General features: G+C 33.4%; 6 protein-coding genes and 1 pseudogene across 7 annotated transcripts; 4 read left to right on the forward strand and 3 right to left on the reverse strand.

Moving 5' to 3' along the window:
* The first annotated feature begins 2,633 nt into the window (after positions 1-2,633).
* Positions 2,634-4,683, forward strand: LOC140832810 (uncharacterized). Of its 2 annotated transcripts, none has more exons than XM_073197015.1 (5): positions 2,634-2,797; positions 2,868-3,016; positions 3,129-3,177; positions 3,856-3,998; positions 4,426-4,683. In XM_073197015.1, the coding sequence occupies exons 1-5, from the start codon at positions 2,749-2,751 to the stop codon at positions 4,510-4,512; spliced, it is 477 nt and encodes a 158-aa protein (XP_073053116.1). In that variant the 5' UTR covers positions 2,634-2,748; the 3' UTR covers positions 4,513-4,683. The 2 variants fall into 2 exon arrangements, with proteins under 2 accessions (XP_073053116.1, XP_073053117.1); XM_073197016.1 differs by having other exon boundaries at positions 2,636-2,797; positions 2,873-3,016.
* A 2,708-nt stretch (positions 4,684-7,391) lies between these two features.
* Positions 7,392-13,967, reverse strand: LOC140832811 (uncharacterized). The gene is made up of 8 exons (XM_073197017.1): positions 13,590-13,967; positions 13,360-13,500; positions 12,965-13,192; positions 11,825-12,032; positions 10,929-11,065; positions 9,271-9,351; positions 8,477-8,543; positions 7,392-7,910 (listed from the first exon to the last, which is right to left on the reverse strand). The coding sequence occupies exons 1-8, from the start codon at positions 13,868-13,870 to the stop codon at positions 7,590-7,592; spliced, it is 1,464 nt and encodes a 487-aa protein (XP_073053118.1). The 5' UTR covers positions 13,871-13,967; the 3' UTR covers positions 7,392-7,589.
* Positions 13,968-20,829: 6,862 nt separating this feature from the next.
* On the forward strand, positions 20,830-21,736 carry LOC140831929 (cyclin-A1-1-like). Its single transcript, XM_073195637.1, has 2 exons — positions 20,830-21,225; positions 21,323-21,736. The coding sequence occupies exons 1-2, from the start codon at positions 20,830-20,832 to the stop codon at positions 21,734-21,736; spliced, it is 810 nt and encodes a 269-aa protein (XP_073051738.1).
* An 831-nt stretch (positions 21,737-22,567) lies between these two features.
* On the reverse strand, positions 22,568-25,557 carry LOC140832812 (uncharacterized). Its single transcript, XM_073197018.1, has 5 exons — positions 25,163-25,557; positions 24,991-25,064; positions 23,914-24,049; positions 23,537-23,821; positions 22,568-23,100 (listed from the first exon to the last, which is right to left on the reverse strand). The coding sequence occupies exons 1-5, from the start codon at positions 25,277-25,279 to the stop codon at positions 22,828-22,830; spliced, it is 885 nt and encodes a 294-aa protein (XP_073053119.1). The 5' UTR covers positions 25,280-25,557; the 3' UTR covers positions 22,568-22,827.
* A 3,309-nt stretch (positions 25,558-28,866) lies between these two features.
* LOC140832814 (probable beta-D-xylosidase 7) lies at positions 28,867-34,581 on the reverse strand. The gene is made up of 6 exons (XM_073197019.1): positions 34,102-34,581; positions 30,878-31,350; positions 30,704-30,801; positions 29,735-30,499; positions 29,255-29,596; positions 28,867-29,169 (listed from the first exon to the last, which is right to left on the reverse strand). The coding sequence occupies exons 1-6, from the start codon at positions 34,573-34,575 to the stop codon at positions 28,928-28,930; spliced, it is 2,394 nt and encodes a 797-aa protein (XP_073053120.1). The 5' UTR covers positions 34,576-34,581; the 3' UTR covers positions 28,867-28,927.
* Positions 34,582-41,744: 7,163 nt separating this feature from the next.
* LOC140832815 (probable beta-D-xylosidase 7) lies at positions 41,745-47,031 on the forward strand. The gene is made up of 6 exons (XM_073197020.1): positions 41,745-42,194; positions 42,327-42,629; positions 44,658-44,827; positions 44,904-45,001; positions 45,472-46,236; positions 46,314-47,031. The coding sequence occupies exons 1-6, from the start codon at positions 41,781-41,783 to the stop codon at positions 46,913-46,915; spliced, it is 2,352 nt and encodes a 783-aa protein (XP_073053121.1). The 5' UTR covers positions 41,745-41,780; the 3' UTR covers positions 46,916-47,031.
* Positions 47,032-62,640: 15,609 nt separating this feature from the next.
* Positions 62,641-71,289, forward strand: LOC140832816 (probable helicase MAGATAMA 3; annotated as a pseudogene).
* Positions 71,290-72,089: the final 800 nt, after the last annotated feature.

Genomic DNA, 72,089 nt, shown 5'->3' on the forward strand with positions numbered 1-72,089 from the left:
TAAAATACTAGATATTCTAGTAGGCAATGTAAGTTCACCAAATGCTCGCATTTCCATCCAAGATGCATTTGGATGACATGTATATTTCATTTAAATATTTTTTATTTTAAAAAAACAAATTCACAACTAAGCATTGAACTTTTTGAAGTATTTATTTTTATTTGCGAAATACTTAATTTCAATTTTAAAATACTTGATTTGGTAAAGAAAATACTCAGAATGAATATTAAAATACTGAATATTCGAATATGCAACGTAAGTTCACCAAATGCTCGCATTTCCATTCAAGATGCATTTGGGTGACATGTTCATTTCATTTAATTATTTTTTATCGTAAAAAAAAAAATCGTAACTAAGCATTGAATTTTTCAAATACTTACTTTTACTTGCGAAATATCTAATTTCAATTTTTAAATATTTGATTTGATAAATGATATACTCATAATGGGTATTAAAATACTGTATATTCGAATATGCAACGTAAGTTCACCAAGTGTTGGTCTTTGTTTGAAAGATTTTTGGAAACGAAATTCCGGCGTTTGACAAAAGATTGACCAACTGATTCTAGCAACTGAATTAGACTAACTGATCGACGTAACTGAACACGTCATCAATCAACTGATCGCTTCAAAAGTATATTTCATCGTCAACTGATCTTTACTAGCTGATCTCTCAGCTGTACACGTCATCAGTTGAAAGCGACAATCGACATATAGTATAGCCATCTGCAACTGGTAGTGGCTCGCCACATTTCAGAAATAAACAGTGTACTATTGTCAGGATATATCGACGTGGCAATCAACGGTTAGAATATTCAAATATCTTTAATGTTACCGTTGAGAGGGAAGCCTATAAATAGTCGAAGGCAGCAGCTGAAGCAGTATCGCATTCTCAGTTATCTTACTTGCTGTTACGCTGCAAAAATATCCGCTCACACTCAGAAATCAAACTCACGCTTATCAGTTTTATCAGTAATATTCTAGACTACGCTCTTGAGCTTTCATAGCACCTTGTAATAGATTGATAGAATTTCTAAATTGTGCTAAGATCAGTTACGGTCTGTAAAAGTATTGTATGCTAAGAGTTTCAGCATTGGCAAAGTGATAAGTCCAAACTGAAGTGGGTCAGTACACTGATTTGTATTCGATCAAAGTCTTTCAGTGAAAATCATATCTGCATGATAGAAGGGGCGACGTAGGAGTTATTCAAGTCTCCGAACATCTAGAAACAAATTGTGTTGTTATTACCTTCAGTTATTATTTTAAGTTAGATACTCTATCTTTCAGTCAGTTAGTTTTCCGCAACTGTTTATTCAGTTTAACTGATTGTTGTTGACCAAAAGAATATTTTATATTCAGTTTGTCGAAGAATTATTTTAATCGAGCAGTGTTTATTCAACCCCCCTTCTAAACACTCTTCACCCGATTCACCGATCCTTTCAAAGATACATTTGGACGACATATCCTTCTCACGTGATATCTATTTTGTAAAAAAAAAATTCGTAACTAAGCATTGAATTTTTTCAAATACTTACTTTTAATTGCGAAATAACTAATTTCAATTTTAAAATACTTGATTTGATAAATGAGATACTCATAATGAGTATTAAAATACTGGATATTCGAATATGTAACGTAAGTTCACCAAATGCTCGCATTTCCATCCAATATGCATTTGGATAATACCTTTTTATTAATAAATTTTTATTTCAAGGTAGCAAAATTTTAAGCCAAAATTTGAACATAATATGATTTTGTTGGATAAATCAATATAATTGATTTTTTATATGAATTATTTTATAAACATGAACACGATTGACTTGTTTCAAATTTAAGATCGACTTTGATTAGAGATGTCAATGGGGCGGGTTTGGCTAAACCCAAGACCCCCCATGAAAAAAACTTTGACCTATTACACGCCCCACCCCGGTTAAATATTCTTCGGACCCACCCCACCTCAAATACGAAACGGGGCCGGGTAGACCCGTGAGACCCGAATTTTTTTTAAAATAAAAAAGTAACATTTCTTCTCACATGACTAAATTATGAAACAAACAAGCATCTAAATACAACATTGTGGAAAATTAATTCATGTTTTCGACCACATTTAATAATAACAAACAAAGTATTTTCACGACATAAAAAATTACATAAAAAAAGAGTTACCTAGCTCTCCAAAAAAATCTTGACATCCTCAAAAATAAGTCATAACATAATTTATACAGATCAATATAAAATCAGTGAGTAGGCAATATTTAAGTCTATTAAGATGAATACCAACTATTCTTCCACTATTGTTAAAAGGATATTCAAATGCAACAATTGATATAAGAATAGCTAAGATCATTATGGTTGAGGTGAGTTACTAAAAAATGAAAATTAATAAAACTAAAACCTTAAAATATTTATATCTACATATATAGGGCGGGTATTGGACGGGTATTATAGAACCCATGACCCGTCCCATATCCGGACGGGTCTGAAAAATTGGACCCGAGACCCACCTAATGACCCATTTAGTATATTCAAACCCACCCTATACACGCAGATTCATTGTGGATCTGGGTAAAACTCGGACCCATTGACATCCCTGACTTTGAGCGGAAAAACAAAAATTAATTATCTTAATTTTGTTAATGGAAGTCGGAAATATATCAGTATTAGTACTCTGTTGTCCTATTTCGCAAGGGCTTTGTAATGAGAGGTAATTGACAAAATTAAAGATTGTGAAATCCCCAATATAGTGGAAATGGCGGAGAAATTGGCTCCTGAGAAAAAGCACAGCTTCGTACATAATGGTATGGATTCTCTGATTTTATATGTGAATTAGAAGTGGATTTCGTGTTTAAAATCCTTTTCTTTTTCCAGGGCAGAAGGTGTTCGATTGGGACCAAACGCTTGAAGAGGTGAATATGTACATATCGCTTCCGCCTAATGTTCCGAAGAAGCTATTTTATTGTAAGATTGGCTCCAAGCATGTTGAAGTTGGGATCAAAGGGAATCCTCCTTACCTTAATGTTAGCTTCTGTTTATATATATTTCCCAAATTGTGATTTTTTTGTTGATTTTAAATTTTTATTGTTTTGGTTTATCGACAGTCTTTTTGTTTGTTTGTTGGGTCAATGACAGCATGATCTTACGGCTCCGGTGAAGACCGATTGTTCATTTTGGACTCTTGGTAATTTGTTCTTTGATTTTCTTCAGCTTCGAATATAAAAAAGTTCTTTTGTTATGTTTCTTCTAAATGCATGCATGGTGGAATAGCTCGCTGGATTTATGGGTTTGATTAAGTTGTTTGATTCATGTGTGTTTGGTGGGAAGGCATTGAAATGTGATCTTCTCATTTCCTTCTTGAAAAGTATAGGAACTGGGTTTTGTATTTCTTGTAGGAAAATGGTCTAAAATCTGAAACTCGTGCAAATTAACTCTCTTGTTTGTTTCTTAGCTAAATGAAGACCTGCTGTTGTGGTTGAATATGAGATGTATAAAATTTGTTAATTGGGATTCATAACTATTGACTGCACGTGGAACGTATTGACCTTTGTTATTAATCAACAATCAAAGTTTAGGAAAGGCATTTGGCCGTGAAAATGGTGCTCCAAAGGCGAAGTCTTGTGCTAGTTTACCTATGAAGTAGAAATTGATCAATGGAGCAGTATATGATGGATCTTTTGCATCAAATTCACAATTTAGTACTTTATTCTAGTTTTCTGGGAATAAAAAATTTGGATGAGTTGGTTGTACAGTTGCAATGGACTTGACGTTTACATCTATCATGCGAACTTGGTAATGGCCAGTCAGCTATTCTGATTGCGTGGTTTTCACATTATTCTAATCTCTTATATTCGCCGTGCAGAAGATGAGATATTGCACTTAACATTGCAGAAGAGGGACAAAGGTCAGACATGGTCTTCGCCTATAGTGGGTGAAGGCCAGTTAGATCCCTACACTACAGATCTAGAACAGAAGCGGCTTATGCTTCAACGATTTCAAGAAGAGGTATGCCAACCTTAATTCTCTTGGAAATGTATAATAAAGAATATAATTATATAAGTATAATAATTATATATCCGTAACAAATGTCAAAAAGCTAGTCATTAAATCTCTGGCTCCCTCATTAAGAAACATATTGGCGTGAGTTAAATAGACAAGGACCTTTGTATCCTGATTATATTATTTTTCCACGAAGAATTGACTAACATACTTACAAAAGCACCACATACTTTGGTTGTGACGAGATCTTATAAACGTTTGTTTAGTATTTCATGCTTGCTAGAAATGTTGACACTATCATCCCAACTCTATGGTTTTCTTTTCTCAACTTATTGTTGTCAGTGAATATCTAAAGATCAGCATGCATGACTTCAAGGAATATTACACACCCCAAAATTTCTTCTCATTTGTAATGTAAATTTTCATTCCGCAGAATCCAGGCTTCGATTTCTCACAGGCTCAGTTCAATGGAAATTGCCCTGACCCAAGGAACTTTATGGGAGGAATCCATTCTAGTTGATGGTCTCTAGCCTTCAAACATGTACTCTATTTGTTTCAGACATGAAACCGCGTCTCGGCTTTTTGCAAATAATTTAGGTGTATGAACTGTGTTGAAAATGTAAGCTTGAATTGTTGCACTACCTATATTGGTGATGTCTGACTTTCTGTTGTGTGGATACTTTTGAACTCATTGTTTTACAGTTCGCAATTTCAAGAGGTACAACATATTAATCTTGAATAAAATCTCAATCCGAGAAATATCAGGGTTGAGCCACTGGTTCACTCCTCGAACCAAGTGATCGAGCCTGAAAGCTAATCGTGCTCTTGTCAAAATGATTCGACCTGCATTGTGACAAATTGAAGTAATGGGATGCTGCTATTCACAATTAGTTTCATTTTCTGCTGTGCACCCAATCGTTCTAAAAAGCGGTTAGGCGGTGGCTCTCGCGGATTTCTCCGAAAGTGCCTCAGTATGCCCTTTCTTTGCCTCCTCCTCTTAGCCCTATTCACTAGAGAGAGCTTTGGAACTCTTTTGCACTTCTGCTCGGAAGCATACTATGGTTTTGATTTGTCTTCCTCGTATTGTTTATGGTAATTATAATGTGTAGGAATTTGCACCTGTACCCAATACGATACACATTCTAAAAAGAGAAACCTTTGAACTTTTTCGCACTATTATGTTTACATAATTTATATTTATCGTTTCAAAGAAATATATCAGTAAATATAAAATTTACAAATAGCTCTCATATTACATAATATGCTTAAACATACATTCATTGATCATATCTGATCAAATATGTTTATTACTATGGTCGCATAAATTTTCATATCAAACCATTTTGTTGACGGATACTTCTTCTGAAGTACATAAAAAATCTTTAAGTATTTTAAACAAATATCCAACAACCTTGATTTTGATGATAACAAAATTTGTTGTTATGTTTCTAACATATTTATTCAAGTGTGTAGTTACAAGATGTCAAATTGAGATATTCAAGAAGCTGAAGTTTAAATGAAGTCAAGCTGAAATCTGTCGAGGAGAAATATTTCAATGATATCTCACAAACCAATTATCCAAATGACTAGCGGCCAAAACAAATGGAAATTCAACTCAATTCTCCAGAAATCATGATTCAGGTTGGTCGAATGAATTAGGACGTTATCAAGGCGAAATGGTGGTCGCAAGATCCGATCGACCAAACATCCTCGAGCCGGACGACTTGATAAATCAGCATTCAGCTCTGATATTTTGACTATATCTCTCAGTTTGATCATCATGATGGAATGATTTAGTATGCGTTGGAAAGATAACACAATTATCTACAAATCAGCTTCAAAGATCGAAGTCTTAATCGAAATTTAAGAAGCTGATAAATCGCGATGAAATTGTTGGTCTGCAACACAGATATAGCTTCCAGCTAGACATGAGCATTTCCAGTATTTTGAGCATGTCTCTTTCATATGAACTCGAAAATGAGTCATTTTTATTATATGGAAAACTAAGAGAAATGAATACAAGTTTCATGTTTATCACTTTGTCTAAAAATCAACAAATCAAGAGTTATAATAACTGGACAAGACCACATGCATTCAATTGTTTTGCTCATCCAATCGACCGGATGCATTCAACCGTTTTACTCATGCATTTGTTTCATGCAACATTTTTGCTCATCCGACCGGTTCATTCATTCAGCTATTTTGCTCCTAGAACCGAACCGCACCAACAACCAACCAAAGAGTCTAAATAGATAGATATATTAGCTTAGTGAGACATTTTTATCTTGTGTGTGATAATACATTTGAGAGTATATACACCGTAATTGATTAATTTCTGTCCACAAACAATCACTTACATGTACAAAAGAGATGAATTTCAAAGTTTAGTTGAGTGATATCATTCACACAAAGATATTAAAAACTATGTTTGTAGTCTTAACATAAAATACATTAAATATTATGTGGATTGTGAGGTTACGACCTACAATCGAGAATGTTTTAGAAGTTTCGATTAGGCAATTGGTAAATTTTAAGTTGAAATGAGTTTATACTAAGGGTTGTATAAATAAATGTCTTCTACTAAAATCCTTTCGACAACGAAATAAAGAGATATGTAGAAAGATGTGACATTTGAACTTCCATAAACAAATTCGTGCATATTATTTATTACTTTTACTTACTTTTGCTACTATTTTTGGTAGACATAGTTGAAGTATTTTATGTCTTTCAAATACCAAAATATTGCATACAAAGTGTTTGGTAAAATGCTTCAACCAAATTTTGTTACACATTCAACTTGCGTTCTTTTAAAATGTTCTACAAAATATTTAATCAGTTTTTAGAGAGATTCTTTTAAGTTTCTTTCGTCTGGTTTGAAAATCAAACTCGATTTAATTTCTCGATGGTCAGTTCATTTTTTGAACATTTCAAGAACAAACTATTATAGCTCAAGATTTTAAAAAATATTTTGAAAGAATTTATTCATCGTCACTCTAAACTCTAACATGATCTTAACAATCCATATTCGAAATATCTTCACACGATGAGATCATTAATATACAAGGGACCGAACAACCGTGTATGAGGCTGAAATGAGATCTACATTGATTGGTGTTATATTCACATAGACATAAGTTGTAGCATAAAGAGTATGTGCTATTAATCATATGCTTTGAAATTTATTTTTGTAAATCCATTTTCATGAGGTACATAACACAACCGGTAGATGTTCATATAATCGGATAAGGGATATACATTTTCCCTAGATGAGAGGAGTCATGGTGGTTCCAGGATCAATCAAAAGTTGGATCTACATTAGATCTCCCGGTGGTTAGCTTAAATCTTGAAAGGGAGCAAAATTAAAAGAAAAATATTCTAAAAGTAGACATGCAACTCAAATTTAGTACAAACTAACATCAACTAATTTCCTCAAAAAAGGGGCTCGTCAGCTGAAGTTAACGCAAGTACAAGGTACATGAAAGAATCAAATTAAATACAGCCATGTTTGCTGTGAAACAAGCCTTTAAACACATTCATGAGCTGAAGAATCAATTTATCTACGGTGTATCAAAACATACCTCCTTTGAAATTTGAAACTTAAAATTCTGTGGTGGCACTTCGCCTCATCTTCCGCGGAGTCGTCTCATATGGCGGAAGAGGAATCCCGAACACCCAATCTAGGACATTGAGGTACTTGGACCGGAAGACATCCCTCTCCATGGCATAACAGTGCATGATTATTGCGGTTGATATGCTAAAGATCAAAACATCAGCTCTTTTGAAATTTTTTGATTGGGTTAAGTATCCTAAGTCAGACATGCAAGTGAAGAAGCTCTCAATTGCTCGTGCAAGGCAGTATAGAGATATCTCCATCCTTCTGCTCTTCTTCTCAATTGCTAGAGCTAGACCAGTCGGAAACTGTTATGGTACATACAACAAGATGCATAAGTTGGGACTTTGTTGCAGCTCTATACTCAGAAACCATCAGCTGTTTTTTCCTAATTTCAAAATCAGCCTTAAACAGTATCACTGTTCATTGAATCATAAATCCATTCATCAAATGAAATCCATACATCCAGGGCAGCCTCAGCCTATTCTATCCACCTGTCTCTTTCAAACTCATTAAAATGTAAAAGGTTTTTAAACAGTTTCAGACTGGATAACCAAAAACTTAATTTGATGCGATTAATATTCATAATATTTTTTTTACTAAAACATCATTTAAGAAGAAAAATATGAAGTACCTTGTAAACATAGTTTCGAACACCTCAATAGCTTAAAAAACAACTAAAAAAAATAAAATTTAAAAAAATTTCTCGCCATCTAAAACTTTCTTATTGAATATGCTCTTTAAGAAAATATTTTGCAATTAATTTGATTTTTTTTTGAAGGACACATTAGAATGCCCACTCAAGCCTACTATAATCTCTCGCACATGCTTAATTTTTTTTAATTTGAGAAAGTAATATAGATGTTATTTTTACCGTTCCGATTGCCACCATGGGAACATTACACTTCTGGAAAATCCTGAACAGGAAGCATGTCCATATCCTATAAGAAGAAAAAAAATAATGAGTAAAAGTAGTACAATAATATTAATAAAAGAAGGATTCCAGGTGGGGGGTGGCCTGAGCAAAGTCTGGCATAATTTGGCAGTGACAGACGGTTAACGAGATGTTATAGCGGGGGTATTACCTCCCACTGGAGATCTAATAGTCAGCATCAGCTCAAACACATGAGATCTATGCTTGATCCCACATGAAAAGGACTTTTGGGTGCGGTAGTTATTGGATGTACCCAGAGGGTAATGTTGTCCTGAGGGTAGCAAGAACTCAATCGTGTTGGACATGGGTGGAGGCCAGATTTGAATTTAGGCGCCACCATACTTTCCTCTCATGATTCCACATTATCGCTTTTCAACATAACTGTTTATGGAATGGTCTGGATATTTCCGAGCAGTACAATGGACTAGGTTATTTTTCAATAAAACCTATGTGTTTAAATGAGAGTAAGGTTTTACCTCTCCACTTGTTGCTCCTTGTTAAGTTTAATTTTAATGTTTTTCCCTACTTTCAACTGAAATGTTTAGAAAATTGTCCAATTTTTTGAGCTGCTTGGATGATAACAGAACTCCATCTAAACAAAAGCTATGTTGAAATTTTAGCTACCCAGCATAGATCTCAGTTGAGAACACCAAAATGTATATTGATCACCGATAGTACGAGAAAGGTTCAGAACACTCCTTTAAGTAATTATTGTTTTTAAATTCAAAACTTACCAGGCAGATGAACAGTACATGGAGAGAAACAAGCTTGACCTCGCAGTACCAAAAAGACCTTTCCATAAAATTGTGTGTGGCCTGGAAGACATTCAACAAATTTACAAGTACAAAATCTAGTTAATAAATGGGCCATGAGAACAAACTTGAGTGAAGAAACGGGATAGATCCTTGCTTAACTACTGTAAAGGTCCAGTTCACATTTCAAAAATTTTAGAAAATACAGCAGATTGTAACTTATATGTGGTATAATTGTCAATCAGAAGAACCAGACCATATGATTTAAAATAAGTTGAGATTTTAATTATACAAGCATACAGCAAATGAAGTTCCCATAGAAAGGAAAATGCAGAACCTAATACTTGAAACGGTGAGAAGGTATGGAGGAAAGATAACTGATGATTATCTGAAAACAGCTATCATAATTGGATAATATAACCAGTTTGTAAAAAAGCAAATGCCAGGTAGTCGTTATGCCGGGGTCTCTTCGATGCCGGCTGGGGAGAAAGTGGCCGTTGCACTAATAGGGAAAGAGCCTATTGGGCAAGGCAGAGAGAGAGGTGATTGCTGAAACTCAGACTTCGGAAGCTCCGTTATAGAGACACTTCTCTTTTGACCTATAAACTTCACGTTTTATAGCTCAGAAATTAGTTATGTTTAGTGAAAATTACTTGCCTCCATACTTGCATGGCAGAAAAATGTAGTTTCCAGAAAGGAATCCAAACAGAAATATCAGTAAATTAATCTAGGGTGCCACATATTCTGCTGTTAATGCTTACATTGAAATTGAAACAGGATCGATAGGTTCAATCAACCTGACTTAACAAATTCATGTTAACTTCACATGTTTAAGATATTATCTGTACTAAACTAAATGATGAAGTGATATCTCATGATATCCTTGATAAAATCCGCATTTAAACCATTCATTTATTACTCATATATTGCACTATTTTATCACGGCAGATTCCGTTTCAAATTCAATCCGCTTAATCTCAATACAAAAGTTAACGTAACTGTAACAAGGGACAGAAAATTTACAATATAGGAAATGTGATATACATCATCGGAGAAATCTTTAAAATTCTAAACTCATACAGTTCCTAAGATAGAAGCCTGTTCTAAAGCAATTTGAATATGATGAGCACACATATCTTTCTTCCACGCGGAGGTGTTATTCTCTTCCACAATTATGTTCTCAGTGCTTGCCCACAGCATTCACACTTTTATTCAAACATGCAAAATGTAATGAAATATCAATGGAGTCAGAGGTAGAGAATGGCAATGTAGATGAAAGTGGAGGGGGTCAATATTTTAGGAGACATAAGAAGATGGCACATTAGTGTCATATAATTTTGTTGGTTTACGTGATCGACAAATCAGGGTATGTACTATGGCAACATGTTTCAGATTCGGGTAAATTGCAGGTTTTATAAATATTCCTGATTTTAAGAACATGACAGTCATTTTAATGGTTACTTGATTTGGTAATTCAATTAGGCAAGTCTGAGTAATTAGGTAGTGTTGTTGTGGATCGATTATCACAAATGAACAAGAAGATCTTCTACCAGTAACAATGGAATGCTTAAAGGAACAGAGAATTGGGTAGTACACAGGCTTAAAACAAGCCAATCCAACAAAAAGTAAAGAGAAGTTACCGCTTTAAGACACCTTGGCGATGAACAATCAATGCAGGAATTAAATACACAGGAAGATAAACCGGCAGTGCTCTTTTATAGGCTTGAAGAAGAAAGGAAAAAAAATGTGCAGCACATGCTTGATTCCCATGTATTATCTGCATGAAATAAAAGTTCCAAAAAAAAATCTGCATGACGAGTGACCACTCAGCATCAAATTATGCAAAAAGAATTTGCTTTTGATAAAAATCACATGGCATGTTTATTGATCACCACGGACAATTGTCATCTCCCTGCGATTATCGCATCTATTGTAATGGTTTCCAAAAATTTGGCACCATCAATCTTCGGTCCTGCCTCAAATCTAAAGCAGTGAGGTTCCAATTCATCCTGAATTGGTTGATTATCAGTTAAAAAATTTAAATGTAGACATTTGCGAATTGCTTTGATCCGTAGCAAGTAACCATAGAGCTCCGGACAAAAAGTTGAGAAAGTAAGTAGAATAATGAGCTTTCCTAGGAGGTTAAGAAAAAGATGGTACGCAAGATTTTAAATTTTGAAAGCTTAATAAAGGCAGCGGTTCTCAGAGCAGACACACATTTGGGGAGACATCTGAAAAAAAAGAAAGTGGCACGGGACCGATGGGGTGTTATTTGTAATATTGGTGACAGCAATCGTAGTCACATCAAGAGCTTCAAATAAAAAATCTAGTTTAATGTGAAAAAAATGTATTGAATATCTGCCAGATATTTATCTGTAAAAAAACAAGACTTTGTCCAATTAGATATGAGAAATTCAATGAAAACTGCAAAGTCATGTAAATGTCAAAAAATCAAAAACTCAGATCCAAGGTTAGAAGATCAGATAAAAATGCAGTATTTATCTATATAAGAAAAATCAGTTCAATCTTAACGTACCGAGCAAGGTACTTTCATTGTTGGATCCAATTTAATTTCAACTCCCATAGACTTGTAACATTTCTCTATAGCTTCCAAATTGGTGAAAGGTAAACCACATGCAATCTCTCTCACCCCGTTCAAAATGACAGGGTCCTTTGCTCCATGTTTATTGAGAAATGACTTATATGATGAGGGCAAACTATTTTGCTTCAAAATGTAGGCTGACCTAAAATAAAATCCAGCAATCAATCATAAAGCAAGCTCTTAGAAGAATTTAATATTATATACTTTCATGTGAGCATAAGACAATCAACCATATCCTGTAGTCAGGTCTTCCAATAATTGGAGAATAACTAGGATGAATACATATTTTGAGTGTAAAAAAATCAACATTATGATGGAATACTAATTGGTATTCAAATAATAATAATTCCAAATTTGGCTACAAACCTTTCCAACACACTAGTTACAACTTACAGCATGTATACTTTTTTAAAATTAAAATTGAAGTACGCCAATAGCATGCTAATCTCTTTCGGTTGATAATATGCGCTGAATGCTTTATGCTCGTTAACCCTACTAAGCATAAAATTTCTTGAATGCAAATGCATTTCGCTCGAAATGCCTGAAACCATGTCAAGCAACCCACATGCTTCATTGTAGCAATAATTTCCATGAAACAGAAAAGAGTTTAACCCTGATGGCCTTATCTATGATGCCTTCTGGACATCCTAGAACATTATGGCAAGTAAAAGTTTAAAATCATGTCATCAGAGAGTAAACAAAAGATTAGCCTTGACTAGCAGTTCAAAAAATTTCCATGCCTTTTAAATGTTTAAAGACAGAACAATGCAGAACTAAGTTGATCATAACAATGATCCTCAATCATCAACCTAATGAATAAGGCAGAGCTAAGTTGATCATTTTTCAAATTCTAGCCTAAGTGCCTAAAGTTTCCAACATAAGCTTCTTATATGCGTAAACATCCAAAAACACCAGCAAGATGGTACTCACATTGACCTGTATAGCCCATGCATACATTTCCACAACGGAGAAATTGAAAAGTTGTTGAGATTAAAAGAAAAAAACAAAAGTAAATTCATGACATTGAAATTGAAATAAAAATATAAATTGTTTAGCAGCGAAATAGAACCTTACAGAATCTGGGAAGACGAGAGACACATGAGGAGAATATCTCCATATGACCATGTAAGAGGCTTACATATATGCCCAAATCGATTGCTTTTTATCCCACATCGCGAAGCCAACACAGTGGCACGCATGAGGATGTAAATTGCCAAGCTTGTGTGCTGTGTGTTCAACCCTGTAAGTAGCATCGATGGCCCTGCAATTGCCCCTGCCAGCAAAGCCCTCCATTTTGCAGTCCTAATATTAAGATGGTGATGCAACGGATCGATGCACAAGTTTATGCTAACAATACAGACCACCACATAAACAAAAATAACAATGCTACTAGAAAAAATAATCAATCTGAAAAAAGGAAGAAATAAAACAAATAAGTAAAACTAATAGTGGAGGTTAAAAAATCATGCCTTCGGTGACCACCCAAAGAACTAATAATCTCATCCACGGACACAAATGTCCCAGCAAATGTTCCAAGAAACAGTCCATATCTCAGAGTTTCTTTCAAAGCCAACACCACATCTGCACCACCTGATGACATTTCTACTTTCCTGGGAAAAGACAAACACGACCTCTGATCAAAAAGAAGAAGTTTTGATTGACGACTGACGTATACACGAGCAATATTAACACATTATACCTGTAGGAAGGTAGTGATCGGCGGCGGCGAATGCGAGTGAAAAGAGCGAAGAGAGCGAGGCCACCTTTGATGCCAGCGCCGATCGAGAAGCCTTTGACAGAAGCCGTGAATACACGCCACATCTTATCGTAGTCCTGAACAGGGTACGAATCGAAGCTCAGCAAAGAGCAGGATGACGATGAAGACGGCAGGCCCAACGCCTGCTCGTGGTTAGAGCCGCACATGCACCCCTTTTCATCGTCGTCGGAGGAGTCGACTGCTCCGTCCGCCGGCGCCGCCATTACCGGTGGATGTAATTAATTAGCTTTTTTCTAATGATTGGCTTATTAGTAAAGGGACCGTAAGAGGAATCTTGTAATTGGAGGATAAAGATCCTCTACTGTGGCCTCCCCCCACAGTAGAGGGTTATGTGCAATGAATTTTAATTCATAATATTATTAAAAAATTTATTTTTTTAAAAATTGATATTTTTATATTTTAAAATCAAAATTATATATTTTATATTAAAATATATGATTAATAATCTAATTTAAAATTATAATTTTATTTTTGGTTATAAATATATATTGTGGAGGTAAAATAACGTCACTCTTATTACTGTGTATTTTATAATTTTTTCAACTTTTTTTTAAAAAATGTTAGTAAAAATTTAATTTTTTTGTTACAAATATGTGATTCCTAACGAACAAGAAAAAAACGACGGTACATTCAAATTTTTTTAAAATATTATAGTTCTTTAAAAAAAAATTATTTTCTCCTTTTTTTATCTTGTTAATTTTTTATTTAGAAGTTAAAATTTTATTAATCACATATTTATAACAAAAAGAGATTATGACTTAATATCTACATGTTTTGGAGGATTTTTGTGGGGAATATAAATAGAAAAACCCAAGAACATGGAGACTTTTGGATAACACGCCAATGTTGATGGCTAGAGCAAAAGGAGAAGAAGAGGATGAGGCACAACTTCAAACGTCATTCACACTGATATCTTTGAATCTTTCTCTTCTTGAATATTATTTTCATGGATTTAAAGATTAATTTATTTTCTTGTTTTGAATTGATGGAGTAAATTATTTTTGAGTGAGACCACGATAGGGCCGAGACGAGACTATGTTTGATAATTGGTATTGATTCAATGACGAACTTATTTATTTCAGCATCTAATTATTGATTGATATTTGTTTATCGTTGCATGTGAATTATCTGACCAATTATTTGCCTATTTGTTGTTTGATATCAAACTGAAATGCTATAGATTGAAGTTTAGCCTCACAATATCCTTCAAAATGTGGTTAAACCGACTTTAGTGCAGTTTTAGTACTTAACAACTGAGATTTCGTAACTCTTAATGCATTTTTGTTTAACTAAATTCAAATAGAAATATTTGTACGATTGAATGAAAATATATTTATTAATTCTATAAATAGATTAATAAATAATTTAGGTAATTTCATCATAATTATGTAAGACTTTGAATAAGTGATTGAGTTAACAATACAAAGTCTTGAAGATATAAATAAATATATATTTGTAACCAAAAATAAAATTATAACTTTAAATTGAATTACATATTTATTGTTCGTTCGAAATCACATATTTGTAACAAAAAAATTAAATTTTTATTAACATTTTTTTTAAAAAAGAGTTGAAAAAATTATAAAAGAAAAATTAATAAGAGAGAGTCATTTTACCCCCACAATATATATTTGTAACCAAAAATAAAATTATAACTTTAAATTGAATTATTAATCACATATTATAATATAAAAAATATAATTTTGATTTTGAAATAATTAAAATATAAAAGGCAAAAACTTGTGTGAGACGGTCTCACGGGTCAAATTTGTGAGACGGATCTCTCATTTGGGTCATCCATGAAAAAGTATTATTTTTTAAGCTAAGAGTATTACTTTTTATTGTGAATATGGGTAGGGTTGACCCGTCTCACAGATTAATATCCGTGAGATGGTCTCACATGAGACACATTCAATATAAAAATAAGTTTTTTTAATACTATTGTGTACTAAATTTCATAGCACATCACCCTCTAGTGTGGGCTCCCCCACAGTAGAGGATCTTGATCCGTAATGGGATATCAAAGAAGAGTGGAATAGGTTTTCGATTGCACACGTGTATCATGCAAAATGCTTGTAACATGATTCTCCTGTTTATACATATACTTAGTTACTCTGCGCACGTGTTGTATATGTGTATAATTTGACAAATTATAGAGGGACTAAATTGATATTTGAATGGTTGAAATAAAAAAATAAAAATAAAAATGTGTTGAATTTTTTTAAAAAAAATAAAAGTATAATATTAGTATTATATAAGGATAAAATTGAAAAAAAAGTTGGTTTCCTCTCTAGGTAGTTATATAATGTCCTCACACTTAATAATATAGTATAGATAATATTAATATATAATACAAAAATTAAATTTGTCACACAAAATGATATATAAGATAATTTTATTCAAATATAAATAATTGCTACCCGTACATCATAAATAAAAATCCAAGTATATGTATGACTTTTTTTTAATGAAATCTATTCTAGAGGGTGGGAGGACTCGAATCTGAGTCAATACAAGAGAGAAATAAAGTGAGACCATTAGAGTTAAAGCTCAGTCTCAAATGTATTACTTTTACTAACATGTAGAACGAATAATTGCGAGTGTGTTGTTCTGATTGACAACATTAGAAAAGATGCTGTGGACAAGCGAATCCAAAGAAGCTAAGGTTGCGCGATCAGATCGACATCTTCTTCATTAAACCAAGGCATGATACGCAGAAGAGACGACCATTGTAGAGTCTATATCCTTCTTCTTTGTGTATATTTTGTTCTTCTTTGTGTATATTTTGCTTCGTTATGTGTGTAATAGCCGTGGTTATTAAGATTAGTATTTGGATTTAACTCAATCACAAAAGTTAGTTCAAGATTGTTCAAGTCTATATATACAATTATCAAAACTCTATCCAATCGATATGAGACATCTTAACAGTGATATATGTGAGAAATCCGATATGGGTCGAATCCCTTGTCAATGGATATGCTAATCAGTTAACAGTTTGAATTGGACAAGGCAATGTGGTTGATTCAGTTGGGACCATGAATTGAGAAGATAAATTGCTTGATGTACTTATCTAGTTAGAGTCTTCATGTCCCACCTAATTCCTTTTTAACAACATAGCCACAATTACCGTGGACGTTCGTTCGTGTACTCGACTTCGCAACCGGACCAACTAATTCTTTCTCGGTTATTGTGCTAGCCGTTGTAAAAAATAATTTCATAGATCATAGTCATGAGGTGCCAACAATTGTGCTTGAAGCAGTTGCGTATGAGGAATTATAGATATAAGACTTTTTTTTAGATAACAGATCGCATAATGACATCAATGTGCTTAGCGAATATCCTTTGTTCAATAGAGTCTTACAAGGAAACACACATGATGTAAATTTCATGGTAAATTACTAACAATATATAAAAAAGGATATTATCTAATCAATGTGATCTATATTGAATGAGCTAATTTTGTCAAGAGATTTTTGTGCTATGAGGATCTTAAGAAAAAATGTTCGAAGAAAGATATGAATATGCAAGAAAAGATGTCGAGCGAGCATTTGGAGTGCTCCAATCTCATTGAACAATGATAAGAGGTCCGAAACGATTTTGGTACAAGAATAACTTGAGATATATAATATATTCATGAATTATTTTGTACAACATGATTATTGATGATGAAGGAGATGGAACAATCAAGTTGTTAGATGATGAAGAAAATCACTCGATCAGATATTTCAAGGCTCTACCCTAGAATTCGAAGAATACTTTCGAAGAAATAGCAAGCAACGTGATAGTCAAGTACAATATCAACTTCGAGCTGACTTAGTTGAACATATCTGGGAACATCATGACATCAATCGATAAAACATTAATGAATTAATATTGAATAGTTTAATATGCGCGCGAAAAGCATAAAAGGAAACATGCATAGACTATATTTATTTTAGTTCTTCTTCAATATTGGCTTTAATTTATGTATGTCTTATTATTTACATAAGCATTATATAATCGAAATTTTATTTATTAATGTTATTCATGTCGAATGATAAAATTAAGTGTTTGAGTCGAGCCGTTTTGAATTTAACCGTTTGAAACTAGTCATTTTAATGTTGTATTCTTTCTTTCTTCATGCTATATAATTAATACAAAATTATTTTCAATTTAGAAGAGTTGTTCGATTTATCACAAAAATTTGTGTGAGACGGTCTCACGGGTCGTATTTTGTGATACAGATATCTTATTTGGATCTGCCATGAAAAAATATTACTTTTTATGCTAAGAGTATTACTTTTTATTGTGAATATCGGTAGAGTTGACCCGTCTCACAGATTAAGATTCACGATACCGTCTCACAAGAGACATAATCAATCTTGATTTAAAAGAGAAGTTTTGTTTAAATTTTTTTCTATGTAAAATATAAAGTAACTTGATGATGTTTTTAGTAGGTCATAAAGGTAATGAAATTAAATATTTTGGTGTCATCTAATGTAGCTATTGTAAGTATCATACTTAATAATATATTATTGAGATGTACATTTTCAATAATAAATTTTTAAAAGAATTATAATTTTCAATTAATAAAAATTATACTTATTATTTTTATGAAATATAAGTAATGAATATTAAAAACACATCACATACAAATCATATTTATATATATATATATATATATATATATATATATATATATATATATATATATATATATATATATATATATTACTATATCAAAGACGATATAAATACTGAATATATTCAGGTCACGTAATTTTTTATCGAATTCCATATTATTTGATCTGGATATATTAAGGGTCTGTTTGGTTTGTAGGATGTGATAATTGAATGATTAATAATTTGATTGATAAATGTTTGATATGATAAAATATTTAATTTAAGAGTTATGTAATATCATGTGTGGTGTGAAATTTAAGAGATAGATAAATTCATGATAAGTGTCCTAAGGACCAAAATACCCTTGATGTTAATATTTATTTTATTTTCCAATATCGTTTGTCCTCAAACCTACAGAAGACCACTTGCAATATTTATTACAATGAGGGGTATTTTTGTGATTAAAATTTTTGAGGTAGCCAGATTGTTTCTATCACTCTCTGTTGCATGGATTTATTCTCCCACAAAAATAGTAAAAGTGTATTTATATCGTCTTTGATTGAGAAATATATTTTATTTACCGATATTTTTGTTAAAAAAATTGATCCAAATCTTACCAAAATTTTGGCTGAGAACATTGGCTCGTTCACCAACGTGGGAATCTTGTAAAAAAGACACATTATATATAACGAGTGAGTCTCATGTGAGACCGTCTCACAGATCATAATCTGTGAGACGGATCAACCCTACCCATATTCACAATAAAAAGTAATACTCTTAGTATTAAAAGTAATACTTTTTCATGGGTGACCCAAATAAGAGATCCGTCTCACAAATACGACCCGTGAGACCGTCTCACGCAAGTTTTTGCCATATATAATAGTTTCACAAATCTTTATCTATGCAACAGATCAACTCATATTCACAATAAAAAGTAATACTCTTAGGCTATGTTTGGTGTGGGTGATAAGGAAATAATAGATTCTTAGTCCCATGTTTGTCTCATTTTTTATGGGCCCAATTAATCAAGAAGCCCATGATTAAAAAAACCTATGTGATTGATAAGGCAACCCATTGATTTGAGAGGATTGTCAATCTCAATCCTAAAACATACCATAAATTTCAATTTTACCCTTTCGTCTTCTCTTGATTGCTAATCACCATAAAATATTTTTCATTTATGTTTATTTTATAAGTTCATGCGTTATACATAATCTTAACTAATATATTTGTATTTAAAATTTTATTAATTATTATTTTAAAAAATAATAATTCGATAAATATAAGCTAAAAACTAGGAAATAAATATATGAAACAGCTAGTTCGGATACTTTAAAGTGAATTTAATGGAAAATAAATTGCATAATTTGAAAAAAATAATATTACATTAGTGGTGAATATTGGATCAATTAATTTAGGGTATTTTTGTCTCAACAATAAAAAAATGTAAAATTTATCCTACTCGTTAAAATCTTACCAAACAAAACATTCTTTATCACTACATATTAAATATCCTTACCTTGAGTTTTGTTATCAATCCAATTAATTATCATATCCTACATACCAAACATAGCCTTAGCATAACAAGTAATAATTTTTCATGGATAATCCAAATAAAGATCCGTCTCACAAAATACGATCTGTAAGACCGTCTCACACAATTTTTGCTTATATGAATTATATCTAATAAAAGGCAAAAACTTGTGTGAGACGGTCTCACGGGTCGTATTTGTGAGACGGATCTCTTATTTGGGTCACCCATGAAAAAGTGTTACTTTTTATGCTAAGAGTATTACTTTTTATTGTGAATATGGATAGGGTTGACCCGTCTCACGGATTATAACCCGTGAGACGGTCTCACATGATACTCATTCCTAATAAAAACTTCCTTCCAAAATATATATTATATATATATATATATATATATATATATATATATATATATATATATATATATATATATATAATAAAAACTTTATATTTTATTTTACGTATAATTTTTAAAAATTCAATATTAAATTGTACGTGAAATAATAATCATTCCTCGAAATTATGGCGCAGCATGTGAGAGGCCATATTCAGATAGACATAGAATGGATTTTTATATTTCCAAAAGATAAAAGACAAACATACAAAATCCATTGCAAGATTTCAAATAATTATATTCAGATAGAGAATAGATCACTATCTCTTATATTTTTATTCATGAGATGAGTAAACTCTGCATATATCTACAATAATAAGTCATAATTTTAAAATAAAAATAATATTTTTTTGAGGAGTGTCTTCTAAAATTGATATGTGACACCCTCTCACAACTTTTTTTTTATATTATCTAAATTATATATACATGAAAATATTGTAGGTCAAAGATTAGATAAAATTTATATAAAATTTAACTACAGGCCGGATTAGAATTCAAATCCATTAAGGAGACATATCAGTCGATAAATATTTACGTAAATCAATTCATCAGACACACAGACTTGTATCCAAGAGCCTGCGAGAGTAAAAATCTTTACTTGAGAAATTATTCGCAATTCCATTCAGACCTTGGAACATGGATCAAGATCAAATTCTAGGAACAATGGAACGGTTTGATTCACTGTTGATTTCGGAACATTCTACAAGGAAATCACTTTATGATTCGAAAGTGATCGTAGACATGGATGAAAACGCGGAACCCCTTTTATCATGTTCCGACCTTGCTCCTGAGATATTCAAGAACTTACGTGCGTTGGAATCCAGGAAAATGCGGCCGCCGAAATCGACGCAAGTAGACGAGAAACGTGGTTATTACGTCGAGTGGTTCGTCGATACCGTTGATATGTTAGAGTTTTCGAAAGAGACACTCTATCATGTGGTTCAGTACTTTGACAGTTGGACGATGGGGAAAAGTGCGGACAAGAGAAAAACAGAGCTACTTTTGCGTTGCATGCTTCATCCTTGCCTCCAAGTACGAAGAAGTTTGGTGCCCTAGCATGAGAATCTTTTCAAGAAAATACAATTTCTCTTGTCGAGAGATTGTTGATATGGAAAAATCGGCGTTGAAGTCCTTGGGATACAACTTGTCCAATCCCACAACATGGTCTTTCATGGAGAGGTTTATGCAAGCTGCGCAAGGCGGAGTGGAGTTGAGGTGCATGGCCAGCTACATCGCAGAGCTTTCGCTTTATTCTTACAACATAAACATCTACTTGCCTTCGGTGGTGGCCGCGTCATCGGTGTTCTTGGCGAAATACATTCTTCACCCATCACATATGCCATGGAACCCAACCTTGCAACACTGTACGCTTTACGAGCCATCTAATTTACGGGGGTGCGTCATGGAACTGCATGACATTGCCATTGGGAAAACGTATAATTTTCCTGGAATTAGTGGTAAGTACCGCTGGTTGCTCTATTGCCGTGTAGCGTCGAAGGCTGTTCCTCTGTCCATTCCTGCCGAATACTTCAACAGTATCTAAGCCAGCTTGGTTAATTTTAATAAATTAAAAAAATAATCAGAAAAGCTAGAGAGATGTACAAAAAGTACCAACATTATCAAAATTAGCTAAAATAACTGGCTAAAATTTTCGGAAAAACGAAAATACGTGTACATGTGTTCTTAGAAATTCAAATTCAAAGAGGTTTGAGTACGTTAAAACTCATAAACAAAAAAATTGACAAAAAAAAAATAAAAACTTGAAGACATATTGGAGAATCGAGGTCTAACTTATCTAATTATTAAAAACTATTTATTTTTGTAATTTTTTTGGTGTTTGTTAATTTTGTTACTCGTCATTTCGTAACATTTATTTTTTGTCGTTTGTAATTTGTACATTTTTAAAGTACTAAAAATTTAATTTGATTATTTGTTAAATTTATCATAAAAGCCTGTTCGGACCACAATCTAAAGATGGCTTAGTTTTTTGTCGGAAAGGGAATGCTTCATTTTCTTTAAGTTAATTAAATTCAGTTGAGAGTAGTAAACTTTTGTATTTAATATTTATTAATAATTAAAAAGTAAAAAAAACATTATAAATTTATTGTTTAATTAAAATATAAAATATAACAATACTATTTAAAAAATTTAAAAAAGCAAATGTGTAGCCAATTCTAGTGTTGCTCCAATCCAACGTGCTGGATTGGCTGGAGATGCTCTCACATACTTCGGCGCAAACCATCGTGCTTTCTCCCTCAGAACTAGAGCTTGTCTGACACCAAAATCTCAAATATAGAAAAATATCGAGTTCGAGACTCGATTATACCAAATATCTTTTCAACTAAAAAAACAGGAAACAAGAACAAAAGGAAAATAACTAAAAACGAATACTTGACCATAAATATAATGCCAAAACACTTGATAGACATTGCAACCACATGCGTTACTAGAGAGAGACAGAGACTTCAATTAGACAAACTCTCCATAAACCTCCAGACATGTTAACCAAACCTAACACATGCCAAAAAAATCCACCACACAAAATGTCAAGCCATATCAGAATAAATCCCCACCAAATATAAGATAAAAACACGACACGAGCAACTCGTAAATGACTGAGTTAGACCTAATACGTTACACCAGGGCGATGCTGCTCTCACCGCCCGGTGGCTTACGAACCCCGCCCAAGAAATCTCGAGATTCCACCTTTCCGTCCGCGAAGATGTTACTGCCACTCATCTCTCGCAATTTGGCAGAACTCAGTGGTTTCTCAGCAGATGCAGGGGGTGCGTCGCCCTTGAAAATGTCGTTTCCGGAGAGCTCGGTGAATTTCTGGTTAGGAATCTTCTTCGCTGTCTTTACTATGTTTTCTGCAGTAGACGAGCCATTGTTTTGCCCTCCAGCACCCTTCAAAACGCAGGAAAGCAGGTGAAGTTGACTTCAGCTTTATATTTACATAACAGTCACCAAAAGACAGGAAACAGAGACAACAACATGGTACCATGTTGAAACAAATTCACATTTTAATCTTTTGACATTCAAATTAAAGGATAAAACTTGTTGATAAAAGAAATTCAAAAGTGCAACAAAATAATAAATGTGCAAAGTAGATGGTCAGGAAGGGGGAAGGTTATTTTAGAAACTGTGAAAAACACTTCATCAAGAGGCCAATAATGCATCTCCCTCAATGATATAGCAAACAGTTGCCCATAAACTACACGCACAACAAAAAAGACCTTGTTTGAAATATTTTACTAAGCTGAATAAAACTTCCACATATAAATCACAAAATTTCGTAAAAAGCATATGCAGCTATTAAGTCAAGTTTGGAAGAAAGGCGTACATCCTGGGATCCATGATCTCCAATGGTAATGCTTTCTCTTAAAGCCAAAGCCCGGGCAGCCAAAGGGCGGGGTAGAATTTCAGGTGGGGGAGCAAAAATATCATGCCCACTGAGCTCTTTGCTTTTGGCATCTGAAAATTGTTTTTTCAACTTTGCTTCAGATTCGCTCTCCAAATTTCCACTCAACTCCCGCTGCTTTGCAACTTCAGGAAGAGTTGCAGGCTTCTTGGGAGAGATGTCTTCCTCTTCACCAAAAGAAATTTGACTGACTCCGCCCACCACTTGCTGATAACAGTATTAACCATAAACTTTAACAAGACATGGCGTGTCATATCTATAGTAATACACTATATTAAACAAGAAGCCCTTGGGAATACCTGGTACATACGCAATCCAGTTTTATTTGCTGAGGTCTGGTCAGCATCCTCAGTCTCTGATGATCCATTTTCTCCATTGGTTTTAAATATGCCACTCCCAGTCATTTCTTTCATTTTATAGCCTGAACATGGTTTCCTAAAACAGTGATAGCAGGTGTGTACATTAAATGATGTCCTGAATCTTTACGCTGGTGAACGTTTGTTTTACTAGATTCAATAAAGCAACTAAAAAATTGTATTCTACTGGATTCTTTCCATTGGTGGTGGTTCTGTCAAGCATTGCAGGGAGGAATGATTATTATGTAAAGATAATTGTCTATGCCAAAACGGGATTCATGATGTTTGTTTTATATTAACTTTATTAGCTTGAGATCAATCACCCTACACTACACAGTTGAATATATATAATGAATAAAGCTTGCGCAGATCTTGATTTTCCAGTGAGCCGTGAGAATTAGAAACCTATGCCTCAAATTACAAGGTCTATCGAATTCTATAATCTTCGAGGTATGCCTCGATTTTTATTTTTATTTTTTGAATGGTCGTTAGTGCTAATACAACCCAAAAAACTGAAGAATAAACGACAATTTACCTGGTTTTACAAAACTTAAAGTGAAACCCAGTACAAAATGTGGAAGAAGAACTGATATCAGCTATAAGACATCATCGCTTGACCTTCTAATTAAATCATGCTTTCGGATAGAATCACTTGTCTTAAAAAATTGATGAACCCAGATTCAAATAATATTTATCAATATTGAGATATAATCGCGAACAGCCTATGCAAATCTCAGGAAGAAATTTATCCGAAAGTTAAACAAGATCCAATTTTTAGTCAAAGGTCAACAAAATCTCTTCATGGCTTTTTCATTTAAAATTTCAAATTCAAATCTAAACTTTCAAAGATGCAGCCAAAAATATTAAATGCAACCCAAAACACGAGCCAACAAAATCTCAACACTGCGTTATATTTTTTTTCCCGAGAAAAGGTCAACAACGATAGTAAAAATGGCAGCAACAAAATCAATCAATTCAAACAAAAATGAAAACAGGAGAAAACGAAGGTAGATCTTCCACCTTTTATTCAGGCTCTCAACTTCTTCGTCAGTAACCTGACCCCCGAACACCACCTTGCTGATCCCATCCGACGGCTGCATCCATCAACCAAAAACTCAAAAACAAAATCTTTGAAATAAAAAAAATAAAACATTCCCACGTTTATCAATCAATTGAGTGAAATGCGCATCACCTGGTGGGAGCGGGTGGCGGAGGCAGTGGCGGGAGTGTTTTCCGGTGGAATCTCCGACCACGTAAGCAGATCTGCCGTCGAAGTGTGGGGTTTCCTGACCGGAGTTCCTCTCTCCATGAACACTAAAATTCAAGTGGGGAAAAGGGGGCAAGCCGAGATCTGAGGGAGGGTGGGAGTGAAATGACTCAGATGCCCTTGCGGTGTCTGTGTTGGAAGCTTGGCTACGGAGAGGATTTGGAGGACAATGGGAGGAAAGAAAAGTGTGGAGCAGAAGTGAGTTCGATGGAAGTGGGTATAGTAATATTCTTGCTTTGCGGGGAAGAAGATGAAAGAGTGGGGCGACACGTGCGCTAGCTGGGATGGCACGTGACGGTGACAGATGTGGGTTCCCAACACACAGCAAAAATCTCCACTCAAACTTGATTCGGATCGATTTGTTTTCGATTCACAAAGACCATTTATGCGATCTATCGGTTACGATAGGCATATTTTATGAAAATTGATATAAAATATTAAAATTATAATATATGATATTTAAATATTAGTTGTTTTATATTTGACAAAAAAAAAGTTTTTAAGTATAAAATTAAAATAATTTTATTAACATCAACAATTGTTACATGTGTGATACTGATTTAACAAAGTTTATATATATGTTTATTTAATATTTTTGTACCTAAACTTTATATATATATATATATATATATATATATATATATATATATATATATATATATATATATATATATATATATTTATATATATATATTTATATATATATATTTATATATATATATATATATCAATCGACTAAAATTGGATACACAATTATAATTTTACATTTCAGTTTTAGAGTGATGAAATGTAAAAATATACATATAAGTTATTTATAGAGTGGATCTCATGTGAGACCGTATTACGGATCTTAATCTGTAATATGGGTCAACCCTACTGATATACACAATAAAAAATAATATTTTTTCATGGATGACCCAAATAAAAGATATGTCTAATAAATACGATTCGTGAGACCGTCTCACACAAGTTTTTGTCTTATTTGTATACACCAAACACTTGTTTTGTAAAAAATATGAAATAATTGATATTGAAAACGCATATCTTTTTAGAGTCAGTCTCTTGTAAGACGGTTTCACGAATTTTTATCTGTGAGACGGGTCAACCCTATCGATATTCAAAATAAAAAGTAATACTCTTAGCATAAAAGTAATATTTATTCATCGATGACCCAAATAAGATATATGCTTCACAAAATATGACCCGTGAGACTGTCTCACACAAGTTTTTGTCATATACATACATACATACATATATATATATATATATATATATATATATATATATATATGATTTATACTTACTTTTTTGTTTTTTTACTGAGACTACATCGCCCCCAAAAAACTTGGATTTGGGAATTCAAAGATGATTTAGCATAAGAATGATAATTGCTAGAAAATTATTGGATTGATCTGAATTTGAAAATTAGATTCAGGAGATCGATTTTAAAATACGTTACATTGGTCAATGATCAAACTAAAAAAATGAAATGAGAAGGATTTCGGATTGATCAAATTGAATAATAACCAAACAAACACGACATATTTAAATTTCAGATTGCTTATCAATATGATTTTTATTCTCTTAAGAGGAAAAAACAGATTAATCTTTGTATATATGGATTTTATGTTTAAAAAATAAAAGTTAAATTAAAAATCTAAAAATCGCCTTCATTTATATGTTTTTTAGAATAACTTTAGTGGGAAAAAACTCAAACTATATATTAAATAATGGAATTTATAATTGTATGATATTGTTTATTTTGAGTCTAAGTTCTCATGTATTTGTTTTTGAACTTTACCAAAAAACCTCGTACTAATGAAGATATTTTACAACTTATAAGTTCATATATCAATAATGGTACGATATTATCCACTTTGAGGCCAAGTCTTAACAGATTATCTTTATAATGATATGATATTGTACACTTTGAGTCTAAGTTTTTATGGATTTGTTTTTGGATTATACCCAAAAAAACTCATACTAATGAAGATATCAACCAACTTATAATTCCATAGTCTTCCTTATATATTTTCAATATGAAACTTTGGTTACATTTTCAACGATCCTCCCCACAAACGAAGGAGTTGACCCCGCAAACGAAGGAGTTGATGCCTCCCAATAAATCCATTATGAGATTGAAGTAGACAATGTTCCAAGTATTTCACGTAAAATATGTGTTCCCAATGCATTGGAGATGAGTGGCCCTATAATGGAGTTCACATATCTCCATAAATGATATGATAATTTTTAATCTTATCAACACATTATAATTCTTATGTATTTCCAACATTGGATTTTAACTAAATTCCCGACAATCATCTACTTAAACGAAAGATCATCATTGTTCTCATGTTTGGGCATCCCTTCAAACCAATATGTCAATCCTCCCCACTTGTGGATCATACATTCAAATCGAGGTAACTCTTATCCACTACATTGAGAGCACACATCTTATGTGAAATATTTGGAGCATTGTCTTCCTCGAGAGCTCATCACAGATTTATTGAAAACCTTCACCTCTTTCGTTTGAGTATTCGAGGATTTCACCCATATGACTTGATCTAAACTTGACTCCGATACCACTTGTTGAACAATATAAGTTACATATTTCCACAATGATATAATATCGTAACTTTGGACATAAATTTTCATGAATTTGCTTTTAGACTCTACCCAAAATGTTTCATATCAATGGAAATATCTTCAACCTCATAAACTCATAGTCTTTCTCATGTACTTTCAATGTGTAACTTTGGTTGCATTCGCAACACAATCACATATTTTTGAATATACAAATGAAATCCAATTTATGAGATTTTTAAGATTTGTTGTTGTATGATCCAAACACATTCTTAATGTAGGTAACAATTAATTACTAATCCAAAAATAATAGGGATTAATTTAAGGTTTTAAATTTGACTTGATTTATTCCAACACTCCATTTACTAATCATTGCCTAATTTTTCACTATTTTTTCTTCACAAGGTACTATTATTATTTTTAAAAAAAAATCGAGGAAAGGTACTAAATATATATTTGATCACAGAAATTATATATGAGTTTTACATAAATTTCATATGAAATATCATTTTGATTTTCCTCATAAAACATTATATTATTATATTTATATATATGCTGATTTCGTCACTTGCAAGAAATTAAAAAGTCTTTCTATTATTAGCTTTACAACATTTGGTTAACGTAATCGCAACGCTTTCCTATCCTTTCGGGGTCTCGGAAAAGATTTCACGATTTGAATTCAAATTTCAAATATTTCATTCCAAATCATCAAAAAAATTATTTGCATCTTGTCCACTATTATGAGTGTCAATTTGTTCCCCCGATTATAGATATTTACCATTTATATTATTAATTGTTTTTTTCAAGAATTGCATCTGTTTATGCTGACAGAAACAATTCGGCATCAAAATCATGTACGGATTCACAATCTTATAATTTTTTTTCGAGTTGACTCGCTATGTAATTATTACAAAAAAATATTTTGTCATAAAAATGATCTTTTTATGAGTTTGGATTAATGAGAATTTTGTCTCATAAAATTGATGTTTCGCGCAAGTTTTCGTGAAATAGAGAAATATTGAATGGAATTATTTGCAAAACGAGCATTGATAGTAAAATAATCGAGTTTTTTTATTAATTGGACGCGGAAAAAAAGATTAAAATGTTTCAAATGTAAGTGTGTATGGCGTATTCTTGATCTCCTATAACCAAGTGATGAGTTCCTGATTCCATCATCATCGACCCTTCTTCATTAGCTCTTCCAAAGTCCTCACATGGATTCACTTGGAATTCAAGAGTAGCCTCCTCATTTGCATCCAAGCTAACAGTTTGAAATCCAACCAACTGTTTCGTTGGCCTACCGTCGGCATCTCCGTCGCCACGAAGGAACAGCAGAACCGGATGTTTACCTGCAGTGGCCGAGCCATGGATTTTAGTCAAGAGGGTGTGTTAAACTAGGCAAAAATTTTAAAGAAAGGAACCATAGGTGTTTACCTGCCATCTTTCCATGGTTTTTAACACCAACGGCTGCCGAGAACTTAGCCTTCTCACATGATTCGGAGCTGATATCCGAAATCGAAATACTTTTGGCACTTTCTTGCTCGTAGGATATCAAATGTGCGTTCTTGAAGTTGATCACTCGTTGGCTGACAGAGAGGAATTTATAAGCATATTTTGTGTAGCTAAGGCCATATCCAAATTCGAATACTTTTTCGCCTCGGTAGAATCTGTATGTTCTCCCTGGATAGCCTTGTGAAGGATCAGGTCTCATTCTCATGTCTGTCATTGGCACTTTGATGAAATCATTTGGATACCATGTAACAGGCAACCTCCCTCCTGCACAGAACCATGTATCATAAAAACCATTGTTTATATCGAAAACCAAATAAAATGTCGGAATTGCGATAAATGTCACCGTAACAGAAACATATTTGTTTCGTCAATTTTAATCACGAGAACATGAGCAGTTTTTACCTGGATTATGTGCACCAAATATTATATCTGCAATAGCTTGTCCCCCTGCCTCACCAGGATAACCAGCCCACAAAATGCTTCCAATCTTGGGATCATGTTTTGCGAAAGATACATCAACAGGACCACCACAAAGCAGCACCAATATAACCGGCTTTTTAGCTGCCTTAGCAACGTTAGTTACAAGACTAGCTTGCTCACCAGGGAGTACTAAGTCTACACGATCAAGTTCTTCGCTTTCTCGATCTTGATTAAGCCCCATAACCAATATAACATAATCTGCTGCCTCCGCAATCTTTAGGGATTCACCGAGGCTAATGAAAGTGCAATTTATAGTGTCGCAGCCTTGGTTAAACTCGATATTCTTGACGTAGCTCTTCAACCCTTCAAGTGGCGTAATGGGATTGCAAGGAGGGCCGGCATAGTTTCCCACAAGTGTTTTGGCCACAGCAGCATTGGGCCCTATTACTGCGAGAGACTTGGTTTTTGTCTTGGAAAGCGGAAGGAGGTTTCCAGAGTTCTTGAGAAGGACGATCCCATGGCGTGCAGCTTCGAGGGCTAATCCTCGGTGCTCAGGTGTGCAAACGTCATTTCGACTCAGTTGTCCGTAAGGGAGTGCAGTAGGATTACCATTGAAAAGTCCTAATCTCATTCTTACAGAAAAGAGGTTGTGTAGGGCTCTGTCTATATCAGATTCCGATACTTTTCCCTTTTCAACTGCTGATTTTGTATGATTTCCCAAGTAGGATCCGCAGTTGACATCCATGCCTGTTTTTCCATGTGATCCCATTAAAAAAACGAAGTAAAGAATGTGACTTCACATACTTTGATTGTAGAACCAAATATCTAGCGCTATACTAAATTAAAAGTCAAAAGTTCAGCTGATGGTAACGGTTTAATTTAACATTTATAATATCATATAACAATCCAATTACTAAGAAAAACTGCAACGCTCGAAAGGGTTCAACATACCGGCTTTGAGCACGAATGCGACAGCCTCTTCATGCGATTTGGCATATTTTTGTTGCTCAAAAATGAGCGAAACTGCGTCACAATCCGAAGTTATGTAGCTGCCATTTTCAAACATAGTTAGGGACTTGGGCACCAATTAGTCCTAAACAGCTTGCATAAATTTAACTATGTTACCCTTTGAATCCCCAGTCTCCACGGGCAGTTTTTGTCAACAGATTATAATCAGCACAGTTTGGGATCCCATTCACGAGGTTGTAAGCACACATTATCCCACTAGCTCCCCCTTTCTCCACACAACTCTTGAATGGTGGCTGGAATGTATCAGCCATATCCTGTTTAGTAACCTTAGCATCGAACGTGAAACGATTGAATCCCTTCCATTTATCCAAATCATAGGCAGTAAGATGCTTGCAGCATGAAGAGACTTGAAGATGGCCATCACTGAGTTTGCCACCTTCGAAACCATCCCCTTGTATTCCTCGGACGAACGAAACGGCATAGTTAGATGTAAGTAAAGGGTCTTCTCCGGGTGTTTCTTGGCCCCTTCCCCACCTCGGATCTCTGTATATGTTAATGTTTGGTGACCAAAATGTCATTCCTATTGCATCCCCTTCATTGTACAATGCTCTTGCCTCTGTCCCAATCACCTTCAAATGTACATATATATGATGCCAGTTGCCACCCACCATAAGTAAGAAACAAGAAATATAGTGCTTTGATAACTGACATGCTATTTGCATTAGATGACACTAAAACTACATGATATATACTTGTTGCCAATATTCGAAGGCGAAATTTTTGGGCCAACCCACGAATTTTGTCCGACTCGATCCATGAAAAAGTATTACTTTTAATCCCAAAAGTATTACATTTTATTCTAGATATAGATCGAGTTGACTCATCTCACATATATATAAATTCATGAAACTGTCTCACAAAATGCATACTCTTGAATGTATTATTAATAAATAATACCCGAGACATATATTAACAAGATCACTTTATAATTAATACTCAAAATAAATATTGCTCTAAAAAATAATCAAAATAATAATTAGAATATAATAGTTTTTTAATATATATATATATATATATATATATATATATATATATATATTATATTATATTAATTAGGCTCATGCAAGACCAATATATTTGGAGTTTAGTCTATGTTTTACATCCGATGTAGCAGAGAATGATCTTATTTTGGTTCATTTCATAATATGGCCTAGAATGAAATTACTATGCTACCCCTACTTTACAAAAACATTTACATAAATTTGTATTATTTATTTTATATATAATATATAATGTATACACACACATTCACGCGAAGCGCACTCAGAAGTCAGAGCTTTAGATGGATGTTCCAACATTTGATAGGGTACCTACCACTCAAGCCAAAGCCTTGAAAAAAATAATGTTAAATATATAACAAATATATCGTGTATCGATATTTATAACAATGGTATAATGAGATTTAATATTAAATGTTTCATGAGATTTTGATAAATTGAATTTTTGTATTTAGTTTTTTATATTGTATGAGTTATTGTATGAATCTCGTTGTACTTATAACATGATTCTAAAGTAAATTGGCTTCTATATAATTTGTCCTTACATTGGATGGACGATTAACGTTTGGAGAGGATAAAACACATGCATAACATGATAACAACCCAACCAAAACTTACCTAAATCTCGGGACTTATAATTCACTCCATATTAAAGTTTTAAATTTGAGACAAAACAAGTTTAAAACTTAACTCTAAGGCAAAAACTTGTGTGAGACGATCTTACAGGTCGTATTTTGTGAGACGGGTCTCTTATTTGGGTTATCAATGAAAAAATATTATTTTTTATGTTAAGAATATTATTTTTTATCGTTAATATCGGTAGGATTGACCCATCTTACAGATAAAGATTCGTGAAATCGTCTCACAAAAGACCTATTCCAACTATAACAAGTTAACAACTATGTTTTCTCTTTTCCGAACTAAAACAAAAATAAAACCCCGGCTTCTTACTTATAAACATCTGAAAAATGTCTCTTTTTTTAAGTGAAAAATAATGGCCTGGAGAAATACGGAGGATATTTTATTTATTTATTTTTGAAATAATCGCGAATAAAAATTCCAGGTCGTGGACAAATTATACAAAAACAAGATCCAAAAAATCAAGGGCAGGCTAGCCTTGACTTGACCAGAGAATTCTGGTCCCATTACTTCAATCATAACCTACCTTATCTTAATATTCACACCCAATTCTATATTTTTTTATACAAAAATATTTTATATTTAAAAATACATATACATAAAATATAAATATATTTATTTTCACGACAATTACATTCTTTTCTTTTGTGTTATATTTAAAGTAAGTATAAAATATTGATATTGATCTTTCAAGAATTTCTTGTGAAATCAAAACGTAATTCCTACATAAATAAGTATCTTCATATCCAGAATTACCCAAAAAAATAATGTTCTATAAGTATAGAATATACCATATATATTTTATTTAATGAAATATTTTATTTAGAAGCTGTGTAGTTAATAGAGAAGAAATTCCTTGTTCGTCCACCCTTAACTTGATCTCTACATGTATGCATATCTTGAATAGAGACTGGGAAGTAAGGATCAACCATATTTATCGGGAACAGAACAGAGCAGCTGATTATTTAGCTTTGGAAGCGCTAAAGTACAAAAGAGGATACAGAACTATTCGGACTCCTCCAACAGGCATAGATCAAATCATTGAAGAAGACAAGATGAGAATAGACTATTTGAGAAGAATTAGAGTAAGCTAATCGCTTTTTGACGGGTGACCCCCCTCTCTTGTAACAAAAAAAAAAGTATTTCAATTGTAAGACGTTATTGGGGATTTGAGTGTGTCTCATGTGAGACCGTCTCACGGATCTTAATATGTGAGACCGTCTCACGGATCTTAATATGTGAGACGGGTCAACCCTACCCATTTTCACAATAAAAAATAATACTCTTAGCATAACAAGTAATACCTTTGAATGGATGACCCAAATAAGAGATTCGTCTCACAAATACGACCCGTGAGACCGTCTCACACAAGTTTTTGCCTGGGGATTTTTATTCATAAAAAAGAATAATTTAATTTTTAATTATCATAAAAATTAATATATTTTTTTATGAGATAAGTCGATTAAAATAGAAGTATTTCACAACATAAAATAATAAGATAAAATATAATACGTAATAATATTCATGAAGTATATTACTGGAAGCGTGAAAAACTAAATTAAAAATTCCATTTATGTGTAATTTTGATAGTCCAACCTACTCCAATACAAGTTTGCAGTTCAATAATGGATCTTCAAGAAAACAATTGACAAATTTTTAGAAGTTTATTTTCGGAAGACGAACCTTGGCTATGCGGTACCAGAGATCAGCGTCGAAGGTGGAGGCAGTGAGAATCACTTGAGGGAAGCTAGTGGCCGCTTTGATAGTCCTGTTGAACAGAATCCCTGTCTCCACGCTGATGGCCTGCGCGACGCCATGTAGCGCCTCCGACCACCACTCGTAGTACGGGATGCCCAGCCGCGGGATCGCCGCCGCCTTGTTGACTAGCTGGAAGATCTTCTCGTCCAATGTGAGGCGGGAAATCAGATCGCGGGCACGTTCGCTGATGGGCAATGAGGTGTCGCAGAATCGGAGCGATCTGGTTGCTGGATCGGCGGCGTCGCATGAGTATGGCGGGCGGTGGTTGCTGGGTTGGGCTGCGATGGCGGATGTTGTGAGGAAGAAGAAGATGATGGTGGTGATGGTGGTGGTTGCAGGGATGAAGGTCTTCGTCATGGTGAATTTGGAGTGAAGGAAAGGAAGTAGAGTGGAATCCATATATATAAAGGCAATGGAAACAAGAATGAGTGGATATCACGTGATATCGTTACACGGATTTTAATCTGTGAGGCAGGTCAATTCTACCGATATTCACAATAAAAAATAATATTCTTAGCATAAAAATTAATATTTTTTTATGGATGACCCAAATAAGATATATGTCTCACAAATAAGACCCGTGAGATCGTCTCACACAAATTTTTGTCAACCAGAAAATGCAAAACAAACAAGAAATCCTTTTTAATATAGAAAGGTCTTGACGTGATATTTTACATGTTGATATTATATCGATTTCAACAAACATTATATTAAAAATAATTAAAATTATAACAACAAATTTCAAAATAATATATTAAAATTGAAATATTTCGAAAAAATAATATAAATATTACAGATTGATTTTTACCCATATTGAACGAGAATATCTAAATGTGATGAGATTATTCTATGCCATCAGTTATCTCTATTACAATGCTATATAATTTTATAATAAACCAAAAAGTGTAAAACACTGACCATGTGGATTTCACAATTTTTAACAAACTAATTAATATGTATACATTGTGTACTTTGGATCATCACCTACTACGTATTTAAAGACGAGCATGTCAGTTTATGGTTTTTCAGATCTATATTCGTGAGACGAACACGAACGTGCATAGTAGGGTGCGTATAATTTTCATGTTAGGCTCTTATATTGTGTCTATGTTATAATTAGTTTAATATTTCTATATCAATTTAAATATTTGGTTTTATTATATTAACAATGTAGTTTTTATTTCTACTTTGGTGTTTAAAACCGTACATCTAGTTTTACTAAAAACACAATAACTCGGTCTTATGGATTAATTTTATGATACGTAGATTCTGTTTAGATCACTTTTGAAAAAATATTACTTTTTATGTCAAAAGTATTATTTTTTATTATAAATATGGACATAATTAATCTGTTTCACAAGAAACATTCGATTTAAATTTAATAAAAAAAATCATCCAAGCCAACGTTGTGATTATCACTAGACTATTTATGCCCTATTGACATTGGCTTTTAGAGATTAATTAATTTTGGAGTCAAAAACTATTTTATAACTTCAATCTCAATGACCATTTAATCAATAATAGGTTTTTTGCGAGACGGTTTTACGGATCTTTACCCATGAGACAGATCGATGTTAATCATATTTATAATAATAAATATTAACTTCGACATAAAAATTAATATTTTTCATTGATGACTTAATTAGGAAATCTATCTCAAAAAGTTTTGCGTTTAATCAATTTGCGTTGACATGCTACAATAGGCGTCGGATAACGATGATCATTTGATCTACATGGAGGATAATATTCTCGTTGTTGGTTGAACTCAAACGATATTAGTTTTGATTCTTTTGTTTCAAAAAAATTCACCAATTTATACTCGTTTTATTAGTGATTTCATTGAAGGAAAGAAAATAGGAAAAAGAAATCAACGTGACAAATATCTCCTCAAAGTTTTGGTCATTTTTTGCAATCCCCTTCGACAAATTAAAATTCTAAAAGGAAAATAAGAGCCATTTATTATCAAATAAGACATACTTAAATTGTGATTATTCATAATAAATCGTCATCATGTTTGGCTATCTGTACATTTAATTATTTATTTTTTATTTGGCATGATATCACATGACATTATAATGTTTTTTTTTTTAAAAAAGTTAAGCATTCATAACATTAAGTTGATAAACTCTGAGTTACAATACAAGAAAGCCAAGATGGAATATTTTGATCTAGCCAAAGTAAATTGGAAGAGCTATTGAATGCTCTATGAACAAGAAAGTGTGTCACAGTATTGACCGAACGATACATATGCTCGATCGACACAAAATAATTAATGTTATCTTAGACAGTGTTTGCTAATGATTATGTTTTTTATAAGTGTTTAAATTTATAGATTACGAAGAAGTGGAGAAAAATCAATAGTGTATAGTGTTTTAAAACAAATGTAACAGGACTGAAAATATGAATGAATAATATTTGATAAATAATTTATTCCAGTACTAACTTTTTATCAAAATAATTTTTATAAAAGTAAAATCAACATCTCACCATTTTTGGATTTCAATTAAATTAAGCAAAAAATAACATAGAATCTAAGTTTAGAAAACACCTTAAACTCATTTTTTTAAGCTAAAAGTAAAAAATATTCCTTTTAATGATTGCACACACTTCATGTGTAATGCACGAGAAATTTATCTTGTTAATCTGAAATGAGTTATGGATTAATCAAGGTAATTATAGACGGGACGCGTTCTTGTTAGATTTTGAAATGGAGAAAATTTCTTGTGCGTGACTCGAAGGTCTCGCGCATATGCGCGAGAAGTGTACGCGCATATGCGCGAGCCATGCGAGAAGCCAAAGGAGAAATCCAGAAGGTTTGGCGCACATGCGCGGTGTAAGTGCGGGCACATGCGCGCTAGGTCCAGAAGGTTGGGCGCATATGCGCCGATTAGATGCGCGCATATACGCGGGTACTGTTTGCCGAGACCAGTAGGTCTCGCGCATATGCGCGGGTTGTGTCGCGCATATGCGCGAGTCGTTTTGTGGCACATTGTGAGAAAGACACGTATCCATTTACATGCAAGATATATATGTGTGTAATCGATTCCTTCTTCAGCAAATCAGAAATGAATCGAGAGTTTGAGAAAAACTTTGATTCGTAAGTTTCAAATTCAATTTGCAAAGAATCTGTTTGTCTGAATTGAAATCCGACTTCGGTACTGTGTTCCTATCAACGCAGGCTACAACTGGACGTAAGTTTTGTTACGTTTAGATATGTTTTGAATTTATGATGTTGTCAGAACTGAATATGATTCAAATATGGTGTTTCTGCTACCGTAGACATCGTATAATTGAAGTCAGATTGAAGAACAGATTGTTTCTGTATTTGTTATGATTTCAGAGTTGATTTGACTAAGATTTCATATCAGATTTGTATTGTTATTGAGATTATGACTAGTATTGTTATTGATTACGAAGTCTGATATTATATCTGTGATGTTTAGACTGACGGGGTATCGAGACTGTGTTGTTATGCCGTTTAAACATCAGTTGAATTAGATTGATCAGATTCAGTTATGATTTCGATTATATCGTGATATCATTGATATGAATCAGACTGTATTTTGTTCAGATATTGATCAGATTATGTACTGAGTTGAGTATTGATCAGAACAGATTGTGAATGGAGTTATTCATTGATACTATGTATTCGATATTGTCTTTTCAGATTGGATATGGACAGATTTAAATACAGGTCATCGTCTTCGTCAGACCGGGACGACAAATGTATAATTCATGTGATATCTGGGAAGATATAACTCAAATCAGATCTCATTTGAGTTTCCCAATAAAATCACATACTTGATTATTGTTTGTCTTCTGATATGATTATGATTTGTTTATAGACTTTATATTCAAATCTTTTGGAAATGAGCATGCTTTGTTTACAGATTGTTATACATTGCTTTTGAGATAGGAAAGTTTGACAGATAGTCAGACTTCTAGATGTTCGGTGTATCTCAGCTTAGGAGCAGCTCTGACTCCTATTGCAGCCGTTGATACAGCTCAGACCGAAGTCTAGGAATAAGACGTACAGTCACCCCGAGTGGGAGGGTAGGTGACAGCCATTGACGTCTTATTCACACCGGGATCCCTAGAGTTATAGTTGAGTCGAGTCTAGACATGATTTGACTAGAACTGCATGCGTTTATGGATGTGGTTTCATAGATTATGAAACCCATTGTTATTGCTTTCAGTTATGATAGCATGTTTTTATGATTTGATTTGAGTAGCATATTTAACTGATTTGTGTTGCATGTTTATTTTGAGTTGATTTCATAGATTATGAAATCTATTGTTTTTAAGTTTATTCATGATAGAATATTTCGTGATTTACTTTATGTATATGCATGTTTACCATGTTTTATACTGCGATTTATTCTCACCGGAGTTATCCGGCTGTTGTCTTGTTTTGTATGTGTGCATGACAACAGGTGGGACAAGAACGGGGTCAGAAGATGATGAGAGAAGATGAGTTTAGCGTGGTGATTCCAGACTTGGATATAGATAGGTTTTATTACTAGAACTTTAGTAGTTTAACCTTAGATTAATTGAAAGACTGTTGTACGTTATTGTACTTTTATACAGATATGTATATTATTTAGATGTCATTACCTTCCGCACTTATATTTTAAAAGAAAATTTTTTTTAGACCCTGTTTATCAGAACTGATAATTAAATCCCAACAATGATTAAGAAATTGATTAGCGTCCGGATCCCCACACCATGGTATTACCAATTTATTAATTTGTCATTTGGTATCTATCAAATTTCATAATTCTCATATGGCCTTAGCAAATTATTTAATTATTATATGATTCTCATCAATTTTGATAATTATCATATAGTTCAAATTATATGATTTAAAAATATCAATATTATTATATTCTATGACAAATTACAAAACTATTAATAATTAACGAGTTAAAATCATATAAAAAAAAAAGGGTTTGACCGAAGGTGAATGAACACTCGTTCGTATACTTCGATTGTTAATATGATATATAAAGACTGCTACTACAAAAAATATTATACATTTGATCGTAAATACCGATTGCTTGTTGAATGAACCCTGTGAATTACGTGAAAGTAAGATACTCAAAATTCAGGGTCAAAAAGTTTTAGAAAACGTTCTTCGTAGAAAAAATATAAATGAAAAACATCGCAGAATTGAATTGTTTGAGCCAAATTTATTGGGATACGTTGTCTCTATATAGATTACATATTGATAGTTAAATATACTCTATATTATGAATTAAAGTGATAACATTTCTATGTCAGAATGTAGCGTAAATAAATAACAATGGGACATGTTTGACCAAATGGATTATGAAATGGACATATTCTCCACAATTCATTCCCATTCTCATGCATGGTAAATTCATAAGAACCAGAGATTCATTGTTCCAACAGAATACCTATTCTCGATTTTATGGGAATAATAATTCATTTGCTGAAAAACCACTCACTTTGATATCAAACCATTCACTCTCTGGGGTGAATTGATGGGAGTTAAAATACGTCGACTATGATTGTCCTGCCAAACCAAACCAAACCAAACCAAACCAAACATGGACCTTAATTCATGCATAATCGAGCCAAGTCGTGACGAAAAAATCAATTATAAATTGTTTTAATCTTTTATCGCGATTGATATTTTTTGCCAAAAAATGGATAGATGGATCAAATGTTTTGCACATGATTTATTTTGTTTTGTTTATATAAAATGTTAGATGCATTTGATTTTTTATAATTAATGCACACAATACTTGTTTGAGTAAAACGTAATACGATTTATAACAATAAATATAACAGAAGATATAGTCTCATGCATGAAGACACTGGGTCAAAGACAATATACATGAAAGTTAATAGCTACAAATCTACATAATATTTTATGCATGTCTTCTGAAATTCAAATATTATTTAAAATTGGGTTTGAAAATGATATTTATTTTCCAGATAGATAATCATAATAGATTAAATCTTAAATCTATATATTACTTATTTACATATTAATAATGCAGAATAAAATAAATTTCAAATGACATCGTTATTGAATAATTGAGTGAATTTAAATTCATCATAATTAAAATAAAATACTATATAAACATGTAAGAGGTAGATTCGAAGTTTATCACCTTAATTACTTCTCTAAACAACAAAAATATATTTGATATCAATAGATGTAAAATACATGAATCTAAATACAACCTTAAAGAATTTTATATTTTAGCTGAATAAATCGATAAACCAACATCGATGAGACTGAAAAATAACGATGTAAATTCTACGAAAAATAATGATACCATTTATCAACATTCCAGTGGATCATGTAGGAGTTGACGAAGAACAAGTACTTTTCTACCTTTCATTAAAAGAAAATCAAAACTTTCTGTATAAATTTTATATCTGGAAAGGAAAAAAAATTTGAATCACCAAGAATGTCCAATCTCAAGACAGAGATGCACGCACACATCTTTCATGCTCACACTTGACTGCCATATCAGTTCAATTGAGTAGCACCTTGAATTAACATCGTACTCCGATTTCAATGTCTTCACCAAATCACATGGATTAGTGTGTTGCTAGGCTCTTACTCTATCTTCATATATACTAGTTCAACTCAGCAGATGAAGATTAACAATTGTAGAAGTTAGAATCGATCTCCTGCGCGCTTGTTGTCTGATAGATATATAGGTTATAGGTCAGTTGGGACTTATCAATTGACGCGGTTTGTCCAACGGACTTGTATAAACTAAAATCTTCTAGTGGAATCACTCGTACATAAGAAATATGGAGATAGAAGGATTCAATCATCAAACTTTCATAAACAAATTTTGTTTTACACACATTTCTTATTGGTGTCATGGTTTGCTTATCAATTTGACCAAAATATTTGTTGTGTCGGTTCGAATTGTTTTCACATTTTACTTGACGGATCAATTAATTAAGATAAAAAAAAATAGCTTCATCTGTGGTTGGTTTAACCATGAAACACCTTTTAAGTAATCCCAAACTGATGTTAACAAAGAGCTCCTAGACTAGTTTCTCTACCAATCTCACGGATTTGATCCGTAAAAATAATGATTTGTTTACGCACAAGCTAGTTAAGGATGGCTAGAAGCCAAACGAAGAAATATATTGATTTTATCCTAAAGACGAGGATGGATAGAAGATAAAAATTTGTGTGAGACGGTCTCACGGATCGTATTTTGTGAGACATATCTCTTATTTTGGTCATCTATGAAAAGTATTACTTTTTATGCTAAGAGTATTACTTTTTATTGTGAATATCGATAGAATTGACCCATCTAACAGATAAAGATTCGTGAGACCATCTCACAAGATATCTACTCTGATTAAAATACAAAATCAGTTCTAGAAGATATGGTTCGAGCTTCACATAACATTATTCTCTTTGATTTGAATTATTGTGTTTTTTTTTTAAAAAAAAAAACACACTAATGCTATAATTCAGGACTTAATTTATATATATATGAAAGGACAAAATTATGAATATTGTAGTAAATGTTCCCGATTGTATGTATATATATATATATTACTTATACTTTACTTCCTCTTTACTTCCAAATTTGGAGAAAATGCACTCTCTCTTCCATGGAGCAGCTACTCTCTGCACCATCATCGGCCTCGCAGCAACGGTCTTCATATCCTTCACCGATTCCGCTCAGCCGCCATTTTCGTGCGGCAGCTCAAACCCACAAACGGAGTCGCTCCCGTTCTGCCACACGACGCTCCCCATCTATCAAAGAGTTCGGGACCTGGTGTCGCGGCTGACGCTGGAGGAGAAGATATCCCAGCTGGTTAACTCGGCTCCCGCCATTCCCAGGCTCGGAATTCCGGCTTACGAGTGGTGGTCGGAGGCGTTGCACGGCGTCTCCGGCTACGGGAATGGGATAATGTTTAATGGCAGAATCAGCTCCGCCACCAGCTTCCCGCAGGTCATCCTCTCCGCCGCGACGTTTGATTCTCATCTCTGGTACCGCATTGGTCAGGTGAAAATATATATGTATATATATCTTGATGAAATATTCACGTTAATACATTTATGTGGAAAAACCAACATTAATCAAAAATCAAAATTAATTGTCCGTTGTGGAATGGATATGGAAAAAATGGTTTTTCAGGCGGTGGGAAAAGAGGCTCGAGCAATATATAACGAAGGGCAGGCGAAAGGGATGACATTTTGGGCGCCAAACATAAACATATTCAGGGACCCGAGGTGGGGGAGAGGGCAGGAGACGCCCGGGGAAGACCCATCGGTGTCGGCGCAGTACGCAGTTTCCTATGTCCGGGGGATTCAGGGCGACACTTTCGAAGGTGGGAAGCTCCCAAATGGCCACCTCCAGGCCTCCGCCTGCTGCAAGCACTTCACCGCCTACGATCTCGATAACTGGAAGGGGATTAAACGCTTCGGCTTCAATGCAATTGTAAGTCAAATATATTTCTTCTTACATAATTGGTAATATTCTTTGCTATTTTCAAAGCAAAAATTGGTATCGCTATTATTTAATCGGATAAAAGTAAAATTTATCTTCCAAATTTCTCTATATCAGTTTTTTCGGTGTAAAATTTTGTGAAATTGATTGAATATCTTTTAAACATGATCTTGCGTATTTTTATGTATGAGCCGAATTAATTAGTAAAAAACCTGTTTTTGTATTAAAAATACATTTGGTATCGAGTGTTTCCATGTTCTTTTTTGTTTGTTTCTTAAACCGGATTTGGAGCTTTGCATTTTTCTTGCAATATGCACTTTATTCTACTGCTTTTGGTTGGAAGCGTGCTTGACTCGTGGCACGAAAAGTGGCACTTTAATAATAATAATTACTAAAATATGAAATCTCCCATGAATCACGGTTTATTACTATTCACTCATCGAACTTAGATTTCTTCGAAAACCACGCCTTCAGAATAAATGTAAGAATTCAGGATATGATGGGCGATATTATATTATATATATTGTAAATAAATATATGTTTCAGAAAAATAAATTTAGATTAATCGTCTATACTACTATACTAGTTTCAATGCACTGTAAATTTCTGACAGAGAACAGCAGTGGATGTCCACCTTCATCTTTTTTTTAAGTTATAAATTATAAATATAAAGCTTTGATATGCAATGTAAATATATATTGTAATATTATATAAAGTTTGTTTAGTTGTATTGATAAATATTATTATAATAATTAATAATATATTTGAGTAAAGTGTGGAACAATATTAAGAAAAAAAAACTTATGTGAAACGGTCTCATGGATCATATTTTGTGAGATATCTTTTGTTTGCGTGATCAATGAAAAAATATTATTTTTTATGCTAAGAGTATTACTTTTTATTGTGAATATCAGTAAGATTGACCCGTCTCACAGATAAAGATTCGTGAGACCGTTTAACAAGAGATATACTCGTTAGAGAAATAATTATATGTTTGGTTTGATTAATTATTGAAGATGAGTTGATAAATACAATTTTGTCCATTTTTAATAGTTAATGAAATCTAAATAATAAATATAATAAATTGCGACTAAGCATTTGATTATTTAAACAAAAAACAACCTTAATTTTTTTTAGACTTGATTCGAATTATATATATATATATAAATTTTTTCGAATTATAACTAAATTGTTATTGTTATTATCGCTTCAGCCATTGTCACCTTTCATTTTGTGGCCCCGTTTGTTGAAGATTTAGGTGTCATCCAAGGAAAATCACGTGTGTGAGTTGAAAACAAGCCAAAGAACATTCAATGCATAACCTTGAAATTATTGAATGGGTGCCCACAATTTAATTGATCCAGATCTTAAATTATATCCATGTTTTTGGGTTTTTTTATCCAATATTTTTACAGTTTGCTTTGGAATAAATTCTTTTTTATGATCATGTTATGTATTGTTGAATGTATTAAAAGTTTATGTAAATGCTACATAAAATCAAGAAAAAATGTGGGAAAAGTTATAGACTATGGATAGTTAGATGCTAACCTCAGTGTTGTTGGACGGCCCAGATTTAACATCATAATTTGGGGTTGAGTGTTAAAACACATTTGGAATAATTTGGGCCATCAGTTCTATCGTTAAGGTATTGCTGTTGGATCTCGGTTGTTCTCATGCCCAAACGTAACGGAAGTTCTAACAATAGCTCCTAAGGGTTTTGGAACCAGTTTTTGGTATATTTTTCAGTATGTCTGTGTATCTGTGTATATATATTTTGAAACAAGTTTTTGGTATATTTTTCAGTAGACATTAATCACGGTTTTGGTTTGTGGTTGTTAAATATTTTATGTTAATTCTAAGCATATGACAGTGCTCAAATTTGATGAGCTGCTATAGACACATAGTAGTAGTAAGCTTACGACGAAGTTTAAAAATGCGGTTATGTTTGAAATTGAAATTTATATGAAATTAGATATCAAAATCAAATTCTTAACACTGAAATGATGCAACTAACAACAGGTGACCAAGCAAGATTTGGCAGATACATATCAGCCACCTTTCAAAAGCTGTGTTCAGCAAGGAAAAGCGAGTGGGATAATGTGTGCATACAACCGTGTCAATGGTGTTCCAAACTGTGCTGACTACAACTTATTGACTACGACTGCTCGTCGCCAATGGGGTTTCCATGGGTGGGTAGTTTAGTAGCTTCATGTATTCTCAGTTTCGCAAGGGCTTTTTTTAAAAAAATTAGCTCATTGGTATCAGGTACATCACATCAGATTGCGATGCTGTGGCCATGATTCATGATGTTCAGAATTATGCGAGATCACCGGAAGACACAGTTGCGGATGTTCTCAAAGCTGGTACGATGTTACCCACATTCATGACTTCGCCATGTCTAATGTTACAAGCATGACAGTATTTTATAAATTAAAGTGTGTCTGAAATTTATAGATGCTCGAGATTGGATCGAGTTCTTTAACTTTGAATATATAGCAAATAACATGTTAGCCAATCGAGTGTGGACATAGAAGTTTGATCAAAAACCGGGAAAGGGAAGTTTTGGCGGAGAATTTTGAATTTGTAAAAATTACAAATAAAACTTCATTTTAAAAAAATATGTGAGGATGAGGCTAAGTACGTCCCTTTGTGAATAAAAACTCGTGAGTTGATTCGATTTGTTTACGAGCTAGTTTGGACCTTTGATTTGATATCTTAGAATATCTGGGTTATTGTTATAATATCTCTTAATTGAAAAGTACAACCATTTAGTGTGCTACTAAACTTGTTGAACTTACTACAAACGATTCCCAAACATTTGAAATCAATGCAGGGATGGATGTAAATTGCGGTTCATACTTAAAGAACTACACCAGATCAGCAATCTTACAAAAAAAGTTGACAGAATATGAAGTAGATAGAGCCCTTCACAATCTATTCTCAGTTCGAATGAGGCTCGGATTATTCAACGGAAATCCATACAACCAGCTATTTGGAAGCCTTGGAGCAGCTCATGTCTGCACCCAAGAGCACCAGCAACTAGCCCTTGAAGCCGCGAGAAACGGCATCGTCCTCTTAAAGAACAATGCCAAGCTCCTCCCACTTCCAAGATCCAAAGCATTGTCCCTCGCTGTGATTGGCCCCAATGCTAATACGGGATATGTGCTTCGTGGGAATTATGATGGCCCTCCATGTAAAACCTTGGAAATTCTCAAGGCACTTCAAGAATATGTGCCACATACCGTGTACCACAAGGGTTGTGATGACGTGAATTGTGGTTTTGCTGATGTGAATGGTGTTGCTAACGTGGCGAAAGATGCAGATTTCGTGGTTTTGGTGATGGGATTGGATCAGAGTCAAGAAACAGAGGATCGTGATCGCGTGGAGTTGACGCTTCCAGGCCAGCAAGAGAGTATTGTTAGGGAAGTTGCTAGGGTCTCGAAGAAGCCTGTGGTTTTAGTGCTGTTGTGCGGAGGTCCTGTAGATGTTTCTTTTGCGAAAAACGACCCGAAGATTGGAAGTATACTGTGGGCTGGGTATCCTGGTGAAGCTGGAGGAGTTGCTGTGGCAGAAACCATATTCGGTGACCATAATCCTGGTAAGTCGGAATGATCTGAAGCAAATTTAAATTGAAGTTGATTTTTTGTTTATATATGCCATATTCATGTGATGCAGGAGGAAAATTACCTGTGACATGGTATCCAAAGGATTTCATCAACGTACCAATGACAGACATGAGAATGAGGCCTGATCCATCCTCAGGATATCCAGGACGGACATATCGATTCTACCGGGGTCCAAAAGTTTTCGAGTTCGGGTACGGTCTCAGCTACACAACCTATTCCTATAACTTCATGCCTGCTACACCAAACACCATCCATTTGAATCATCAGTTGATATCAACTACTCGAGCAACCCACCAAACCTCAAACAAGACTAGCTACCTGTCGGTTTCCGATATATCCACCAACATTTGTGACAAATTGAAGTTCTCAGCCCTTGTTGGAGTTGAAAACACTGGAGACATGGCAGGAAAGCATCCAGTTCTGCTATTCATGAAACACAATATATCACCAGGCGATAGAGACCCGGTGAGACAGTTGGTCGGATTCGAGAGTGTGAGCTTGAACTCCGGGGAAAGGCACGTAATCGAATTCGTATTGAATCCATGCGAGCATCTTAGTACCGCGGATGAGGATGGTTTGATGGTGATCGAAGAAGGGTACAGATATTTGGTTGTAGAAGATAAAGAGTACCTTGTTAACATTGTAATTTGACAAAAAAAACTTGTCAAATTTAATTGTACGTTTTAGCATCCATGCTCTAAATTTGGTTATTTCTGGTACCAAGTTGAAGTGATTTATGCTTCAAAATCATGTATTGGATTTGCTTCCACTATAACTACCAAGAATAGGAGGATTTTTCAAATTTCGGACTTGGATTAGTTAAGGAAAAATAGTAGTACGAACTATACAAATTATAGACTTGTTGCCATGTGTAGGTCTTTTGTGAAATGGTCTAAGGAATCTTTATCTGTGAGATTATCGATATTCACAATAAAAAATAATATTTTAAGTATAAAAGTAATATTTTTTCATGGATGACCTAAATAAGATATCTGTCTCACAAAAATATGACTTATGAGACCGTCTCACATAAATTTTTTACGTCCTCTTGACAACGTTTTCTGTCAAACATCATTGGAGAAGTTGGTGAAAAATCTCCAATCAAAACATTTTTTTGGGTTCACTTTCTACTCACAAAATAGTGGTACTATGTCATATAAAATGTGGTACACTTCATTGGAAATGTGGTATTAAAAAGTATTCAAGGACTAAAAACAAAAAAAAATCAACGACCGAGAATTGAAGGTCAATTTTCCGAACATTTAACTAATTGTACTATTTTAATACGATACTGCTGTATTTGTCAGATATAATAAAAAAAATTACAATGAGGAAAGACACTAAATAAGACAATGCACTTTAAAATTTATTATATCCATATTTCCAGTTTAATATGGATATGATAGGTTGTATCTTAATGGGGTTGGGCTTGTCAGGTTGTCCTTTTCAAGGCCTAATTTTGTTACTTCAGTCATTTAATTCATTAATAGGAATTAGACTTTTCATTTTGGATGGACTAATTACAAAATATCAATGGGCTTCCACTTGAAAAATCTTTCGTTCAATCTGATTTATCGTTCTAAATTTGGATCTTGATGTCAGATATACTATAAATTCTCTTTTCTCTCTGATTTAATTCTCATAACAAATATCTCGTGTTTGAGTTGGTGAAATAATTAAATGTTTGATTAATATTCAGGAGTTCGATTATTCTTACCAACACCTTATCGGACGAGCATATAGTTTTGAAAACCAATTCTTTGATCACTTGACTAACTGCTTTGACCACAAATCTTCTTGATATTGCAAAAAGTTGAAATAATTTTTTTAAAAAATAGAGGGTTCGATAATATAAAAAATAATGTTATATTCGAAAAAACTTTTAGAATCTTAGGCAAAATTAATAATCACAAAGACAGAGATTGCACGTGGAAGAAAAGAGGTTAGCTAAGGTCTTTCACGGCACGAGAAGTCTAGAAATCAAGTAAAGGAGCAAGCACATCTCGTTGTCGATCATTCTAGTATTTTCAATTCAACATGATTGTTTCAGAAAAAACCCAAAATATCAAGAAAAAATTATTTTCAAACCCTTGGAATACGCTCGGACGGCGAGATTTGAAGTTATGAATTTTAAATTCATTTGATTATTTGGATAAAATGATGTTTGATGGATTTCAAATTCATCTTTCCCTTAAATTATGTAGATATCATGATTATTTACTATCGATTTAAAATACACTCGAGATGGACATTATTTCAAATCCTTATCGGAGTCCAGTTAACCCACAAATACGGGTATTTGTCCGGTCTATGTGTCTCCAAATTTTAATGGCAAAAACTTGTGTGAGACGGTCTCGGAGGTCGTATTCTGTGAGATGAATATCTTATTTAGGTCATCCATGAAAAAATATTACTTTTTATGCTAAAAGTATTGCTTTTTATTGTAAATATCGATATGATTGACTCGTCTCACAATAAAGATTCGTGAGAGCGTCTCACAAGAGATCTACTCAATTTTTATTTGAAGGGATTTTTTAGTTTCAAATTGTTAGAGGTGAGTAAAATTTGATTTTATTAAACAAATTGATCAAACTGAATTAATGCAGAAATTCGGTTAAGTTAATTAGGAATTTCGGTTTTTCTTTTTAAAAAATATTGATTAAATATGTTATGTTTCGGTTTTAAATTTAAAAACAAGTTAAACCGAATTAGGTTTTTATTACAAAAAGTTTAAAATTATTAGGGCCTAAATTACAAAATTTGTTTGGACATTGCCTTTAAATTTTGGTAATATCCAAATCTACAAGGAAAAATCCCTACAAAAATTTTATAAATGATCGATTCGTCCGTTGTACTTGTTAGATAATTATAATATTCATATATTTTTTACTTGTTATATTTTTGTAAAGATATATTATATAGAGTAAGTCTGTCGTAAGACGATCTCACGAATTTTTACATGTGAGACTGACCAACCTTACCGATATTCACAATAAAAAGTAATATTCTTAACATAAAAAATAATACTTTTTCATTGATGACCCAAATAAGAGATTCGACCACGAAATTGATATGTGAGACCGTTTCACAAGAGTTTTTGTGTATTATATATATACTCCATAAATGATTCAATACACTTTATTTTGATTTTTTACATTAAAGATGTACAAAACTATCCTTGATGTTACTTATTAAATTTATGATAAAATATGTACTTTTTAGAACATTATTTTTCATCAACCATATTATATTTTTTGATACTTTAATCAATTCCTGTTGAAATAATATATTTAATATAGAAAAGTAATAGTTGAATATTTGAATGTTGAAAAATAAGAGTTGTAAAGTTAGAAATTTGTGTGTGATGATGTAGGTAATGATGTATTTTATTTTTGGATTATGTGTAATGAAACTCTATAAATAGATCTCTCATTTGTGAAGAAAATCACAATTGAGTAGAGAGAAAAATATTATAAAGTGTGTAGTTTGGTAAATTTTGAGAGTTTGAGATTTTTACTTTTTACCATAAATTTTTACTTTTTCACAACACGTTATCAGCACGAAGCTCTAAAAGTCCTACATACTATTCCAAGCTCCAAACAGAAGAAAAAGGTAACAAAAGTAATAATATTTATTTTACTGTTATTTATTTATTGTGTATTTATTTAATATACAATATAATGTTATTATTAGAAATAATAAAAATAAATTTTTCATAAAACTTGTTATAAATCCTGGGAGGATGTTAAGACGACATCCCACACTCCCGGTAAGGGATACGACAAGTATAAAAGCCTATACGGTTTTTAAACAAAAAGTAATAATATTTATTTTACTGTTATTTATTTATTGTGTATTTATTTAATATACAATATAATGTTATTATTAGAAATAATAAAAATAAATTTTTCATAAACTTGTTATAAATCCTGGGAGGATGTTAAGACGACATCCCACACTCTCGGTAAGGGATACGACAAGTATAAAAGCCTATAAGATTTTTAAACAAAATAAATTATGACACTCATTATAATATTATGATATGATATAAATAATTATTTAAACATGTCTAATATTATATACATCATATTATTACCATAAAATTATACAAATACATACATTTATTTTTTGTACACCAACGGTCATAAACGGTAACAAACGGCTAGTTTTTGCCCTATAAATATCATCTCACAAACACATTCAATCACTCCAACTTTCTCTTCTTCTCTAAAAATTATTCATCATCAAATTTTTCGAAGAAAAAAGAAGATGGCTTTCTCAAGGATATTTTTAATTATTTTGGTTATCATACTCACGAGTCTTGTATTTATCGGAGAATATCCTCCTCGTGCGTTTTCTTTATTTTTACAAATACTTGTACTTGTTGTTTATCCGTTACTTTGTATTGCAATATTTATTAACTAATAAAATGCATCGTAATTTTTTTTAGTACCACCATGTCAAATTTAACAAAGCTCGAATTTATTGCGCTCGACATCACGGGAAAGAATTATATGCCATGGACTCTAGATGTAGAAATGCATCTTGAGTCATTGGGTCTAAGCGAGACCATTAAAGAAAATGGCATATGCACGTCACAAGAAAAGGCAAGAGCCATGATATTTTTGCGTCGACATCTCGACGATGGATTGAAATGTGAATATCTGACTGAAAAAAATCCCATGGCTTTGTGGAAGGGATTAAAAGAAAGATTTGAACATATAAGGGAAGTTATACTTCCGACCGCCCGGGATGAATGGAACACACTGAGATTCCAAGATTTTAAAAAAGTCAGTGATTACAATTCGGCGATGTATAGAATAATCTCGCAATTAAAATTTTGTGGACATGAGGTCACAGAATCTGAGATGCTTGAAAAAACATTTTCCACATTTCATGCATCAAATATTACTCTACAGCAACAATATAGAGTACGTGGATTTGCGAGATATTCTGAGCTCATCGCCTGTCTTCTTGTGGCGGAAAAGAACAACGAGCTATTAATGAGAAATCATCAGTCCCGACCCACTGGATCAACAGCATTTCCAGAAGTAAATGCTGTAAGTAAAAATGAATTTATACCTGGAAACCAAAATCAATTTCAAAGACAAGGTTTTGGTCGAGGTCGTGGACGTGGACGTGGAATTGGTCGTGGTCGTGGACGCGGCCGTGGTTTTGAAAATAATAGAGATAGTTATAACTCATCTCAAAAGAGCGTCCCAAACCATCCACAGAAAAGACATCATGAGAATACAAGTGTTAATGAGAATCACTCAAAAAGATATGAAAGTTCTTGTTACAGATGTGGTACTCCAGGACATTGGTCCAAAGTTTGTCGAGCCCCTGAGCACCTTTGTAAACTTTATAAAGAATCATTAAAGGGGAAAGAAAAGGAGACCAACTTCACTGAACGCAGTGACCGTTTGAGTGATTCAACTCATCTTGATGCTGGTGATTTTATGAATGATTTCTCTGGAAATGATCAACATGTTGGTGGGATAGAAATGAACAATTTTGATGCTGCAGATTTTCTCAATGATTTTTCTGAAAATGAACAATATAGTGGTAGAATATAAATGTACAATAATTTGTTTTTCATGTATTCATATAATAATGTTTTATTGTACAATTATGATATGTGTTATATTTATATATGTATTGTCAGTAATTTTATTTCATTGCATATTTTTTTGAAGTTCAAATATGGAAAATGCTATGAGCAAAGCTGAAGTTTGCATACCCGATAGTGGTACAACGCACACTATCCTCCGAGATAAAAGATATTTCTTGGAACTAAAACCAACAAAAACAACGGTGAACACAATATCAGGTCCTGTAGACTTGATTAAAGGATGTGGTAAAGCACAATTTTTGTTACCTAATGGTACAAAATTTTTGATCAATGATGCTTTATATTCACCACAATCGAAAAGAAATTTGTTGAGTTTTAATGATATATATTCCCATGGGTATGATACTCAAACAATGAATGAAGGGAATGAGAAATATATGTGTCTTATCACATATAAATCAGGAAAGAAATGTGATTGAAAAACTATCAATGCTCCCTACTGGATTGCATTATACACATATAAGTCCCATTGAATCAAACATGGTAGTTGATAATTCCTCGATATTAACCAATTGGCATGATCGATTGGGACATCCTGGTTCAACAATGATGCGAAGAATTATAGAAAATACACATGGTCATCCACTGAAAGACCAGAAGATCTTTCAGAATAATAAGTTTCAATGTAAAGCATGTTCTCTTGGAAAACTTATTATAAGACCATCACCAGTCAAAATCCAAACTGAATCACCAATGTTTCTTGAACGTATTCAGGGTGATATTTGTGGACCAATCCATCCACCATGTGGACCATTCAGATACTTTATGGTATTGATTGATGCCTCCAGCAGATGGTCACATGTATGTTTATTGTCAACTCGAAATGTTGCATTTGCAAGATTACTTGCTCAAATAATAAAATTGAGGAATCAATTTCCCGATTATACAATCAAGAAAATTAGACTTGATAATGCTGGTGAATTTACTTCCCAGACTTTCAATGATTATTGTATGTCTATGGGAATCATTGTTGAGCATCCTGTTGCTCATGTACATACACAGAATGGATTGGCTGAATCATTGATTAAACGTCTGCAAATGATTGCTAGACCATGATTATGAAAACAAAGTTCCCTATTTCTATATGGGGACATGCAATTTTACACGCTGCTTCATTAATTCGCATCAGACCAAGTGCATATCATAAATACTCCCCATTGCAGCTTGCATTTGGTAAAGAACCAGACATTTCTCATCTGAGAATTTTTGGATGTATGGTGTATGTGCCTATTGCACCACCACAACGAAAGAAAATGGGACCTCAAAGAAAGGTTGGAATTTATATCGGTTATGATAGTCCATCAATCATTCGATATCTTGAACCTCAGACAGGAGATGTGTTCACAGCACGTTTTGCTGATTGTCATTTTAATGAGGAAATCTTCCCAATGTTAGGGGGAGAACAAAAACATACCGAAAAAGAAATTACATGGTATGTATCATCATTGTTACATCTGGATCCAAGAACAAAACAATGTGAAAAAGATGTACAACAAATTGTACACTTGCAAAGAATAGCAAATCAAATACCAGATGCATTTGCAGACACAAAAGGGGTAACTAAATCATATATACATGCTGCAAATGCCCCTGCTCGAATTGAAATTCCAAATAAACAAATGGAAGATACTCATGATGTCATTAAACGCCTGAAGCGTGGAAGGCCAGTCGGTTCCAAGGATAAAAATCCTCGAAAAAGAAAATTCATAGAGAAACATGATGATCACAAAATAGAGAATGTTGTTCCTGAAGAAACACATGATGATGAAAATTTTCTGTCAGAACCACAAACTAACGAGAATCATGAAATCTCTATCAATTACATTAATACTGGAAAAATATGGAACCGAAAAGATATAGATGAAATTGATGATATATTTTCTTATAATGTGGCAATCGACATCATAAATGATAATGAAGATCATGAACCAAAATCTTTTGGTGAATGTAAAAATCGGCAGGACTGAATAAAATGGAAAGAAGCCATCCAGGTTGAATTGGATTCGCTAAATAAACGTAATGTTTTTGGACCTATAGTCCTTACACCTGAAGGTGTAAAACCTGTTGGATACAAATGGGTTTTTATTCGAAAGCGAAATGAGAAAAATGAAATAGTAAGATATAAAGCTCGACTTGTTGCACAAGGTTTTTCTCAAAGGCCTGGAATTGATTATGAAGAAACGTATTCTCCTGTGATGGATGCAATTACGTTTCGGTATTTGATTAGCTTGGCGGTATCTGAAAATTTAGAAATGCGTCTTATGGATGTTGTTACAGCTTACTTATATGGATCACTTGATAGTAATATATATATGAAAATCCCTGAAGGATTTAAGATGTCTGAAGCACAAAGTTCAAAACCCAGGGAATGTTATTCTGTGAAATTACAAAGATCATTATATGGGTTAAAGCAATCAGGTCGAATGTGGTATAATCGACTAAGTGATCACTTGATGAAAAAGGGATATGTAAATAATTCAATATGCCCTTGTGTTTTCATTAAGAAAACAACATCCGGATGCATAATTATTGCTGTATATGTTGATGATTTAAACATCATTGGAACGAATAAGGAAATTCAAGAAGTTGTGTCATACTTGAAGGAAGAATTTGAAATGAAGGATCTTGGAAAAACCAAGTATTGTCTGGGTTTACAAATTGAACAAAAAGAATGTGGAATGTTTGTTCACCAGACAAATTATACAGAAAAGATCCTTAAACGTTTTAATATGGATAAAGCAAATCTTTTAAGTACTCCAATGGTTGTTAGATCATTAAACATAGAAAAGGATCCATTCCGTCCATGTGAAGATGATGAAGATATTCTTGGTCCAGAAGTACCATATCTAAGTGCCATCGGTGCCCTTATGTACCTTACAAATTGTACAAGGCCTGATATATCTTTTGCCGTGAATCTGTTGGCAAGATTTAGCTCATATCCAACAAAGAGACACTGGAACGGAATTAAACATATATTCCGTTATCTACGAGGAACGACAGACTTGGGACTTTTGTATTCAAAAGATGCTAATCCGAGTATAATTGGTTATGCCGATGCTGGATACTTATCTGATCCACACAAGGCACGTTCCCAAACTGGATATGTATTTACTCGTGGAGGCACTGCAATATCTTGGCGTTCACAGAAACAAACGCTCGTAACAACTTCATCAAATCATGCCGAGATTATTGCACTACATGAAGCAAGTCGTGAATGTGTGTGGTTAAAATCAATGACCCAACTAGGGGTGTTCAAATTTCGGTTAAAACCGAAAAAACCGGCCGAACCGTAAAATTCGGTTTTTTCGGATCGGTTTTTTCGGTTATTTGACCGGTTTCGGTTTCTATACAACGCATATTCGGTTTTTCGGTTCGGTTTTCGGTTTTTTTTAAAAAAAAACCGAAAAACCGAAAAACCGAATAAATGAGAATTATTTGTTTTTTTTTAATTATATTGTACTTCAAACATATCCTAACTTAAAAATTAAAAATAAAACTTAAAAATAAGTAAATAAATAATACATTAATTTATTTAGGTTTTGACATTCAAAATTTCAGCCGCACAGTCGCACACCTTTGTTGAATTGTTGTGCTTGTGCCTTGCTTCAACCAACAACACAAGTCTAGATTGGATAAGTATAAACCTGTGTTGCTTTGGTAGTTCTCTGCTCTCTAATTTATATATTGTGCATGGTATTTGTTTATGATAAAATTAATTTCTTAATTTCTTTTACAGTAGATTGAGTGATTATGGGTTTTCCGCTTTTTCATTTTCTGGTTTATGGGGTTTTCTCTCTTGGGAAAAAGTGGGTGTTTGGACAAGTTTCAAGTATGCATACATGGTGTTCGATATTATGCCTTTTATCATTGACTCATTAATTATGATGAAAGAACAAGGGAGATGTATTTTAATTGATATTTAATTTGAGTGTATTTGATTGTGGTTTTTTATTATATATTTTTAAAATTTATAACTAAATTTATTACACAAACCGTAAAAACCGACCGTAATAACCAAACCGTAATACAAAAAACCAAACCGGACCGAATTAAAATGGTTTGGTTTAGGATTAGAAATTCGAAAAACCGTAAACCGAAAAACCGAACCGAAGTTTATCAAAACCGAACCAAACCGACCGTTGCACACCCCTAGACCCAACATATCCAAATTTCATGCGGATTATCATTTGATGAGAAGCCTGTGATACTATATGAAGATAATGCTGCATGTGTTGCTCAAATGAAAGAAGGATACATAAAAAGCGACAGAACTAAACATATTCCTCCTAAGTTCTTCACATTCACCAAGGAGCTTGAGAAGAATAAATGTATTGATGTTCGTCACATTCAATCAAGTGAAAACTCATCAGATCTCTTCACAAAGGCACTACCTACGTCAATATTCAGAAAACACATATATAATATTGGGATGCGCAATCTACGAAATTTGTGAAGAGTTGTTCGTGTCAACATGAGGGGGAGTTCACGTGACTGCACTCTTTTTCCCTTACTATGGTTTTTATCCCAATGGGTTTTTCCTAGTAAGGTTTTTAACGAGGCAGTACAAAACACGTAATGAAGACATCATCGTATCATGATCATCATCACAAGGGGGAGTGTTGAAATAATATATTTAATATAGAAAAGTAATAGTTGAATATTTGAATGTCGAAAATAAGAGTTGTAAAGTTAGAAATTTGTGTGTGATGATGTAGGTAATGATGTATTTTATTTTTGGATTATGTGTAATGAAACTCTATAAATAGATCTCTCATTTGTGAAGAAAATCACAATTGAGTAGAGAGAAAAATATTATAAAGTGTGTAGTTTGGTAAATTTTGAAAGTTTGAGATTTTTACTTTTTACCATAAATTTTTACTTTTTCACAACAATTCCATCCTTTTTTTGGGATAAAAATTCGTACAAAGTAGCTAAGTGGACCCGTTTTATATTATTCATTTGAGGCATATAAAATTCAAAATTTCAAATCCTGAAATGAATTATTGTAACAAAAAACAAAGAAAAGCTAAATAATTCGTAAAACTTCAATATTATACATAATACATACTAATTATGTAATATTATATCTTGCAATAAATACTAATTACGTAATCTTATACCTTACAATAAATGTCATTTCAATCTTAGATATACATTTTTTTTAAAAAATGTCATATGAATAAAATAATATTTTTTTTATTTTTTTGTGTGTGTGTTTACATAGATTTTATTTTTCTATAACTAAAAGATTTTAATCATATACATATATAATATCCAACTAAAAAAATAATTCCAAAATCCCACCATTTATTTATAACAATATCATTGGTTTAAAAATATTGTTCAGAATTTTTTTAAAAAATAGATCAAATGAATTTTCAAATGGTAGTTTTGTCTATTTATATTGTAATAATTAAAAACTGAAGTGCAATTACCAATATTTGGAACGTAAATATCATTATCCTTTTCTAATTAGCATCTGAATTATATTAAACTTGGTAGTATAATAACGTTAATTTCATGGGTCCAAGGTTATGAATCAAATTAGCTCTTCTTTGAACTCGAATTAATCTTTTTGAGCAAACGAATTTGAATCTTTTAATCATTGTTCTAAAAAGTTCGCTTAATCTCGAAGCTCGAAAAAAATGCTCCGCTTCAGAAAAGAACGAAAAAAGCGGTTAAACTGTAGCTTGACCGAATTAATCATAATTAAGGTATTTAATTAAGTGTGTTTAAGTACAATTAATCGCATCTATTTATTTTGAAGGTATGTCTTTTTATTTTAAAACAATAAATTAAACTTATAATTTAGATGTTTATTTTTTTTATTTTAATTACAATTAAACATGTCTGATAATTATTTCACAAATATTTAGTATTTTTAAAGTGATCTAATTGAAAAAAAAATAAATATTGTAATTTTAAGATTTTTATGCTTTTAAAAATATGAGAATTAATGGATTAAACTTAAATTTACCATATTTATGTATTATTTTATCTATTTATTGATTTGAGATATTTATAATTACACTAAAGATAAAAAACGCTTTTTCAGGCTTAAGTATGTGCTAATCTTTTTTAAATTTGAAAAGTTTGGAGCTCGACATCCACACTTCGGGGTGTTTCACGCTTTTTAGAACCTTGATTTTAACAACTATGTGAAACTATATTTTCACGAATAAGATATAATTGTACTAAATCTATCAGCACAAAACTCCCATAAAACTGTCTCGCGGATCAATTCCGTGAGACGAATCTTTAACTCGATCTCACTCATGAAATAAAATATTTTTTAATGTCAAAAATATTACTTTCAATTACATATACAGATCGGGTTGCCATATCTCATAGATATAAATTAATGAAACTATCTCTCAAAATACCCACTCATATCGCAATTTTCATAAAAAATGAAAATGTAACTAATAACACCAACAAAATTAGCTTATTTTGCATGATTTAATCGGCTTACACTATTAATTAATAGATTCTTAGTGCATACTTGGACGCATTTGTACATATCATTATTTTTGATATTTTTTTTTTTGGATTTAAATAAAAAAAAAATTGTGATATGATTGATTTATATTATAAAATAAATGTAATATAAAATAAATGTAATATTATAACTGTGAAATTTTACTTTATAGGAAATATAATAATAATTTTATTTTAGTGTAATTTGATTATATCAATAATTAATAAAGAGATCTGACTTGATAATTTGATATTAGATATTATAGATATGACGTAATTAGTCGACTCCCATTTCTCCTCAATTTGTAGAAGTGCAAATTAAATTTAATGAAATTATTGAATTACGGCAAATTTCATTTTATTTTTACGGATATTATCTCCATGACACATTTAATGATCATAAAATTTATCAATATTTGTAAGAAAAAATAATAAAACTCAAATATATTAATAAATCTCAACCTTTAAATATATTTTTAGATACTGTCAGTATAAGTACCATGGTTTGACCAATCGTTAAATTATGTGGATAGTCAAAATATGATGAATAGGAAAAATCTATGCATTTTTCATACATTACGGAAAAAAAATACCATTTAGAGATGGATTTTAATCATAAATAAATCGATGATTAAAGAAATATTTCCAATTAGTCAAAAATTTGTGTGAGACGATCTCACGAGTCGTATTTTTTGAGACAGATATCTTATTTGGGTCATCTATGAAAAAATATTACTTTTTATGCTGAGAGTATTACTTTTTATTGTGAATATCAGTAGGGTTCACTCGTCTCATAGATAAAGATTCGTGAGACGGTCTAGAGATATACTCTACCAATTAACAATTAATAAAAACACACCTCATGTTTTGTTCATGAAATAGAGGGGTTAGCAATTGATGAAAATGGGACCGAAATTAATAAATCGAACCGACTTATTTATTTTTTTTTTTTGAGAAATCGAGCTAACCGGATTTCCTTATCAAAACCGATTAAAATTGATAATTTAGGTCAATAGCCGAAATTATAGGGTTTTTTTTTATTTGATTTTTTTTTTGGATTTTCGTAATAAGCATCTTATCCATCATTTTTCTCACCATTTTATTGATTCTTCGACTTTCCAATCACCGAAAAATTTGGGTGTTAGTTTAAATCACAACACAAAAAACCAAAATTGAAAGTTAAAGTCAGGCCTAAAAAAATTTACAATTTTGTTAATATATAAATGTACCTTTTTTAATATAAAAAAACCGATTGACCGACGGTCAGGTAATTTATTTGGCAAAAACTTGTGTGAGACAGTCTCACGGGTCATATTTGTGAGACGGATCTCTTATTTAGGTCACCCATGAAAAAGTATTACTTTTTATGCTAAGAGTATTACTTTTTGTTGTGAATATGGGTAGGGTTGACCCGTTTCACGGATTATGACCAGTGAGACGGTCTCACATGAGACTCACTCAATTTATTTTAGTTAGACCGAGATTTTTCTCACACGTTTCGATATCTCATTTGGAAATTATTTTTTTTTGGGAATATGTTTGATTTCTGTAAAATATTTGAAATGAATATTTTATTTATTTATTATTGTGTTAAATTTGTATTATCTATTTAAGATTTTGTTTTTCAGAAAATTTTTTGGTATTTATCTAAGATATTTTATCTCTAACAAAAATATTATTTTCATATTTTTTAGAACTATTTTTATGGAATTATGTTGAGGTGAAGGAATATATATAAATATGAAAGAGTTTTACGGCCGCAAGGGGTGGAGAGATTGAGGAGTTTTAGCAGAATATAAAATACGAGAGTTCAACATCTATTTACTCTGATTTTTTTCCTGTGATCGTGTGATCACTTTATCGTGATGTTGATTGATTGGTTTTAACGACACTCGAATAACAAAACTGCATGAAGTATTGGGAGAAGAGTGATTTCGTTTGATTTTAAGCATTGCTATTTTTGGTTTATGCATCTAGTATTTTGTTTGAGTTTTTGATTCATTTTAATTTCTTGGAGTGTCGAGGAATTTACTTTTGTTAATCTCATTAGTATTGTTTTTGTGTAAACGACGTACATATTTTTCTAGTAAATTTTTGTCACGAGATGTTGCACAAGTATTTGTACTTGTGCATAATTTAATATATCATGTTCTGGTTATTGAAGTCTACGTGTGTGTTAAATAACTAATTTTCGCTACATATTGTGTGATGGTGTTGACAACATCAGCACACAATACTGACTTCTGATGCACACGTCATAATATATTTCCTATTTATTTATAATCAACAACAGCCTTTCAATAATAAAAATTAAAAACCCAACTTAATTATATTTCACGAATAAATATGATCATATAGAGAAGTGACATAAATATTGGTCGCGCATTGTATTAAATTCATGACTATATATGATAATTTCGCAATGATTTGGCACGATAATTTCGATGAAAATTTATTACTCAACTATACAACGCCCAACAAATGAGAGTGACCAGTTTTGGTTTGACAATATGAAACTTGATTTTTTTTTCCTAACATTTGTAAATAAATGGATTGGGTATAACAAAATTTCGATTTTTTTTTTTGTAATTTTAGTTTTTTTTTATTGTATTTGTTACAACATACGTCAGCACTATATCGACGATGTATTGATCACATTAGTGTCATGTCTTAAAAATGACTGAAACTGAAAAGAAAGATAACAAACTAAAACTGAAATTTGACGATATAGATAATGAAAATTTCAAATAATCAAATTAACGAACAAAAATACAAATTTTTCTTTCTTCATTTCGTACCATTATTACATTATTCAAATTGTTCAGCATTTTCATTACATTATTATGTAAAGATTAGATGAAACCAGTGAAACTGTTGGCCAGCGAACAGTAAAAATATAGGTTTTGTTTTTAGTAGTTTAGGTAAAAAAAATGTAAAATAATAATGTATTTTTAGTTCGGTATATTTTGTTTCAATATCATTTTATTACTCTAAGTTGTCAAATTTATATCGTGATTTGATATGATATCTATATTATTTTTTCAATTTTGATCGTTTTTCCGAAGTGACTCTGATATGACACCTACGAGGCTAACACGTGGCTTCCACATTATGCTAATGTTTGCCGTGTAATATCAATATTTATAATGAAAAAAGACAAAAAATGTCAAAGACCAAAATTACAATTGTCCATAATGTAAAATTAATAATAAACAGCAATATCATAAGTACTCAAAAACAAATTTATCCAATTGTGCAATGTAGTCGCTTGTTGGTGTGTATGCACTTTTTTTAGCCGTTATTTCGCACATAAAAACTTAAATGAGACAATTTTATATATCAATTTTATGAGACAGATTTTCAACCTTACACGACTCATGAAACAATATTGTTTTTTATGTTAAAAATATTACTTTTAATTGCAAATATTAGTCAAGTCTATTTATCTTGTATATATAAATATGTGATACTAAAAAAAAAACTACTATATTTCACACTGTCTACTGAACTATATGTTCGGTAGTGAGCCGACAGTTAAAACAACTAGATTTCGTATATTTCAAATTCCCAATTAATCAAGACACGTGTTTTACGTATATACGTGATTGTTTATGACAATGTTTCATTGTAATTTTTAATCTCCCGATTTTCCAAAATAAAAAAATACCATTATTTCAAATTATAGGCTATGCTTATTCAATCAAGAAATTATTAGATTATATTCAAATTTTTGACCGATAAGATGTTCGCAATATATATTTTTTAGCATATCTTTTACGAGACGATTTCACGTATATTTGCTCATGTTTATAATAATAAATAATATTTTTGACACTAAAATTAATATTTTTTTATGGATGATCCAAATAAGAAATCCGTATAATAAAATTGATTCGTGAAATCGTTTCATAAAGGTTTTTATGTATATTTAAATATCTCTTTTTTAATAAAATAAATGAAAACCACGTAGAATTAATTTAAATATAAAAAACAAATAAAAAGAATGATTTATATGATGTCATTCTAAAGAAGATTGAACAAAGTCAATGTTAAATGATCTAACTAGATCGGCACAAATCCTGACTAGGCGAAATCCCATCTCTAACCTCTATCTTCGCCCATGAAATTACCAAAGCACCCCTTCCGGTTAACATAAACCAATGTCAACCGGACATTCCCTTCCCCGGTGACCGTCCCTCATCACCCCCGTCGCCTATAAATACCCCTCGAAACCTTTCTGCAGAGTGCAATTTCTCACCCCTCTCTCTCTCTCTTGCCCTTTTTCCCCTCTAAGCTGTCTCTATCGATCCGTCTATAGATACAGAATAATACCAAATCGCAATTAAATTTTATAATTTCTGTTTTGTTTTTGCCTTAAAAAAACTGTTTCTCTCTCCAGATTCATTCGGTATCCCTTTTGAGGTAAAACTCTCTCTCCTCTTCTCATGGCGGAAATTTTTATTTAATTAATTGGTTTGGATTGGGAGGAGCGTTAATTGGTGACAGTTTACTGTGGAATTAGATCGAAAGAAAATTCGTTGTGTGATGCATTTGAGACTATTGAGATTGGCTGATCTTTTGCTGGGACTTGTTTCGATCCGACCCGGATTTCTGGATTATACGTCTAATGTTGTTCTATTGACTGATTTGGAGTTAATTATTTGTTAACGCTATTGCCGATTAAGACGTGTATCGAATTATTGTAACCCGAGGGTGTTTTCCTTCGAGTTATGGTATTTGGGGGGACGACGATTCTTTTGGAAGTTGGTGGTTTATGGTTTGTGTTGTTTTGTGATTTAATCTGATTATGGGGCGGGGGACTAGGGTTTGCCAGCACGGCCTTTGTGTGCTAGGGATTACAAGTTTTGATTTTAGCGTAAAGGTGAAATAACTGATTAGCTTTCTATTTCTGTTACTTTGCGTATTGCCTTGTCCAAAGAAAGAAATGGGTTTGCGACCCCGAGTGAGCTAATTGTCTGCGGCTGGGTTGTTGACTGGGGGTGAAGTTGTCACTTCTGACTACGTAATTTTGGTACTCGGATTCACTCGTGTTGCTGTCTGGTGTGTCGGTTTGGCATATCACTTTCCAATAGATGCCTCGATGGAATCTGATTTTTCCCCTTCTGAATGATTATCTTCATGACAGATGGCAATATCAATTTCTGGAACTTAAATCGAAATCTTAAACATCAAAAGAACATAAGTAGCAATTAAAATTTTATCTTTCTGAAATTACTAAATTTTTTTGATACATGAAATTGTTAAGAGTTATTGAGTAGTAACTAATAGAGTCCTTTTTTATTAGCGTGATGGCCAAGGACAGCTACTCGTTTTTCATGGTGACAGAGCCTTATCCATGTTTTTTCCTCAAATGGTTTAATAGATTGCAATATTTTGAGAAGACGTGCTGGAGCTAATTTTAATATTTATTTGAGTCGATTGACCATTCTCTTAATCAATTACCAATGCTCTAAAGTTAATATGTTTATGTTTCTTATGTACGGTGTTAACACTTATTCTATTTTATGGGCAGAACCTTCATTTTATGATTGTTTGTGTTTTGAAGAACAATCATACTTTATATCTTCCGATGCTGTTTGGCAGTTGATACCCCTTGTGGGATAGTATGTAATAAATATGATTATATTTTTGGTTCTTATATGTGTTTCCCAATTTCAATGCAGAACTTTCCTGTAGTTTTAGTTTCAACATAGCTGGGATCTGAAGATTTATGCCGGTTGTGATTGGCATGTTATATCCATTTTCTTCTAAAACTTATCACGTAATAATTAGCGCCAGAATTGGTGGTCATATCTATTTGCTTGTGTGCTCCTGATGTGAAATGGGCTCCAAAGGAAGACTTTTATTTGATCTTAATGAACCCCCTACCGATGATGATGATGGGAATAATGATGCTGTTTTCTTCTTCCAGCCTCAAAGGGCTATTCCTTCTTCAAGTACTGCTACATCTGACTTGTTTTCTGTCTCAGCTACTTCCCAAGGGATAGTAAATAACCATGCCTTCTCCCATGCATCTTCTGTATCTGGTTTTCAACCATTTGTCCGGCATCAGATTGTGAAAGGCAGCAATCACTCTGTTGAAGAAAGGAGGTCTGAGAACACAACCTACAATTTTGCACCGTTGCCTGAACCATGTAATGGACAAGATGTGAATGCTGTTCTAAACCTGCAATCAGGTTCTGCAGAAGCACAAGCTGAAAAGGAAGAGGGGGAATGGTCCGATGCAGAGGGTGCTGTTTGTACTGACAGAAATTTTTTTACCCCTGAGGAATCAAGTATTGGTAGTTGTAAACATTTTCAGGAGAAAGGTATGCCTGAGATAAATGGAAGTAACGAACTGGTGGGTGAGGGAAACATGTCTCTTAATTCTCGTGATGCTAAGAATGAAAATATCATTTCTTCAGTTGGATTGGATCATGAAACAAATAACAAAAGAAGCAATGTACATATGGATGCTCAGGAAGGTTCTGCTTTAGAGGCAAAACAAAGAGAAATTAAAGGAGTTGAGGCAAATCATGCCTCGAGGTTTGCAAATAATCATGGAAAGCGTCCTAAGCTTGATCAACAAAAGGAAGCGATGCTAGGAAAGAAGCGTAGCAGACAAACCATGTTCCTCAATCCGGAAGATGTTAAGCAAGTTGGTGCTTTAAAAACTCCCACTCCTAGAAGGCATATTCCTGCACCAACAATAACTCGGACAATAAAAGAAGGTCGTGCCACAATGCCATCTTCTGAACAGGAGGATAAACAGTTTCAGCCTATAAACAGGGACACAAAACAGTTTGATGTATCAAGTGATGGAGGAAACAGTCTGATTGAGTCAAATGACTTAAAAAATGAAGCTAACGGAGAGAATAATTCTGTGCCTTTAGGACTATCTAGGAGCTCGAATAGTTCAACAGATCTTATCTCCGAGGGACAAATAGCTTCAATTTCTAGACATGGTTCCTGGAAGTCATCCACTAATACAAGGATTGTTAAAAGTTCATTAATCCATGGCAGGAAGCCATCTATAAGTGGGCAGAGTTTTACTGGATCTAAACTGGCAGCTAAAAAATTACCCTCCAAGAAGGTACCTGTTTTAAACACCCAGTACCAAGATACTTCAGTGGAACGCCTTTTACGTGAGGTGACAAATGAGAAGTTTTGGCATCATCCAGGTACCAAAGCATCATTCAGGTGTTAATTTACATGTTACTTTATTCTTCATGACACCTGCCTTTAAAATTAGAACAGTTCAGGTATTTGTGGTCGCGTGGTTCATTCCTGAATTATCATTTATCAGTATTGAACCCCACGGACAGGCACTATTATGGATACCTAAGATGTTGGTCACTTAATTTGTTGGGGATAATATGGGTCAAAAGTCATTGTTAATTTTTATAATGAGAATCTGATAGAGTATTTCTTTTTGGGACATAGAATCCTTCATAGAATATAAAGCATTCTGGTTTATTAAAGCTTCCCAAAATGCTTTTTGGATCCAGAAATTTCACGAACACTAATCAATTGATTGTGAATTCTTTCCTTGTACTTGTCGTCACAACGTCTTTGACATATACTGGAATTAAATTATTCTATCTCCAAAATTTTTGAACCAGATACAATATTTTAAAGGTAACGAAGGCCCACCAATCAAAATAGGTGATAGTCTCTTATCTTGTTACATGAATGACTACACATAAGTGATGAAGTTTGTTCGGTTTATAGTGTTATGAACCAAATTTTGGTGTTGTTTGCTCATGACTATGTGTTTCTTTGAAACAGAAGATGAGGAGCTTCAATGTGTTCCTGGTTGTTTTGAATCTGTTGAGGAATATATCAGAGTTTTTGAACCTTTGCTCTTTGAAGAATGTCGGGCACAACTTTACAGTACATGGGAGGAGTCATCAGAAGCAGCAGGAAATCATGTTAGGGTCCTCGTGAAAAGCATTGAAAGAAAAGAAAGGGGTATTGATCTGTTTGTACTTATTTCTGTCTCACTAATTAGTATTTCAGTCATCAATCAGAATGCAGAAGTTTCGCATTCCAGTTGCTCTGATGTGTTGGTTCTTGATCCTAATGGATATCCTATTTAAGTTACAGCAGTGAGCAGTCAGCACTCAGCAGTCTGCTGTTAGCTAGCTGCTACTCTTTTGGCATCCAGAAAATGGTGATACTAGGTTGCTGATTTTCCTTTTCTTGTTGTCTGCTCGGGTTTCTTGTTTTCTAAAAGTGGGGTTCTACACATTTTACTCCAATTGTTCTCCTTTTCATCGGGCCATACATGTTCTGACAAAAGTGATACATATTTTTTTCCATTTTATCTAGTTTCATGCTCAATTTCCCGTTAAATATCCGTACAGAACATATCCCTGATAACATCATTATCGTAATATTTTCAATTTTCTTTATACTTCGCAGGGTGGTTCGATGTGATACTGCATCCGCCGCATGAACACAAATGGGCGTTCAAGGAAGGGGATGTTGCAGTTCTTTCCACCCCTAAACCTGCATCTGGTTTGTGTATGAAGCTATATTTTCTCTTTTAGATCTTATACTCTGTTTATCAACTGGAAAACTTCTTTTTTCAATCTCTGTCTTCTGAAATGCAGTCAATCATAAGAGGAACAGCTCATCAGTACTTGAAGATGAGACAGTTACTGGGCGTGTCTGTGGTACTGTTAGACGACATATGCCAATTGATACCCGTGAGCATACCGGGGCAATCCTTCATTTTTATATTGGGGACTCGTTTGATTTCACTGGGTGAGTCAGTTTTTTAATCGTCGCTTTGAAGTTGACTCAATTCATTTTGTTGCCATTTGTTTCTTGGTTTGTGATGGTCTACTAGATTTGCAAATGATGAATGTGATCCACCATTTATTGAATATTCAACCAAGCACATCACAAGTGCATTCTTAGTTATGAAAAAGCATGAGGTGTTTATTGTAGGCTCCAGGTGCAATGAGGCTCAACCGTTGCTCCAAGAGACATTTCAAGACTCAACCCTTTAATGAGTCGCACACCGTAAACATAAAGTATACCTCTCGGCGCCTTGTTTTAAAAGCATCTCAATGAAGGATTATGCACTTTTAAGTACAATCCATGCAATGATAATTTATATATTCTGTTCTATAAAGAATGGTTGATTCATTGTTATTCAATGACTTGTAAATTGCACATTATATTTCACATGCAATAATTTTTTTTCATACATCTAAATTTAACAATAATATTACTTTGTGCCCTTCACGTCAATGAGCGCACCTTGGTAAGCCTTGAGCCCAAGCGTTGGAGTGTATGTTCTCTCTTCTCTAAGCTTTGGTGCTCTTAATATCAATGAGTGCAATACACCTGTGTTATGATTGGTCAATTGAAGTGTGAACATATCAAAGACAGTTGTTAATCACTGGCCTCATGAGTAGCTTTGATCTGATCGGACCTTATAGGGGATGGTATTCCTGCGTCTATTGGTTATTTGCAGTTTCTTTTCATGAACTGATTATTAATTTTAACACTGATGATTAATATAGCAAAAATGATGATCATATTCTGGGGAAGCTCCAACCAGGGGGTGTCTGGTACCTGACTGTGCTTGGTTCTCTTGCAACCACTCAGAGAGAATATGTTGCACTGCATGCATTTCGCCGTCTTAATCTGCAGGTTTTTATTCATTCCCTTTATGTGCTTATTATTCGGGTTAGCGGTGATGTTTCAATATTGTTAGCTCAAGTAAAGTATTTTTTCAGATGCAAAATGCGATTCTTCATCCTAGTCCTGACCAGTTTCCGAAGTATGAAGAGCAACCACCTGCCATGCCTGAATGCTTTACTCCGAATTTTGTAGATTACCTACGCAAAAACTTTAATGGACCCCAGTTAGCGGCAATTCAATGGGCTGCGATGCATACAGCTGCTGGTACATCCAATGGTACGGCAAAGAGGCAGGATCCATGGCCTTTTACTTTAGTCCAGGGACCTCCTGGGACTGGTAAGACTCATACAGTCTGGGGCATGCTTAATGTGATCCATCTTGTTCAGTATCAGCATTACTATGCTGCATTGTTAAAGAAACTGTCACCTGAAAGCTATAAGCAAATCAATGAGAACAGCTCGGATAGTGTTGCTGTTGGATCCATTGATGAAGTTCTTCAAAGCATGGATCAGAATCTGTTTCGAATTCTTCCAAAACTATGCCCGAAACCTAGGATGCTTGTGTGTGCTCCTTCAAATGCTGCAACTGATGAACTGCTTTCGCGTGTTCTTGATCGTGGTTTTATTGACGGTGAAATGAAAATCTACCGCCCGATGTGGCTCGAGTTGGGGTGGATTCCCAGACTAGGGCTGCCCAGGCAGTTTCTGTAGAGCGCAGAACTGAACAACTATTGCTGAAGAGCCGTGATGAAGTTTATGGATGGATGCACAATTTGAGGGTTCGTGAAACTCAGTTATCTCAGCAGATAACCTGCCTCCAAAGGGAACTTAATGCTGCTGCAGTCACCGGTCGCGCACAAGGGTCTGTTGGTGTTGACCCTGATGTTCTCGTGGCCCGAGACCAAAATCGAGACACTTTACTTCAAAACCTTGCTGCAGTAGTAGAGAACAGAGACAAAATATTGGTCGAGATGTCTCGGCTGGTCATTTTGGAAGGAAGGTTTCGTCCTGGTTACAACTTTAACTTGGAGGAAGCTCGTGCTAATCTGGAGGCAAGTTTTGCGAATGAGGCAGAGATCGTTTTTACTACTGTTTCAAGCAGTGGACGCAAGTTATTCTCTCGTCTTACTCATGGCTTTGACATGGTTGTGATTGATGAAGCAGCACAGGCTGGTGAAATAGCAGTTCTACCTCCGCTATCTCTTGGTGCAGCTCGCTGCGTGCTTGTGGGGGATCCTCAACAGCTTCCCGCTACTGTCATCAGTAAGGCTGCCGGAACATTGTTATACAGTAGGAGCCTGTTTGAGAGGTTCCAGCTAGCTGGGTGCCCAACAATGTTGCTATCTGTGCAGTATAGGATGCATCAGCAAATTAGGGATTTTCCTTCTAGGTATTTCTATCAAGGGCGTCTTACAGACAGTGATAGTGTTGTAAATCTTCCAGAGGAGTTGTATCACAAGGATATTTTATTGAGGCCTTTTGTCTTTTATGATATCTCTCATGGCCGTGAATCTCATCGTGGCGGTTCTGTGTCGTATCAGAATTCACAAGAAGCACGGTTCTGCGTTTGTCTGTATGAGCACCTTCAGAAAACTCTAAAAACCTCAGGGGTTGGTAAAGTATCTGTTGGCATAATCACTCCGTACAAGCTGCAGTTAAAATGTCTTCAACGGGAGTTCAAGGATATAATGAATTCAGAGGAAGGAAAAGACATTTATATCAATACAGTGGATGCTTTCCAAGGCCAAGAACGTGACGTCATTATAATTTCTTGTGTTCGAGCATCCAGTCATGGTGTTGGGTTTGTTGCAGATATTCGTAGAATGAATGTTGCTCTTACTCGAGCAAGAAGAGCTCTTTGGGTATGATTTTAACTCACATTTTTATTGGCCTACAGACACAAATGAACTGTTTTGAAGCGAAATTGTTTATTTTTTATCTTGTAATTATGACAGGTAATGGGAAATGCTAATGCGCTGTTGCAGTCTGAAGATTGGGCTGCATTGATATCTGATGCCAGAAAAAGAAATTGTTACTTAGATATGGATTCTTTGCCTAAAGATTTCTTTCCACCCGACTCGAGTACTTACGGCTCATTCCCTTCCAAGATACCTAGTGCTAGAGGCTTGAGGTCCTGACAGAGGTATAGATCACATGATCATCTGGAGTCAACTTCTGGCATGCCATCAGAAGATTATGAGAAGTCGAATATTTCTTCAATTACCAGGAATGGGGGGTTATCATCGGCTCTTGAAGCCAGGAGCTGAGAATTCATTCAATGATTTCGATCAATCCAGTGATAGAACTCAAGATGCTTGGCAACGAGGATTACAAAAGAAGCAAAATACTGCCGGTGTCTTGGGAAGGCGAGACTTGTAGCAACTGTCATGATGCAATGCTCCGTTTGGATTGCAGGGCTCTGATATTACCATGGAAGCTCTTACAATATGCTCCTCGCTTTCAAGGACACTCAAAAAGCATCATTCTTGACTTCACGACTTGATGTTCAACTGGTGACAAGAAGGTGTCCCGGCGAGTTCAACAACACCAGGAATGGAAGCCACTTCGAATAATGGACTCAAATTCTTCCCCAACAATTCCATTGTGGTAAGACGGTGATAGACTCCAAATGCCTCAAGATGTTGCCATTCTTGGGCCAGTTGTGCCATATCGTCATTGGAGATAGTGGTAAGGTTTATTTTTAACTCTCGTACTACAAGTTCTAGGTTTCTAGTCAACTTTGCAAGAATCTCTATAGGTTCATAAGTTGGAATCTCAACTACGCCATGATTCTTAACTAAAAATCAGTTTCTTGAGGTGGGTTGCAGCTTGGGAAGTTGTGATTTTCCTTGTCCGATGATTTTCGGCACTCTGTATTGCTTTCCACGGCGATTTGAAGAAAAGGGCACATTCTCTCCTGGGGCAATACATTCCCATGGTAACCAACTGGTGGAACGGGTAAGCGAGATTTGGAACTTTGTGATCCTTTTGTTAAAAATATCCCCCGAAGCGCAGGAGGGAAGAATAGCTGTTACTCATTTAATGAGGAAAGAAGGTCGATATCTCGGTGGTTGATAGTTATGTTTACTTACAAATTTTGAATCTTTAATAATATGATGATAGATCTCAAAGTACTTTGGTCTAGATAGATGTACAGAACTTAGTGCTAAAAGAATTCTGGCAGATATGTATGTAAGATTTTTGGCAGAGAAAGTAACAGATCTTTATTTATTTTTAATTATACTCGTAGAATTTGCACAGATACCTCTGTAGTTTATATCCGATTGTTCCTATCATTCTAACGAGTTTAATTTGCTTTGATTTTAAACCACAATAATTGTAAAGCCTTTTATGCTAGGGTGGACTACGAATTCAACTTGGCGCTACCGAATCACACACAAAACTTACTATTCTAAATAATTGTTGCTAAATTAAATTTCATTATCTCGAACAAGTCTACGTAGTGTCTCTTATGTTCTTGCACTATCAAATACGTGGAACTCTCGGTACATCCCATCCCTCGGAAGCAGTTGGGGTATCTTGTTTTTCGGTGGATTTTGTCCTGAAACTGGGCAAATCAAGTTACTGGTCCAGTAATATAATACAAGGGATGACGGAAATGGATTGTACTCTCTTCCCAAAATGCATCTCTCTTATATCGTCAACAAAATAAGAACTTAATTCTAAATTTTAAGTGAAAATAATTCAGATATCCTTGCACTTTAATACATAATAAATAGTATATCACATATACTTGCATACGTGCCGTGATCCTATTTTCTGCTTAAAAACTCGAGTTTGATTTGGATCGACCATAATTAAACACGACCAAATCCAAAAAATCAACCCTGGAAACAGATTTATCGATATCACAGGGATACACCCAACCGATTCCTCATAATATCAGACTAATTCCTTGGTTAAATCTTCACACATTATAGCCTCAAAGCTCCGGTACTCCTCAAGACAACAAAAACCATCCCCTTCTAAAATCAAACATATTTCAAGAAAATAAAGCTGGATATCTTGATCCTGTTAGATAAGTATGATTGAATGAACA

Source organism: Primulina eburnea, chromosome 5 (assembly GCF_022965805.1).
Source record: "Primulina eburnea isolate SZY01 chromosome 5, ASM2296580v1, whole genome shotgun sequence".
In the NCBI taxonomy this organism is placed as follows: Eukaryota; Viridiplantae; Streptophyta; class Magnoliopsida; order Lamiales; family Gesneriaceae; genus Primulina; species Primulina eburnea.

Excerpts from the sequence above, each read along its gene's own strand:
- LOC140832810 (XM_073197015.1), top strand. The coding sequence starts at position 2,749 with ATGGCGGAGAAATTGGCTCCTGAGAAAAAGCACAGCTTCGTACATAAT. Across the intron at positions 3,178-3,855 it reads TTGTTCATTTTGGACTCTTG|AAGATGAGATATTGCACTTA; the intron begins GTAATTTGTTCT and ends TTCGCCGTGCAG. Across the intron at positions 3,999-4,425 it reads TTCAACGATTTCAAGAAGAG|AATCCAGGCTTCGATTTCTC; the intron begins GTATGCCAACCT and ends TTCATTCCGCAG.
- LOC140832811 (XM_073197017.1), bottom strand. The coding sequence starts at position 13,870 with ATGGCGGCGCCGGCGGACGGAGCAGTCGACTCCTCCGACGACGATGAA. Across the intron at positions 9,352-10,928 it reads CGCCAAGGTGTCTTAAAGCG|GCCACACACAATTTTATGGA; the intron begins GTAACTTCTCTT and ends AATGTCTTCCAG. Across the intron at positions 7,911-8,476 it reads CCATGGTGGCAATCGGAACG|TTTCCGACTGGTCTAGCTCT; the intron begins GTAAAAATAACA and ends GTACCATAACAG.
- LOC140831929 (XM_073195637.1), top strand. The coding sequence starts at position 20,830 with ATGGATCAAGATCAAATTCTAGGAACAATGGAACGGTTTGATTCACTG. Across the intron at positions 21,226-21,322 it reads TGCTTCATCCTTGCCTCCAA|TCCTTGGGATACAACTTGTC; the intron begins GTACGAAGAAGT and ends TCGGCGTTGAAG.
- LOC140832812 (XM_073197018.1), bottom strand. The coding sequence starts at position 25,279 with ATGGAGAGAGGAACTCCGGTCAGGAAACCCCACACTTCGACGGCAGAT. Across the intron at positions 25,065-25,162 it reads CCGCCACCCGCTCCCACCAG|CCGTCGGATGGGATCAGCAA; the intron begins GTGATGCGCATT and ends TGATGGATGCAG. Across the intron at positions 23,101-23,536 it reads GAGATCATGGATCCCAGGAT|GGTGCTGGAGGGCAAAACAA; the intron begins GTACGCCTTTCT and ends TGCGTTTTGAAG.
- LOC140832814 (XM_073197019.1), bottom strand. The coding sequence starts at position 34,575 with ATGGATTCCACTCTACTTCCTTTCCTTCACTCCAAATTCACCATGACG. Across the intron at positions 30,802-30,877 it reads GGAGACTGGGGATTCAAAGG|CTACATAACTTCGGATTGTG; the intron begins GTAACATAGTTA and ends TGAAAATGGCAG. Across the intron at positions 29,170-29,254 it reads AAACCATGGAAAGATGGCAG|GTAAACATCCGGTTCTGCTG; the intron begins GTAAACACCTAT and ends CGGCCACTGCAG.
- LOC140832815 (XM_073197020.1), top strand. The coding sequence starts at position 41,781 with ATGCACTCTCTCTTCCATGGAGCAGCTACTCTCTGCACCATCATCGGC. Across the intron at positions 42,195-42,326 it reads TCTGGTACCGCATTGGTCAG|GCGGTGGGAAAAGAGGCTCG; the intron begins GTGAAAATATAT and ends ATGGTTTTTCAG. Across the intron at positions 44,828-44,903 it reads CGCCAATGGGGTTTCCATGG|GTACATCACATCAGATTGCG; the intron begins GTGGGTAGTTTA and ends CATTGGTATCAG.